The sequence below is a fragment of the Triturus cristatus genome, chromosome 8, assembly GCF_964204655.1.
Source record: "Triturus cristatus chromosome 8, aTriCri1.1, whole genome shotgun sequence".
Classification (NCBI taxonomy): domain Eukaryota; kingdom Metazoa; phylum Chordata; class Amphibia; order Caudata; family Salamandridae; genus Triturus; species Triturus cristatus.
Genome location: NC_140591.1, coordinates 1,671,264,620 through 1,671,325,567, shown reverse-complemented (window position 1 = coordinate 1,671,325,567; position 60,948 = coordinate 1,671,264,620). Strand labels below are relative to the sequence as shown.

General features: G+C 42.6%; 2 protein-coding genes across 2 annotated transcripts; one reads left to right on the top strand and one right to left on the bottom strand.

Moving 5' to 3' along the window:
• Positions 1-295: 295 nt before the first annotated feature.
• LOC146808554 (vomeronasal type-2 receptor 26-like) lies at positions 296-37,788 on the bottom strand. Its single transcript, XM_085624002.1, has 4 exons — positions 37,722-37,788; positions 29,614-29,905; positions 772-853; positions 296-393 (listed from the first exon to the last, which is right to left on the bottom strand). Exons 2-4 carry the CDS (start codon positions 29,869-29,871, stop codon positions 296-298), a joined length of 438 nt encoding a protein of 145 aa, XP_085480128.1. The 5' UTR covers positions 29,872-29,905; positions 37,722-37,788.
• Positions 37,789-37,979: 191 nt separating this feature from the next.
• LOC146808553 (uncharacterized) lies at positions 37,980-55,025 on the top strand. Its single transcript, XM_085624001.1, has 5 exons — positions 37,980-38,597; positions 40,833-40,939; positions 43,274-43,343; positions 45,447-45,500; positions 54,738-55,025. The coding sequence occupies exons 1-5, from the start codon at positions 37,980-37,982 to the stop codon at positions 55,023-55,025; spliced, it is 1,137 nt and encodes a 378-aa protein (XP_085480127.1).
• Positions 55,026-60,948: the final 5,923 nt, after the last annotated feature.

Here is a 60,948-nt window from a genome sequence, read left to right as displayed (position 1 = left end):
CTACACCTGCTCTGACCTGGTGTTGAGTCGGACGGCAGCCAGCACCACAAAAGGGAGACCAGACCAGGGCCACATCGGAAGTGCAAGAGATGCCATGGAGCCACACATCATGCGGCCCGGACACCCAAGAGGGCCACAACACCCACTGACACCACCCTCCGGACCACTGCTCCCTGGTACACCCCCCCAACAAAGACATCAGCTACACAAAAACATGTACAAATTATTCTGCATGATGTCGCACAATCACAACAGTTGAAATACATGTGTCGACACAGAAATGAGCATCACACATTCACTTTCGAAGCAACAAAAAAGACTTTATTAAAATGAACACCGAAATCAAATGAAGACACATGGCGGCTCCCCGCGGGAAAGTTCGTAGGTCACAGCCTGCAAGACAAAAAACATGATGAGAAGGTGTGTCCGTCGCGCATCAAAGGGCAGAGAGAGAGAACGAAAGAGAGAGAGAGGAAGGGAGAGAGAGAGAGAGAGAGAGAAGAAGAGAGGTGCGAGAGAAATAGAGAAGAAGAGAGGGGGAGAGAGAGAGAGAGAAGAAGAGATGGAGAGGGAGAGAGAGAGAAGAAGAGAGGGAGGGAGAGAGAGAGAGAAGAAAATAGGGGGAAGAGAGACAGAGAGAGAAGAAGAGAGGGGGAGAGAGAGAGAAGGAGAGAGGAAGAGCGAGAGAGAGGGAGAAGAAGCGAGGGAGAGAGGGAGAGAGAGAGAAGAAGAGAGAGAGTCACCCCTGTGCACCCAGACCACACAGCTCACCTGCTGCCACCGGTGTGTTTCCAACCATCTGCTGGCATGTAGTGCAGTCCATTAGGTCACACATCTGAGTCAGAGCCGTCATCTGAAACAGAGTCCAGATACATGACTGGCAGAGTACACACACTCGCACAAGACAACAGTGCCTGCCCGCCCATGCACACCCAGGCAGAGGCATCCCAAAGGCACCCGCCGCCCATAGAGCATGCCCGCATATGCACACCCAGGCCTCACTGCTCGCCCTCCGCCACCGGCAAGTAGACTGGATGTCCCACCACGTGCCGCTACAAGCCACAAACCAGGGGCCCGCGGACATGGCACCCTCCACACCATGCAGCCACGCTCCGCAGGCCACCAGGTCTCGTGTGTGTTGCTGGGTCTTGACTACTCCATGGCTGAGGACATACCAGTGTACCCGGCAGCATCACAGGCTGCGCACCCACTCAGTTTTGATTTGTTCAGCATTATGTACATCAATTGTGCATCTTTTGCACACCCGATCAGCTCAATGGCTGCCACTAAGTCTGTGACCCGGAAGCGAGGCCACATGGTGGTAGGCCCGCCCTGTCCGCTGGCTCTGGCTTACACTGCGACACATGAAACCTGAGTTGCTCGGACTGCCGGGAGGGGGCTTCATCGCAGGGTGCCCACCTGCTCAGCAGCTTAAGGTGCCACTGACTCAGTGCACCCAAAGTCACCGTCCCGTGGTGGGGTGCCTGTGCCTGCCACAATTCGCCAGGTGCAAATAAACCTATGCAACCCCAGTCAGAGCCACGTGGTGGTTGGCCCTTGACTTACGCAGGCCTGGGTTGCGACTAACCCTGTGCAACCCCAGTCAGTGCCACGTGGTAGTTGGCCCATGCCGTACGCAGGCCTGGGATCCCACTAACCCTGTGCGCAAAAAACTCTTGGGCCCTTTACGATTGGGAACCATGGCGTCCGTCATACAGTCATCATGGGCAGAGGAGAATGTGACATCGTCGGCCCCTTATGTTGGCGGAGTCACATGGCCTGTTACGCCTGTGCCGGAAAGGTGTGGTGTGCGTGCAAACCTGCCCTCAGGAATTGGCTGTGACATGCTGTCAACTAGACCAGTGACCTGCTCCCCACCAGCGAGTACGCCTGCGATGGGTAGCAATGAGGGCCACCCTGGGAGCGTAAGCGGAGAGGTCTGGCCTGCCGTATGCTGGACCAGTGCAGGGCTTGCCACAATGACACATGGGCTCTGGGCGTGGTTCAGTTCATGTCCGGACAAGGAAGTGAGTGATGCGTGTGTCCCAGTTGTAGTGTTCACGGGACCCGGTACACAAAATGCAATGTAGCACCTTCTGACTGGCATCCCAAAGGATGCGCATCATTGTGGCAAGGGAAATCACTGTCCCTACATTCATCCACACATGCATACATGGCTGATGATAGACATTACACAGCAGTGCGTCAATGAATGTTTATTGCACATCCAGTGTAGTTATGCAGCTGGAGCGGTTCAGGGCAATGGGCAGCACACTACACAATATGGGCACGTGGAGGGCCAGCCAGAGTCCATCCGGGGATGACAAGTCCTGCTTAAGGGAAGGGTACAGTCCGTAGCCTGGTTGCCGTGTCATTGGGCATCAATCTGGAAGTGGCAGTCAATGTCACTGTCAAAGGTGAGTGCACCGGAGTGTATCGTGGGTCAGTGGAAGGTCATGAGGCCATGTGCGGAACCAAGCAGACACAGGCCAGGTGGCGGTGATGAATGCTAGTGCCAGGTCCTTCTGACCACTGTCCCATCCACGTCCTGTGGGTGTTGCAGGACCGGCTGCCGCATTGTGTGCCACTGACACAACAGGGGCCTGAGTGGATCCGGCTGCCACACTGGGAGGCACTGACACACCAGGGGGTGGGGATGTGGATGGTGTGGGCGCAGCAGCATTCATCAGTGCATTGCCTTGTGGCGACAATGCCATGGTGGAGGTCTGTAGGGCATGATAGATCCCAGCTACATTTCAATGATGTGCAGCGGTGGCTGCCATCCTTTCCGCCTCCATTTGCTTCATATCCTCTGAGCGGACAGGTGTTCTTCTCTCCACGTATCGCTTTGTTCGCCCTAAGTTGGCAGGGTATGCCCAGACGTGGGTCCCTTGCTCACTTTGCCACTGGATTCAAGATAGCTGGGCTGAGGAGGGTTATGAACCCGAAACCGGTCCCAGGGCGCTTGTTTCCGGTCCAGGGAAGACATGGCTTGGCAGTTTGGGCTGGACTGTTCCCATGAGGCACAGGGTCAGACTGATTTGCATATGGCCATGTCTGAACTGGGGTGGTGGAGTGAGCTAAAGAATGAGGATGGATTAAACCCAGATCAGTTGACTGGGTGTGAGTGTTTGAGTTGCTCAAACGCTCCGTCCAACATCCCCTTTGGTATCGCTTAGATGGAAAACGTCCATGGTTCTAGTCAGAGCAGTGGCTTATCAGTTTATGCTCACGGTACGAAGAACGTAAAAAACGAGGGACATTTGTCAACTCATGTCACAAAAGAGGATCACTTAGTACATGATGCTGGAAAGAGAACGGTTTTACTCACACGTTCTGGGTATCAGTCAGTATAAAGACTCACACTTGTGTGATAAAGTCTTGCCAATTACATAAAACAATAAAGATTGAAAAAATCCCCCTTAGCCCAATGTCACAGACTTATGAGTGTCTCAGGGTGATGAGGGCAGGACACAATCTATTAATCTATGGTAGAAAGGCATAAATAAGGAAACTTAACAGAAAATGCTCAAACTATATAGAAGAGGGCCTTTGTATGTCTAAAGGGCTTACCAGTGAATGTGGCATCAATCTAATTAACATTCTACCTCAGGAATGCGCTGGTTTCATGGAAATATTGGGATCTACGTCAATGTCAGCATCACAAACATCTCACCAATCAGGAAGCAGGAATGCTCCCTGTCAGGGCTGGTGTCCACAAAAGTCTAGAAAGAATGTAAACTAGAAGGTGGAAAAGCATTCATTTTGTTTCTCAATAAGTCGACATCAGTTTATTTGTACAAGTAGATAGAATATAAGGCATACAAATGTGCACATAATAAAAGACATATAACAGTTATTATTGCTAGTATGAAAAAATGTCCCTTTTTTGCGTGGTCACCCCCAGTTTCTTGCTGAATTTTGTTATTTTGTTGCTGGTTTTTAGACTCTCCACTTTGCAACACTGCCAGAGATTGTTAGGAACAGGCTTCTCACTGATTGGCTTAATTAGCTTTCTTTAAAGGCCATAATATGTGTGAAAATCTACCTATGTCTTTGAAAGTTATTTGGCCCCTGTGACCTGCAGCACTTTATCTGCCGTCCACTACAGTGACAAGGAAAACATGGCTTCAAGACTGCCATTATAGTCTGACTGCTGCAGGTTAAAGTCAAATCAATAAGGAGCTCAAGGGGAAAATAAGATTGGGTCGTCCCCCACTCAAGTCAATACTACAACAAAGTGACCCAATCTACTAAGACAGAAACTCTTTAAACACTGTTTGAAAAGGACTGAGAAGTGTAAACTGTAAAGCATCACATTTTCCATCCAGTCAGTCCCTTCCAGAGGAGCATTCGCCTCTGGAAGCGGTATATTGACGATGTTTTGTGTATCTGGGCAGGCACTGAGGATGAGTTGTTGCTGTTTCTCAATCGGTTAAACACGCTAGATGAAAGTCTTAGATTTACTTGGGCATATAGCCGACATTCTGCTGTCTATTTGGATCTTGATATCCATGCTGAACAGGGCCAATTGATAACGACCGTTCACCAAAAGGCCACTGATAGAAATTCTTTGTTGCATTTCAACTCATTCCATCCTCGGGCCCTCAGAGATAATTAGCCAGTTGGCCAGTTTCCTCGGTCCTGGAGAAACTGTTCTTCCACGGTTGACTTTATGCAACAATCTGAGGTCCTGTGTGATAAGTTGGTAGAGAGACAGTATCCAAGAACAGTGGTAAAAAATGCAAGAAAAAGAGCTTTGAACACCCCACGGAGTGTCCTATTGGAAAAGAACTGTAGATTAAAAAGTGATTGTGGGGGGGGGCATGGGTTGCGCGCCGCAGGAAATGGCGGACCCGATGTGAGCTCCGATGCGTCGTGGGACTCCGACATCATTTTTGATCCTCGTATGCTTCCTTTTTCGACGGCGAGTGATGATTTCTTGCCGGTGAAGATGCGGTGAGCTTGGATACCGCTTTTAAGTTTTTCTTCACGCAGTATTTCATCCTCTTCGAGCCGGCGGTTATTCTCGCCTCACAGAGACGCGAGCGGCCGCCATTTTGGGCCGCTGAGCTCGCGCCTGTTTTTTATATGCTGGGATGTTACTGCTGCTCACCTCTTCAACGATGTAAGTTTTTCCGCTCACTTCTATCACTCCTCATGTTTTGAGAGTTCACCATAAGACACAACAGCAAGGGCTTTATCTATGCCGCCTCGTTTTATACTCTTCAACTACCTTCATGATGACAGTTGTTATAACAGCCCTCATTCTTCACTGAATGGATGAGTGAGTAATGTCTTTTTGGTGGTCATGACTTGTGCGTAAGCAGACCTGAAAGCAACGATATGCTCTACATTGTATCTTAGGGCTCTGTCCTCCTTTTTGAGGCCTATACTCACAGATTTCAAGTGCCAAGAGTCTGCCTCAACATCTTTCAGCAGGCGGTCATTCTTTCTTCACAGAAGCATATGTGGCCGCCATTTAAGTTCAAGGCGCCCACGTTTTTTCCGCACTGATCTGTATTCATATTGTATTTTTGCTTATTGGTGCCATTTTCATATACTGTTCACTTATTGGAAGACCTGCTTCTACGATTTGGATATCTTTGAACTCTCTCTGGACTTGGTGGCTCCACCTCACCCTTGCTACAATTTTTTGGTGATTACTTCTGCTAAGCACAATGTCTACTGACTCCCACTTTATCAAATCTTCCACTTCTGGTACAAAACTTAAGCGGCATAAAAACGACCCGCCTTCTCCTATCCACTCTTCTCAAAATCCTGTTTTGGACTCTATCTTGGACGAAGTCCGTGGTCTTCAACCCTTCATGTCAGCTACTAATGAAAAACTGAAACAGATTGAGGAAAGATGGATCATCATGGAAAGTAAGGTTTTTGATCTGGAGCAACGTGTTAGTGATTTACAGGATGCCTCTACAAAAATTCCACTCCTTGAACAGGAAATTCAAAAACTTAAGCTTCATACTGAGGACCTTGAAAATCGTAATCGCAGAAATAACTTGCGCCTTTATGGTCATCCGGAAAATATTGAAGGGTCTGACATGTTATCCTTTCTTCAGAAATTTCTTCCAGAGCTCCTTGATCTAACCAAAAACCAAAGGAAATGATGGACGGAGTGTTGAACATTGCAAGCACTCACCCCCAGTCAACTGATCTGGGTTTAATCCACCACCAATCTTTAGCCCACTCTGCCACCCCAGTTCAGACATGGCCATATGCAAATCAGTCTGACCCTGTGCCTCATGGGAACAGTCTAGCCCGAACTGCCAAACCAAGTCTTCCCTGGACAGGAAACAAGCTTCCTAGGACCGGTTTCTGGCATTTCAGCCGTCTTCAGCCAGGCTTGCTTGAATCCAGTAGCAAAGTGAGCAAGGGACTCACGTCTGAGCATACCCTGCCAACTTATGGCGAACAAAGCAAAAACCAAAGGAAATGATGGACGGAATGTTGAACATTGCAAGCACTCACCCCCAGTCAACTGATCTGGGTTTAATCCACCACCATTCTTTAGCCCACTCTGCCACCCCAGTTCAGACATGGCCATATGCAAATCAGTCTGACCCTGTGCCTCATGGGAACAGTCCAGCCCGAACTGCCAAACCAAGTCTTCCCTGGACCGGAAACAAGCTTCCTAGGACCAGTTTCTGGCATTTAAGCCGTCTTCAGCCAGGCTTGCTTGAATCCAGTGGCAAAGTGAGCAAGGGACTCACGTCTGAGCATACCCTGCCAACATATGGCCATGTCTGAACTGGGGTGGCAGAGTGGGCTAAAGAACGGTGATGGATCAAACCCGGATCTGTTGACTGGGTGTGAGTGTTTGATTGGTTCTGATGCTCCGTCCATTACCACCCCCTTTTGTACTGCTTTGTTCGCCATAAGTTGGCAGGGTATGCTCAGACGTGAGTCCCTTGCTCACTTTGCCACTGGATTCAAGCAAGCCTGGCTGAAGACGGCTGAAATGCTAGAAACCGGTCCTAGGAAGCTTGTTTCCGGTCCAGGGAAGGCATGGCTTGGCAGTTCGGGCTGGACTGTTCCCATGAGGCACAGGGTCAGACTGATTTGCATATGGCCATGTCTGAACTGGGGTGGCAGAGTGGGGGTCTGAATAAAGTTTTTAAAAGATCAAGTTTTAAACCAGTGTCCCCCGCCCTTTAAATTTATTGTAGACAGGCAAGAGTGGCTGCAATTTATGGAGCCGAACTCTGGGGACATAAGCAGTCTGTATCTTTTACAAGGGCTGAGCTATCTTTTTTAAGATCTCTTCTTGGGCTTCCCTCCAGCACACCGTCGATCCCTCTTAGGCTCGGTCTCGGGTTAGTCCCAATAGAGGAGACTATTAGTGCAAGGCCTATCTTGTATTGGAAAAGGCTGTGGTTAGTGCCTGAACTGTCTTCGTATAAATTAGAATTTGTAGAGATCTGGCCTGCACTTAAATTTAAAAAAATCCCTTGGCTCCTGCATATTAATGCAGTCTGTTTTCAACTAGGACTCTCGGAAATGTGGGCAAACCCGGAGGCAAGTTGTTTTGGGATTCCAAGGAAGGATATTCTCTCTTTGGTGTCCTCAAAAAATTCTTCTCTACATTCGAGCTCTTTAGCGATCGGTAGATTGACCCTAGAATTCCTCTTGGTTAAACAGGATTCTAAACTAGAGGAATTCATGGATCAAATAGAACCCCCACTTGCCCGTAAACTGTACATTCAATTAAGGTATGGCACCCTACCGATCAGGTCCTTTCTATCCAAGTGGCAGGCACGAAATTTGGAAAGTTGTCCTGCCTGTAATTACAAAATTGAGTCTGTCGAACATGTGTTGTTTTTTTGTCCTGCCTATCATTTAATCAGGAAAAGTTGGCTGATTCCCATTTGTAGGAATCTGGGTTTTCGCCATTTTAAACAGGCTAGCAGGACTTTAATCTATGATACTGATCCACACATTGTTTTCGCTGTATCTCGCTATCTTTACGGCATGTGGCGCTGGAGACAAACATTTTTAACTTAATCACCCTCATCTTGATGACCTAAAAGTTTAATCTTGTTTTTTACAGATTTTAACTTTAAATTGCTATTTATTGTTTTATTGTACTATTTGTATTAATGTAATTGATGATATGTCTATTTGTACTTTTTATGGTCTTTTGACCGAAATAAAGTTATCAAGTGAAGTGAGTGGGCTAAAGAACGGTGATGGATCAAACCCGGATCTGTTGACTGGGTGTGAGTGTTTGATTGGTTCTGATGCTCCGTCCATTACCACCCCCTTTTGTACCGCTTTGTTCGCCATAAGTTGGCAGGGTATGCTCAGACGTGAGTCCCTTGCTCACTTTGCCACTGGATTCAAGTAAGCCTGGCTGAAGATGGCTGAAATGCTACAAACCGTTCCTAGGAAGCTTGTTTGCGGTCCAGGGAATGCATGGCTTGGCAGTTTGGGCTGGACTGTTCCCATGAGGCACAGGGTCAGGCTGATATGCATATGGCCATGTCTGAACTGGGGTGGCAGAGTGGGCTTAAGAACGGTGATGGATCAAACCCAGATCTGTTGACTGGGTGTGAGTGTTTGATTGGCTCTGATGCTCCGTCCATCACCACTCCCTTTTGTACCACTTTGTTCGCCATAAGTTGGCAGGGTATGCTCAGACGTGAGTCCCTTGCTCACTTTGCCACTGGATTCAAGCAAGCCTGGCTGAAGACTGCTGAAATGCCAGAAACCGGTCCTAGGATGCTTGTTTCCGGTCCAGGGAATGCATGGCTTGGCAGTTTGGGCTGGACTGTTCCCATGAGGCACAGGGTCAGACTGATATGCATATGGCCATGTCTGAACTGGGGTGGCAGAATGGGCTTAAGAACGGTGATGGATCAAACCCAGATCTGTTGACTGGGTGTGAGTGTTTGATTGGTTCTGATGCTCCGTCCATCACCACCCCCTTTTGTACCGCTTTGTTCGCCATAAGTTGGCAGGGTATGCTCAGACGTGAGTCCCTTGCTCACTTTGCCACTGGATTCAAGCAAGCCTGGCTGAAGACGGCTGAAATACTACAAACCGGTCCTAGGAAGCTTGTTTCCGGTCCAGGGAAGGCATGGCTTGGCAGTTCGGGCTGGACTGTTCCCATGAGGCACAGGGTCAGACTGATTTGCATATGGCCATGTCTGAACTGGGGTGGCAGAGTGGGCTAAAGAACGGTGATGGATCAAACCCGGATCTGTTGACTGGGTGTGAGTGTTTGATTGGTTGTGATGCTCCGTCCATTACCACCCCCTTTTGTACCTCCTTGATCTAACACCTTCATCAGGTCCTCTTAATATTAAAAGAGCACACCGCTTAGGTCGATTAAATCCTGCCGCTAATAAACCACGTGGAATTATTATGCTCTTTCTTGAATTTACTGAACTGATGCATATTTTGAAAGCTGTCAGACTTAAAAGGCGTCTTATTTGGTCAGATCATACTCTCTTCATATCGCAAGATATTTCCAATGCAACCAATGCTCGTCGCATAGAATTTCTTGCTTTACTCCCACAAATGAGGCGTCTCAACATCCAGTATGGAATCCTTCATCCATGTCTTTGCAAAATTACGCATGAGGGTCGATCACGTTCATTTGATGATCCGGAAAAACTTAAACTCTATCTTCATAGTCTCCCGTCACATGGAATGGATACTAATCCTTGACTTCTTCTTCTTTTTTTTCTGGATTGTTACATTGTATTCAGTTAATTGGTTTACTTAACGTCTTGCTGATGGTTTATCAGATTAATTTTCATGAGGCTCTTTCTATCTTTACTCCTCTATATCTATTAGTGTGGTCCGTGTCCTATGGCGTCACTATGCTCCTCTTTTTTAGATTTTTCTTCGCTCTTTACAGATCTGGATGTTATTCCTTGATCTGTTTACATGTCTCTAATTTTTCTCTTTTGCTTCTTTTTCCTTTTCCTTTTGTTTCTCTCTTCTTCTCTTCTACTCATTCTTCCTCATTTTTAATCCTGTTTTTCTGTACCTGTTTTATTTTTAATATTAGGTCTTTCTTTTTACATATTGAACAACGTCTTTCCTTCTTTTTTCTTGTCGATTCCGCAGTCCTGTGTTCCTATTCCCTCATGTTCACCTGCATCCAGAGTTATGGTTAATGTGATTTCGTGAAATGTTCGTGGTCTTGGTTATCCTGTCAAGCGTCAAAAGGTATTGTCTCATCTAGCTAAACTTAATACCCAGGTTGCTTTTTTACAGGAAACCCACTGTAATGACAAAGAATCACTTAAACTTAAACGCCATTGGGTTAATCAAATTGTTTTTTCTCCTGCTACTGATCGTCATGGTGGTGTCGCTATATTGTTTCATAAATCTATTAATGCACAGATTGTATCATCAGATAGTGCCCCTGATGGTCGATGGGTATTGGCAGAGGTTATCATAAATAAAAGACAAATCATTTTTTTAAATATTTATGAACCTGTTAAACCAGATTCTGAATTCTGGCAATTTATAAAGCTGCAACTATTGTCAATCTCCAATTCTAATATTGTGGTTGGTGGTGATTTTAATAATTGGTTAGATCCGTTTACTGATAGGCAATCCAAATGCAAGTTCAAACCTGACAAATCCCACAATTCATTTCAGTCAGCCATCTCCTCTCGTCCACTATTTGATACATGGAAAACGTGTAACCCAGATACCTCAGAATTTACCTTCTTTTGACCTGTACACCATACCAGATCTCGTATTGATTATATTTTAGTTTCCAAATCACTGCTACCGTGTCTCCAGTCTTCTGACATTGGGTCTATCGTTATATCTGACCATGCTCCTGTCTCCACCCTTATTGACCTATCTATCACCACATGTAAACAAGGCAGATGGCGTTTTAATAATTACCTTTTATCAGATCGTACCTTTATTCTAGAAGCAACCTCTTTTATTAAGGAATTCTTTACTTTTAATAATTCTTCAGACACCTCCTTACACAACAATTGGGACGCTTTTAAAGCATCTTTTAGAGCCTTCACTATTGCCTATTCCTCAAAGAAGAAAAAGTTACTGCATACTAAATATAAAGTAACCCTAACCCTTCTGAAAACATTAGAACATAATTATTACTCTTCTAAATCTCCCTCATCACTACAAGAATTAATCAAAGCTAAATCCACCCTGAATAAAATAGTCACTGAGGATGCCTGTAACATCCTCCTTAAGATTAAATCGAAATATCATGGAGGCCAAAACAAAGCTGGAAAAATGCTAGCAAATTATCTAAAAATTAAATCAGAACGTAAAGTTATTGGCCCTATTCATTCAGAATCAAACAATACACTCCTTTCATCTGATTATGATATTATTTCCACATTTCAATCATACCACAATCTCTTATATACAGAAACAACTAAGCCCTCTGAAGAAGACTGTATTTCTTTTTTCCGAGATATCACCAAGCCCAAAACTTCCCAGGATAATTTCAAACCCCTTGAAGAAGACATATCTCTACAAGAATTAACTGATGCTCTTAAATCTTTGAAAAAAGCGAAGGCTCCTGGCCCTGATGGATTTTCAGTTGAGTTATTTTCTGCTTTTTCCTCAATTTTTGCTCCCAAATTGTTAGAACTTTTTAATTCTTTTATATCCAATTCCCAAGCCTGTGGTTCTTTTTTGGAAGCCCTTATTATTGTAATCCCCAAACCAGATAAAGACCCCTCCTATTGCAAAAATGTTCGTCCTATATCATTAATTAATTGTGATTGTAAAATTTTTGCAAAAACTTTAGCTTCACGTTTAGAGAAAATTATCCCTGTTCTCATTAACCCAGACCAAGTTGGCTTGTTAAAGGTCGTTTGGCTGCTGATAATGCCAGAATATTTTCCAATATTCTTGCTCTTAATAAAAAATATCCATCCCCACTAGCTGCTTTATCCTTTGATGCAGAAAACGCCTTCAACCGTGTTAACTGGGAGTTCTTGATTCACACATTTTCAATGGTTCGGTTTTGGTCCGAAGTTTATTTCATATGTTAAATTGTTATATACCAATCCAAAAGCATGTATTTTTGTTAATGGTCTTTTTTCCCCTTATTTCTCTCTTGAAAGAGGTACACGTCAGGGCTGCCCCCTTTCACCATTGCTTTTCTTGTTATGCTTAGAGCCATTTCTGGAACGTATTAGAAGTAACCCTCTCATTACTGGTTTTAGTCTCAAGACCCAACAAATTAAGGGGCATATCAACAAGGGCTTTATCTCTGCTTTTTTGGCTTTAACAGCCAAAGACGGAGAGATAAAACTAGCGCCCTATAAACAACAGGGTGCTAACATGCAAATTTGCATGTTAGCACCCTTTTACTCTACGCTTCCCCTTGCATCTCTAATGAGATGCAAAGGGGGCGTTCCAGAGTAAAATAATAGGAGAAATGTCGCTAAGCGACATTTCTCCTATTATCAAGAATGTCGCTAACCCTGTTAGAGACAAAAAAAGCAGCGCTAACCGCGGTTAACGCTGATTTTTTACATCTGGTATTTTTCTGACTTAGCCATGATATCCTATGGAAGGAGGATATCATGGCTAAGTTTGCCTGTCCCTATCAACAAGGTAACGTGAGATTATCGCTGGGTTTCCAGCGATAATCCCACGTTATCCTGTTAGCGTGAGGATTTTTATCGCTATTGAGATAAGCGTTGCTAATAGCACGCTATCTCAGCGATAAAAATTCACGCTAGCCAGCGATAATTATCCTAGCGCTAAGTGCGCTTAGAGATAATTATCGCCGGTTGTTGTTGATATGCCCCCAAATTGTCTGCATATGCTGATGATGTTCTTATTTATATGTCCAATCCTGTATCTTCCTTACCCCCCTTTTTGCAGATAATCTCATCATTCGCTAAGGTTTCAGGCTATAAATTAAACTTCTCTAAAACTGAGATTTTACCCTTAAATCCTTCATGTTATAGGTATATGTTTGAATTGACTAACTTCACATGGTGTCCCAAAAAAATTTAATATCTTGGCATATGGTTCTCCCCCAACATTCGTGACACATTATCCCATAATTTTTCTGCCTTAAAACTTAAAATTACTAATTTGTTAAACCTCTGGTCTCCTTTGTTCCTCTCGTGGTGGGGCAGACTTGATACAATTAAAATGATGATTGTCCCCCAGATTCTGTTCATATTGTCTATTTTACCATTTAAAATTCCTAAATATTATTTTTCTCAGATTAATTCGTTATGCACTAAATTTCTCTGGAATAACAAACATGCACGTATTGCTTTGTCTAAATTGATTCGTCCTAAAAATGAGGGGGGGGGGGGTAAGATTCCCTGATTTTAATTTATACCATAATGCCTTTCTGATTCATCAATTTTATGCTCTGTCTAAAGATTATCAGGATTTACCTAAACCTTCATGGGTTAATGTTGAATGCTCACTTTTAAATGACTTTTCAATACGAGATGTTGTTCACATGACTAATTGTACTTTCATTTCCAAATACCCTATTTTGAAACATTCTCAATTTTTGTTACATACACTTTTCTTTAAGAATTTGGATAATTATCAATCTTTTCTAGCGTCATCACTTTGGTTTAATAAATACATTAAGTTTCGTCACAAATCATTTTACTACAAACAATGGAAAGAAAAGGGTCTTTTTTATGTACACCAACTGATTGTCAATAATGTGATTCTTTCTTTCCATCAGTTGCAAGAGTCTTTTCAATTACTGGATTACTGTATTCAGCAGTATGATACTTTAGCTCCAATACTACAGGAGTGTGTACAGAAATTCCTCTCTCTACCAACTCCTACTTCCTTTCTTCCTGATACTTCACTATATCAAGTTTCTACTGATACTACTCCTAGTGCCTCTTTTATCTATAAATCTTTATTCTACCCCTGTTGGCACACAGAATAAATCTAAGGTTGAACTCGAGTGGGAACAGGACTTCTCTTTGACACTGTCCCTATCGCAATGGGATACGTTTTGGCAGAAACTTTTCAAGACTTCCAAAGCTGCTAATCTCACACAGTCCCTATACTTTATTTATAATAGAGTTGTCATTACTCCCCTTATGTTACATAAGTTCAACCACTCTGTCACATCATCTTGTTGGTCTTGTCTTAATGCTGAAGGTTCTTTATTACATTTATTGTTCTTTTGTCCTAAGGTTTATGCTTTTTGGGATGCTATATGGTCAAAATGTACACTGATTTTTTCTTACAAAATACAATTTAATATTCATAATGTATTTTTAGGCACTATGTCGCCTGATTTTGCTCAAGTTACTTCCACATCACCTTTATTTGATTTATTTCTTGCTGTGGCTTTTAAAGTTATACTAACCTGCTGGAAAGACAATTCTAAATTATCCTTTTAACATTGGTGGAACTATATATGTGATGAAAATAGAATTGCCTCTATTCCTCAATCTTCCATCCACCTACAAATTAAATCTGAATTACTATGGCTACCCTTTACGACTTTTCTGTCAACATCATTATAATCTCTTTCTACCCTTATTATTTAGTTCTCCTTCTCTTCCTTTCTTTCTTTTCTCTTCCTTACTCTTTTCCTTTCTTCTTCTTCTCGCTTCCTCGCTTCCTCTCTTTTTCTTTTCTCTTTCCTCTAAAACAAGTTAACTTCCTCTTTAAGTATTATATTCATTCTAACATTTACACAGGCTCTTTGTATACCACTGTAGTATAATAGTTTTATCTTTTTTATCCTTAGGTACGCTTTCTTTTTTTTTTTAATTGTCCCCAATTTAGGCACATTAATATAAATGTTTACATATTCTGTAACCTTTTTTATATAATTCACCTATTGTGCAGTTACTATTTATATACACTTGTATGCTTATATTTTGATCGTTATCGACTAAGTTTATATTTGTAATCCTGTGTTTTTCTTATCTCAAATAAAAAATATTTAACAAAAAAAAAAAAAAAAGTGATTGTGTACCAGTAGTCATGACATATGATCCATTGGCCAGCAAACTACGACAGATGATGTGCAAACATTGGGCCCTACTGTCGACAGCAGACTTTAAGATGCCCCATCCGAGATTTGCGTTTAAAAGAGCATGTAATCTAAAGGACGAATTAGTCCATTCACTCTCGAAAATAGACAAACCAACATCAAATCTACCTACTGGCCACTATCCTTGCGGATCCTGTTCTGTATGCGACCTGACTTCGAAAACCAACAGAGTGACATTGATGGATAAGTTTGGCATCTTACTCAATTTACCAATTGTAATACAACTAATGTCATCTATCGCATCACGTGTAAGTGTGGTTTGCATTATATTGGTTTAACATCTAGGAAAGTCAAGGTGCGCATACAGGAACATTTGAGTACCATCAGAAAAGGAAAACTGACTACTAGATTGGTACAGCATTTTATCACTGAGAGGCATGATGCCAGATCCTTGACATGGACAGTATTGGAGAAAATAAGAGGCGAGGTCTCCAATATGGACAGACTGCTAGCAAGTAAGGAAGCACGTTGGATTTTCTCTGAAAGAGCAGACAAAGTTGGGCTTAACGATTTCATTGAGTGGAACAGAATCTCTGCATGAGATGGACGGCTGTCCCTTTGTGTTTAGCAAGTGTTTGGGTGCTCCCAGATATAAGTATTACATAGTATCATAGAAACAATTCTTCTTAATAACATGGGTGGTGGTGCATCATGAGGGGTGACAAAATTGACAACATACACAGGAGTACCAATTGGATTCAAAGTAATTAGAGCTGGATAAATGTCCTGTATGGTGTTAGAGACGACCTGTGTTTTGAATTGAGTTATAAGTGTCTTAAGGACATTGCCCTCGAGTTATCATGAATAGTTGAAAGTACATTGTAAAATGCATTATAAGTGCTAGCTTTTACCAACTTATAGTAACAGATGGGAGTGGCTTTCTTTCCCTTTTTTCTTCCCCCCCCCCTTCGTTTCTATAAAACTGGGTCAATTTGTGACAGGAATAAACATCAGCTTTTTTTTTTATATGCGTGTTAGAGAAATGAAATTTGTTTCCCGTTTTTAAAAAAAAAACAGGTTGAACAGGGATGATACAAGTAGAAAGGCAATGAGTTGTTGCCCGTTTAAAGATGGCGTTGATTTTCGGTCGGGAGTCAAGTGACACAGAAGGAAACGTGACCCGCGAAAAAACCAGCCTTTAAGTAATCGCAGCGCGTAGAAGGTGCTGCGCGGTTGAGATAATGCTCTGGACGCGACCGTTATGCGGTAAGATCTGGGCAGTTAAGGTTGGCGGGCTTTGAGTAAACATTTTAGCACTTAGTATGAAGGAGTGTTTGAGCAGGCGGGAGTGTGAGCCGGGAAGCTACGAAGTTCTAGCCGAAGACTGAGGTGACTGGGTGCTCGCTATGGCTAGCGAGGTGCAGATTTACATTGTAGATACATACGAGTGAAATCTGAGATGAAAAGGGGTTTAAAGAGTGACTCGCAGTAAAGGACAATAATAGATCTAAATAACCAATAGTAGATTTAAACAACTAACAGAAATAAAGGGGTGTTTAATGGTGGAAATGATCATTTTGCAATCAACATATGAAGTCGTCTCGGTGATAGTGCAATTTGGGCAAACTTTGATTTGAATTGTTTCCCCTACAGAACGATGACATTGCAAATGTTCTGAGAGACAGGATCACTGAAAGTTTAGAGTGCCTGTGTGACGCGGTGTCGAGCTGGTATGCGAGACCTTGGCTGACATCGGGTAATAATGATATTTTTATGTATTTTCAAGTTAACAGAGAATGAATGTAGTGTTTGCTGGTGTGTTCCGTTTTGGCTTTCAGTGTATAATGGCAGGAACCTATCCTTTTGTTTTATGCAAACACTGATAGTTCACAACAAGTGTGCTGATAAGGCAATGAAACATGTCGGCCCAATGGTGTTGCGCATGTGAGGTTCTACCTTGCTTTGCACACATGTTTTCACTTTTTTTCACTGCTATTCATGGGTGGTTTGTTTACATCTGTGATTTCACAGGGTTTTTGTACTAATTTGTTTTTTTTAACACAGTGACTGCTTCATTTGGATAAGAATCTTGTAGATTTTATACAGGTACGGGGTCTTGTGAATTAGGGACCTCTCTTACATACCTATATGGTGGGGAGTTGGTGAGAAGAAGTAAAGTTTACACTTCTCAGTCCTTTTCACACATGTGTTTAAAGAGTTTCCGTTTTAGTAGATTAGGTCACTTTGTTGTAGTGCTGCAGGTTAAAACCTGAAGTGTGATCTGTTAAACAGCAGTTTTACCAGGTAAAGAACACCCTTGTAAATATTAGTAAGCAGTCCCTATGTAAGTCTTGTGCCTACAAGGTAGGGTTCGGGGTATTTATATGTGGGATATGTAGAAAAATGATGTCATCTTGCTGCTACAGTGACAAGGCCCTTTAAGCTGTTTTCACTGTGGCAGGCCTAGCTTTCCTAAGTAGAAAACCACAACACAGATTAAACTACTAATCCTCTACTTCAGGAATGAGACCGGGTAGAACAATATTTAAACCAATATTTGTGATAGTTATTAAAAATACAGACAATGGGGAAGTCTGATTTGTAATACATTTCAAGGAAACAGAAATATCAGAATGTTACCCTTTACCTATGCGACCTTTCGGAGGCTAATTGGCATAAGACTCTGCCAGGTTTAATTATTTGCTCTGCCTAAGAAGCAATGAGAAAGAGGTGCGGAATTCCTCCGAGGACTATACGATAGGGTGACCTGAATGGGCAGAGAGGACTCGTCTGAGCTCAATAAAAAATGCAGGATGGTTGCTTTACCCATTCAGTTGACCCTACAGTGTTAAAACCTGCAGCACATGTAAAAATATTGTGACCTTCAAAGGGAGCAAACAGGATACCATGCAAATTCTTGTGTATCGCCTGTCTAGTTGCAGAAGAACTATGCTTTTGTCTCGCCAGACATCTGTATCCGGCTTTGTTGTGGGAACAGTACTTGCTTCAAACTGGATTTGTTTACTAACAGGACATGTAAAACTTGAAAGTACATACCTAACTTTTTAATTACACAGCGCACCAGGCTATGGGCTACCTAGGTTCTACCTTTGGTGAGAAATATTTGCAATAAAAGGGGAGTTTAAGGCTTGACTAGGGGATTTAAGTGCCATGTTGACATGGCAGTTGAACAGTGAATTCAGGCTGCAATGGCAGGCCTGGGTCATGTTTTCGGGTGCTACATTAGTGGGTGGCACATTATGTGAGGCATGCCCGCTGTTAGCATTCAGTTACAGCCCTGAGTATATGCTATACCGTTCTATAAGACACTTACAAGTAAGTCAAATATGCCAAACAGGGGTAAATCAAATATACTGTTTTAGGGACAGACTAAAACCACTTTAGCACTAGTCCTGAAGCCAAAAAGAACAAATTCAGCCCAAATGGGAGGAGGAAGGAAAAAAGTTTGAGGGGACCCTACAGAAAGGGCCATTTAAAACAACCTATCACCTCCATATTGTCACTGCAGCCAGCTGGGGTCAGGACAGGGAAGTCTCAAAATCCCATGCACTTCAAAGACTCTGTCTAGAACCTTTTCCCAACTACTATTGTAACAGTTCCAAGGTATAACAATTGGACCTCTGATTCCAACTCCTAAATAAACTTCTGGACTTGTGGATACTCTGCCAGGACAAAGGACTGCTGTCCTACTGAAGGGATTGTCATTCTACTGGTCTGCTGACCTGATGGACTACTACCTTACTGAATAGCTGCTTTTTTGCCCTGCTGCACTTCTGTCTCCTGAAGAAGGACTTAACTTGCAACTTGAATCCAGAACCACCAAAGGGACCCCAAAGGACTAGATTGCTGGACTCTCCTTATCTGAGCATCAGGAACACAAAAAGCTTACTTTACCTTTGACACACACCTCAACCCATCCTGAGTGAGTCCTGACCCTCCAACTGGTGCTCTACAAATACTGGACACTTGCAAGTGGTGATGAAAGTGACCAGCTAGCCAAAACCCAAAACCTGGACTTAAAAAATGTTTGGATAAAAACTGCTCTGAGAACTGAGAGGAGACCAGGACCTGCCAGCTTGCCTAGTAACCCAGGGTGCATCACAAGTTAGATCGACTTAGCGGCAGCTCCCATTTTCTTCTCAGCAGCAGCAAATCCTGTTCTGTGGCCCCTCGACAAAGAGATATCTGGCCTTGTGGAACTCTCATCGGCTTCAGTCTCCTGCCTTGTCTTCCTGGAGATTTACTACTTCCATCCCAGGGCCTATGTCCAAATGTAGAAATCTTAAACGCGGCTTCACCCAGCAGCTCACCGATGATGAGACTCCCATCTCGTACAAAGCCTGCAGCCGTGCCTCACTGGATTTCTCCTTTCTCAGAAGATTTTTCTTAAAAATTCTTCTAGGTCAGAATATAAATTGAGACCAGGCCCCATCCACTACATGTATCAAACTCAATTGTGGTCAGCCTTAACATTTGACTTTGCCATGGTCTGGCACGACCAGATACCTGCAGTTGATGCTTTGGTTTGTGGCAATATTTTTCACTAAAGATTCATTTTCCCAGTTGTTGGAAAAGGCCTTCTTGCAGGGTTATTACCAAGTTCTTTTGCTTCTTCCTCCTGTTTTTCCTGACCTCTATTTGTTGGCTGTAGTACTCTAGTCACTAAACAGTGTTAAAGTGCATATGCTCCCTGTATAAATTGTTGTCATGATTGGTTTTCCATGATTGGCAAATCTGATTTACTAGTAAGTCCCTAGTAATGTGTACCGAGTGTGCCAGGGCCTGTAAATCAAATGCTACTAGTGGGCCTGCAGCACTAATTTTGCCACCCACATGGGTAGCCCTGTAAATGTATCTCAGACCTGCCGCTGCAGTGCCTGCACGCGTAGTTTTAAACTGCCATGTTGACATAGCAAGTGCACCCACTTGCTAGTGCCTAATCTTCTTATATGTAAAGCACCCCTCAGGCAGACCCAAGGTTCCCCCATGGGTGGGGTGCAGTGTATGTGAATGGTAGAACATGTACAGGTGTGTGTGACATGTCCTGATAGTGAAATATTGTGCATTTTGTTTTTCCCTATTGAAAGGTTATCTGTCCCATAGGCTAACATAGAAGTTACTTTTTAACATCTTACAAACATAACTTTCCATTGGAACAAGATGGAGAAATGAAGTTTAGGCTCTTTGAACTCAGTATTTAATAACACCTTTTTAGGTAGATGGTTTTTAAATTGTGTGTTTGAAAGTGCCACTTTTAGAAAGTAGGATTTCCTTGTTTAACCATTCTGTGTGCCTGTGCTGGTTTGTGTATTGACTGTCTGGTTTCAAAGTGACAGGAGCTGGAGATGTGCATTCACTGTAGACAGCCACCAGGGCGGAGGGGGTTGAGGTGTGCCCTGCCTTTCCTTCGTGACTCATAGCTGTGCTGAATAGACATTAGCTGCATTTAGAGTGGTGGGAGGAGTTTCTCTTGCACCTGAATAGGCAGTGTCTCCTTTGCACAGTGCTGTGTCCACCTCCTGTGATCATGCTGCACCAGAAAGGACAGGCCTGGTTTGGACTGGGCTCAGAGACCCTTGTCACAAAGAGAACAAAGAGAAAATGGGGTCTTTAAGACCCAGAGAATTAGATCACTTCTGGACTCAAGAGGAACCTCTGCCATGGAGAAGAGCTGGAGAGCTGCAAGGAGTACTGGCCCTGTGCTGTGTCTGCTTTGCTGGGTTGGCCTGCAGTGGCTGTTTCTGCCAAGGAGAGGAAAAAGACTGGAACTTTGCTGTGAACCTGCCTGAAGATGTTTCCTCTAAGGGGTTGTGTGTGTTGGCCTCCTGTACTGAAGTCTCAGGGACATAAAGACTTTACCTGCAACCCATTGACCAGCACTTGGCCTCAGGTGTGGACTCCTGCATTAAAAAAGGGCGCCAATTCTAGTTTCTGGGCCCGAAGAATTGTGTGGTTGGTACTGCAACGCAACAAAACCATCCCTGACTGTATTAGCAATGCCTCTGTGATGCTGTTACCTGCACCAAGGATGGGGCTACTGCTCGTGAAGTACCCCTTGCATCACAGCTCTGATGCCCTAAGAGACCGACCAAAGCCTGAAGTTATCACCCTTCCTGAAGCCAGCGCTTGCACCAATGCCATTACCACCAGCACCGGCATCCCGTTATAATGGACCACCGAGGGTGACTTTACTAATTCTTCAACATCGCTTTGCCTCACCGGTAAACGACGCCTCACCACTGCCTAACTTCCACTGACCTGAACTTGACGCATCGCCTCCTGACAGACACGATGCCTTGGCTTCCCCATGGCAACCAGGGTCCCAGCTTCGACCTAGCGCTGATGCCTCACCTACACGATTCCTTGGTTTCCAAGGTACTGTTGTTTGGGGGTCTTTATGACTCCATGCCTGGCCTGCGCTCCTTACAGTTGGTGCCGTACTTTGGATTAATTCCTGTCACGATGTCATAATAGCCCCAGGTGGAGCTATTCATTTTCAAGAAGTTCTATTTTTGAAATTTTGTGGTGTCCATTTGTGGTGTTTACACTGTGTTACTTTGAGTTTGGGTACACATACTATACACATTGCCTTTGAGATAAGCCAGTCAGTCAGTCAAGTAATCTTTATTTCGGTCAAAGACCATCAAAGATACAAAATTACAGACAAATAAATGCCCAATACACAAGGATAAAAAACAGAATTTTAAAAATTTCAGCTATACAAATTATTTACAGTTAAAAAGAAGAAAGAAAAAATTTAAAACAAGAGGAGAAATATGAATTTCCCTGAATTGTCAGTAAAAGAAGGGGATCTCATGAATGTATAGGAAGGATTTTCTCCTACGCCACATGGCATTAATAAAACGTGAAACCGAGAAAACTATGGGCGTGGAGGTGTTGATTTTAAAGATGTTGAGTGCCTGTTTATAGTTGCTAACCCCAAGATTTCTGCAAATGGGGACAAGCCAGCGATATCGCAATAGCTTGTACCCAGTACAGAAAAAAAATACATGGGCGACAGACTCTTCCTTACCCTGGCATGCCGGACAAACCAAAGATTTGTCGTTTGACCATTTGCATGAAAAGACCCTTAATGGGAGTGTGCTTTATCTGAATTGGAGATACAGTTTCCTCGCAGAGAGCAGCACTACCTCATCGAGAAATGGCTCTGCTCTGTAGGCAGTTTTTTGATTGAGATAGTCTAGTGTAAGTGAGCCAAGCCCGGGATTACTGAGGGTAGTCGAGATGTAATGGGTGCGGTGTAGATCTACCAGGTCGGCACGAGAAATCTCAGCACAAAATGAGGCTGGGTTCGACCATAAACCTGGGATGCCCAGTTTCACACTTGCGTTCTTTATGAACGCAAATTAGGGCAATTTGTGGGTTCCCGCAAGTGACAGCAGCTCTTGAGATTCAAGTCTGAAGTACAACAATTCCGGGGTAACCCAGAGACTATGCCAGTATAATAAAGGGCGTAAGATAGCTACTTCTTCAATAGATCTAATGCCCAGGTCCATTCTGATGGGAATGAGAGGGGTACTAGAAGGTAGAGCCAACAATGATCTAAAGAATACTTTTTCCGCCCTGGAGATGTCGAGAATCGAAGAATGGCCCCAGAGTTCAGCGCCATACAAAATGGCGCCACGTGCTTGACTTCCATATATTTCCACGACAGGAGTGACTGGCTTGATGGAAGACTCTCTATGGAGCCTTAATATACCCCCTGTGGTTTGTGGCAGTCTTAATTTGGCTTTAGCCAGTTGGGGACCCCGCTCCATTCTGTCAGTCAGAGTGATGCCCAGCTATTCAAACATGGTGACCCTGTCGAGTACTATGCCATTCAAAGAAGGATTGGGACATCTGGTCTTTGGTGGATTGCAGACCATAAATTTGTTTTTTTGCGTATTGATCTCCAAACCCCTTATGTGGCAGAAGTTGGCAAAACTGTCCAGGGCACGCTGAATGCCCATAGGTGATTTAGAAGGCAGGAGGGTGTCGTCTGCAAACATTAGTGCAACCACCTGATCATTAAGTAGTTTTGGGGCATCGATGTCTTTAACCTCTTTAAGGTGGGTATGAGTGCGTTCACAAAGAGACAGAATAGAGTGGGGGCCAAGACACAGCCCTGTCGTACTCCTCTCGCTACTGGAAATCTAGGTGTTAGAGCACCCTGTTTGCCACTTCTATCTTGAGCGAAGTTGTCCAGGTGAAGTCTCCTTATGATGTTAAGAAAATTAACAGGAACCCCCATATCCTCCAGCACTGCCCATAGAATGTGGCGTGGAACCAGGTCAAAGGCAGATGTAAGATCTACAAAAATTAGGTAGAGACTACCCACCTCTACTTTGACAGTTTTCCAGTGTAAGAGTAAAAGCCTGCGGGAGGCGCTCATCGATTTTATGGGCCTCAGCGCCCACTAGTGACGCTCTGTGTGTCCCTCGCACAGCCCCCTGGGAGGTGTAGTTCAGGTTCAGGCCGTTCCCCTCACGGCGATGTCGCGGATTGCAGGGAGACACCAACAAGGCTGCAGTGGGAAAAAAGACTGTGGTAGCAGGGGAGAATGCCAGCCGTTCCCCTCACGGCGAATGCAAGTTCAGGTAAGGCGAGTCCCGCCTAAAGCCTATCTGCTGGGCGAAGCTACCAAGAGGGTAAGCAGTGGTTATCTCAAGTGTGTACCTCCCCTTACCCTGATTAGAAGCAAGGTCCCTACTTGGACGAAGGTGCATAACTCTACCAACTAGAGACCCCTATTTCTAACACCGGTTCTACTTAGATTTTTTTAATTGTTATGTCAAATAATGTTTTACATTATTTTATCTTTCTAAATTGGTAGTGTTTTTTTTGTTGTGTTTTAATTGTAGTACTCTTTGTGTACTGTACAAATAGTTCACACATAGCCTCTAAGTTAAGCCTGCCTGCTTTCCAGATAAGGATTGTTGTTCCTGCTTGAACAGGTTTTCACTCCCTTCCAACAGTATCCCAGTTTCTTACAACTGGTGGCAGCTGGACCTGGACTGGAGTTTGCTGTTGCCTCTGATGATACCAGAGAATCTTTAAGTGTTCCCCCTGAGGTCCCTGGGGGAGTTGGAGGTATACTCCTATGGTTGTTGCATTCATCAAAAGAAGTTTGGGAACATTTTTGAATCTTTTGCTCTAGAGGTTCAAGGTGACCAACCTCAAACCACGTATCAGATTAAATTTCAGGTTTGTCCCATGTGAAGAACAGTTTTTTCTAATTAAAACAATAAAGTCCCTTTACAGATTGGGACTTAAAAACGTTTTTATACTTCTTTACTAGAAACTTTTTTATACGTCTTTACTTCGTAGTGAGGCTATTCTATTTAGTGCATCCGACCCGTGCTGCATCTTGGTCAGCCTTGAATCATGCCCAGGTCCCAGTCTACTGCGACAATAGTCTAGAATTGCCGCTTTGGGCATTTTCCATTTAAATCTTTATGAATTTAAAGCTTTGGGCTCCTCTTTCGATTCCTGTTGTTCTGTTTTTGCTTAATACATTTTTCTCTTTTCTTAAAAAGTAGATTTTTGTATTGTCTTTTGCCTTCAACTTTTTAACTGTTTTGGTATTTCTAAATGCTTTCCACGTTTTCAATAGCTTGTCTGCTGTCTGTAACAGCTACCAGGGGTTGAGGTCAGCCTTTGACTTGACCTAACAAGATAGGGACTGTATTACTTGAGTCAGACATCAATCCACACCAACTAATAAACCATGTTTGCACAACCGCTGATAATATACACAAGCCATTTCAGTATGCATCACATACAAGAGTCTTGTGTTCTTTTAATGATTGTGCAAGCAACAATGATCAAGTTCTCTTTTTGTTTTTACTCATAATATAGGGTTATAGCCCAAATATTGAAATGCCCAAAAAATGTTGAAAAAATAGCTACACGGCTGAAATTCCAGAGTTCATTAAAGCCAATCTTGGTTGGCATAGGTGGTCATTCCAGCAACATTCTCTGTGTCTGTAGTTTTAGAGGATTGCAACCACTGGAGTACATATGGATCACATATATCACCTGCCATTGTATGCCATCTATTGTGTGCTTGTGTGCCATTAAAAGTTCACCAAGGTGGGCATTCATTATAAAGCACCAAATCTTGCACTTCTGCTTGAACATTCTTTGTTTGATCACTTATGTTGTTTATCTAACATAAGCTAGAGAGGAGAGACATCTAGGGCCCTCTTACGATCTCCGCTCATAGGAGGCTTACTGACCGACATTACAGGTTTATAGTCCAAACACCGAATTATGATATATGCTGTAAGGTTGTAAATTCGCCACTCAGGCCGACTAACTTCTGACGGGCTCAAGGAGTCCGTCAGCCAGTTGGTAACCTCAGCATAATCCCTAAGGATGGCGTTTCTGCCGTTGGGATCATGATGTTGGTTTCAGACAGGCTTTCCATGTCGGGCTTTATGACATGGAAAGCCTGTTGGGAAGCAACTTTGGGCATCAACAGCCTCCGGTTGGGGCCCGCGGGCGCTATTGTGCCCCCCTGTAAATTCTTGCAGTGTGTGACAGGCACCATGAGATGCCTGCCACACAGTCCTGCGATTTACACCAACTCCCATTTCTCTATGGGAGCTTGAGCAGCTGTTGATTTCCTACCACAGCACAGGCTTCCATAGAGAAATAGCAGTTTGCGACTGCACCATGTTTGGTTGCATTATAATATGGGGTGCCGAGCTATAGTCGGTCAGTTACCACTCTGCAATGTATCGGGCAGACATTCTGTGAATCCGCCCCTTCGTTTCTATCTTAATCCACGGGGCGACAGGGCTATCTACATATCCATAACATCACTAATCTCTACATAAATCGTGAAACTGCTTTCTATTATAAATAAAGAACATCCCAAAGATTAGTAGAGGAGGCACTTCTGCTGACACTGAAGGCCCATGCATATTGAGACTTCACCACGCAGTGGCCTCACATTCCGTGAGGGGTGTCCAGTTCGTGACGAAGACGGGGTCCTTCATTCACTCCCACATGGTAATGGGGTTTGATCGTCCCCTGGATTCTTGGTTTTACACCTACACACACACCAGGTGCACTCAGAGGGCCCTATTACAAAATGATTTGGAACGCCTTTGACCTCAGATCCAAGGCTTGCCAACTCACATTTTCCGTTTCACTTCCAAAAGTCTAATTGCAATCTAGGTGGTCGAAAGTGAAACTGGCTGGTCTTTTAGGCTGGATTCCGATGGGAGTCGGAACCGGCACATAACCGATCTAGGACGGCGTTTCTGCTGTCGGGTTACAATGTCGGTTTCCAACAGGCTTTCCATGCTGGGCTTTACGACATGGAAAGTGTGTCGGAAAGCAACTTTGGGGGCCCCTGGCAGGGCCACCTTTTGTCTGCGCCTTCCGGTTGGGTAGCAAAACTCCCATACAGAAATTGAAGTATGCGGTTGCATCTTAATGAGGTATCGGGAACCACCGACGCATGGTCGGGCAGTTCCCATACTGATACAGTACATCATAATAAGACCCAGAATGCGGTTTGCATAGTAGGAGTACACTCCATTATTGCCTTGTTTATAAGCTTGCATATATTCACTGTTTTAGCACCATGGTTGAACTTCATCTACTATTCACTCTTTTGGTTCTTGTAATCACTTTCATTTGCTACTGTCTATTGATTGTCGGAGCACATGTATTCTATACAAGGAAAGCTTTGGCTCAATAAATATATAGAAACGTCCCACTGTGTATTCTCTGTATACTTCTCTGAGAATAATTAAGCATGAGTGACTGAGGAAAAAAAAAGGTTCTGTACTGTTACCACAATCCCTGAGGGGTCAGGGTTGTCAAGTTCAGTGGTTGCCAGAAACCATTCGCTCCGTGGTAAGGTTAGGGGGGCTTACATTGGCACTGTGAGCTAGCTGGTCTCTAGGCCAACATATACTGTGGGGGTGTCCGGAATCAGTCTAGGCACCAAGCCCTTAGTTTATGTTGTCCAACAAATGTGCAGATCCTACGGATTGATAGTTCCTGATGTTCTTATTACATTTGAAAAGCACAAATGGCTGATTAGAAGTTACATCATCCAGCTAGATTTCTTTCTGTAGTTGACTGCTAATTGGAGAAAATGTGTTTACAAGGCAATCACTGGACACAGTTTTGTATTTTGGATGGAGGAAATTATCTCAAGACAATGCTAGGCCTATTTCCTGGCACGTTTGACCAGTAATCGAGGGTATTCCCTATTGACAAGATTTTGTATTAGTTCTTTCAAATCAATGAAGAAATCCTTCCTATTACTACAATAGTGTTTTATTCTTAAAAAGTGCCCATTGTGTAATTTGTCTAAGTGAGTGTGAGTGATTATGACAATACAACACCAGAGAATTCCTTTCTGTAGATTTTCTGTATATATTTGGAAGTCAGCTACCTTGACTTACCAATACAACATAAAGTATATATGTTCTCCATGCTCTATTGTGACGATGATATGATTAGATGTCCGTACTGATTAACCTGTCCTCACATGCGACCTTCTGTATCTCATTGGTCTTCTAAACAATTTATGCATTTCATGCTATCCTTGGAGCATGAGGAAATCTGTAGTACCAATAGTTTGATGTTGAAAATAAAATTTAAATCTGTAGGGGGCATAGCTAGGTGCCCAAGGAAGATCGCGGCACCCATTGACTCTCCGCAGGTGGAGACTACGGTTCTATGTTCGGCAGCTATTTTTACAGGGGCAAGTGCTTGCCTTCTCTGGTGGCATGTTTCTCCTGGTTGCTGCATATTAGGAGGTGACCCGCTCCATGTTTCCCGATGATAATATGCCTCTCTCACATCAGAGGTGCAAGACATCTTCAAATGTTGGCATAGCGTGGGAGAGCGATAAAGCCACGACCAACACCTTAGATATCAGTAAGTTCCATCTGCAACAGGTTCCAGGTTTGATTTTTACAAGGTATTTGCTCATTTCACTATTTGACTGCCTGAATATTTATTTAAACAGTTATCTGAAGTCTCGCACAAGCCCTCATTAATGAACGAGGTTCTCTATAGCATATTGCTATTTGTTAACACCTACATTTTTTTATATCCTGGCATTTGCTTTTTCCCCTTAATGACCATTAGATCCATTTAACAATTCACCATTGATAACCATATTGCCAATATGTCAACCCTCAGTTTGTGAGTCTGGGCTGACCATAATACTAGAGCTTGATGGAAATTATTAAGAATTACATTTTTCTTTTCATTCCTCATTGAATGTATATCATCCCTACCCCATTCCTTACTTATGGGTAGATTGGTAACCGTCAAGGTTTTATTTGCAGTTTCACAGAGTGTGAACTCGACCCAAAGGTATCAGGGCACTTTGAATGAGCACCTGTTGCCTTACAGATGGACACATTCATTCTTAGGCATTGGGAGATAACTTGAGTTTTCCAGACTCTCAGGTTGCTTGAGCCTCCCACCACTCTCGAGTCTGGGTCCTTAGAGTCAAAGTCTGCTGCTCTAGCCATTAAGCTCATAGCTAGTATTCAATATTATATTTATCTACCCATTAAAGGTGTTTCTGCTTGTTTTGTAAATCCACTCATGAGTATTCAAAATTGGTGTGTTCATAAAATAAATTTAAAGCTTAAAATCAAAATAATTGTATCTTTATTTTATTTTGGATGGGATTTTGTTATAAATTAGTTTGACATTTGAATCAACAATTTTTTTTATATAAGTGATTCGTTCAGTGTCCTTTCAGTGTCATGAGCTATTTACTGGTACGGTCTTCGTGCAACTGTTCTGTTTGCTCCATTCTTTAAGACTTTATCATTCCCTTTGTTCTTATTTCCTGTCTTTTCTGGTTTCAAGTCCTGGTTACCATCATTTAAATAAGCATTTCACATAGTCACACTATTTCAAACCTACAGTCTTAGATTTTCATATTTCATTGAAAGATGACGCCCCTTCAGACATACCCAATACATATTAATGCTATTTGTGTATGTATGCCTCTTTCTGTGAGCCAGGAGTGCCAATACCAGATTCTTAATATTTTTTTTCACTGAACAGTGGCAAACAAAAGTAATTTACATGAACCTAAGGGAGGATAGCAGTTTTGAGTGGCAGAATGCAAGTTTTGTTTCTTTAATTTAGGTTGGAAAGAGTTGGTAAATGCAGATGGTGGTGATGGTGAGTGGCAGAAAACCAAATAGTTAAAAAAACATATATATATTGTTTGGGAGAAGTAGTAATGTGTGGTGTGAAAGGGTGAAAGTACATCATGGGGAGAGAGTGATGACCAGAGTAGTGTTCCGGTGGATGGCAGGACCCCTTGAGTAACATAGGGAAGGGAGTCAAGGCAGCAGAAGCCATATTGTGTATGACTCCCCCATGTCTATTCTACTTTCACATAGCTGCTGAATGTAGAGGTAAAAGAGTTAGGTTGCATAACCTAATATTGAAGATAAGTAAAAATAAATAGCAGAGATGTTTTTCATGTTGGGGTTCTCTCTTGCGCTCTCTGTTTTGTCAGCTTAGTTCTCTATGTATTTTACCACACATAAATTCATCTATACCTCCATGTATAGACTTGTTCCATTAGTTTATACAGTTCCATGTGGTCCTCTTACCTGGGGAAAATGGAACAGCCCTGCAATTCTGGCCAGTGGAACAGACGTGGATGATAATGTTTCTCCAACGAGTCCTACTGTCACTGCTTGGAAGTTGCAGTAGTACCCCGGCACTGGCGTCCACCTCCCTGAAAGCACTTCCAGGAGCCCCTGGATGGCCCTGGTCTGAGATGTGCAGGAATCAAAGATCCAGAAGCCGACAGTGGTGTTTGGCACCAGGAAGGGGTTGAGATTAATTTCCTGGACTGCAAAAACCATGGCCAGCAAATCCCTGTAAAACCGAATGTGGAACCTGCTGGGAAAAATGAACTTTGGCTGAATATTATCTATGACACCAGGCAATGTGCAATATCTGAACTCAGACAGATTGGAAAAGAAAATAGTTACCCTTTAACTACCTAAGGGAACCATAAGGTACTGAGAAAGATGTGGCTACTACACATTTTAGGGGTTGATCGATCTACCTGAGAATGTAAGGGAGGTGTTACTCTTTGAGGTATAATAGGCATTAGCTAGTGTTCCTCTGATACTGTTCATTCATGGAGTAAATTTAAACCACTTAGTGCCTTATTTATAAAGGCCTTGGACGTCCGGTACGCCACTTTTTACCATTTTACACACCAGCTGTGCAAATCCTTCATAAATAAGGCCCTCAGTGATTTTCTTTCAATGAATCTTTGGATTTATATGGTACAACCAATCAACCCAGGGGGGTATGCAGGCACTGTTTGATAATATTCTGGCAAGCTCATACTTTTTGAACTTTTTATTTTTTGCTTTTTTTATCTTGATTTTTAAGATAAATCCTAAACATTGTGAATTATGAGGAGAACATAGAAAACTGTACAGCTCTGCAAACCATCGACCGCAATAGAGTAAGGTGGGTGTTCATTCATTGATCACCATTCAGGGGGTCTTCCTTTAGAAGGCTGGGCGAAGAGTTTGGATGTCTCGTTGTTAAATGTGTTTGTAGAAATGAAGGCATTCATTTATACACTGGCACAACACAAGATTGCACTCTGAGCGAAGCAGTGCCTTTACTGAGGCAATATTGGACAGTGGACAAGGTCTTACAATCTCATCTTTAAGGATTGAAATAAGCATTCTATGAGGCTGGGATTCAGATTGTTGGTGTTTAGACAGAATATCGGAACCACAAATATTGTGGGACAAAATATTCTGTCAAGAATATCAAGGACAAACATTTTGTGAAGGCAAGTTTCTATTAGTAAGTAAAGTTTTACTATATATAACTCTGCATATTTGTACCTTGATGTATATATATAAAGCCAAGATATGTAGATGTGAAGTTAAAAGTAGTACAGCTATACTTACCTATTTGCATTCACCTTCTTGATGTTTTGATCCTCAATATTTTTTACATGATATTCTGCTCACACAATATTTTTAGTTTAAATATTCTGCTAGATTGGCAGGAGTACTCTGCATGCAGGCGCTGCAAACAGGCTTCCATGGTGGCGACCTTGCTTTCAAGAGAACAGCCAAACGTGGGGTACTGTCTAGCTCCTACTCTGAGACAACCTAGGGGGTACGGGGATTGTAGTGATACTACATGCAGGGTAACTTGGACACCGGTGTAGACAGGGGATGCTGGCTGGAGGCATTCGATACGAACTCAGGAGCTTAGGTCAGGGCGGATTAACAAAGAGAGAGAGAAAGAGAGGGAGAGTGATAGTGTATAAGATGGATATAGTGGGGTATTTTGAGCGAGAGAAAAAGAAAGTGAGAGGGTGGAAGAGAAATAGACATAATTAGAGATAGAACTTGTGGAAAGGGAGGAACAAAGAGATGAAATGCAGCAGAAAGAGATGGAAGGGAGAAGGAAAGGAAAAGAGATAGACAGCAGAGGGACAAACTAACTTAACTGGAGACAGAGAAATATGAGGCGCATTGCCATATGCAGGGAGAGTAAAAAGAAGTGAGAGATTATTCACACAACATGGTTTAGCTCTGGCTTTTGGATTGATTCCACACTTTCAGTGTCAGGGACTAAGGCATAATTGCCTTAATGCAATTATCATAACTGTAATGACATTACCATCTCCTCTCTCTGTGCAGACTCGCTGCAAAACATGCAATGTGAGCGGTGTCAGTGACATAAACATTTACACAGTCCAGCTGGAGGGGGTTAACCCTGCATGTTTGGTTCAATTTTGCATATGTGGTCGAACTCATTGGAGTGTGAGCAAACACACTAATGAGGGATTTGAAGTAAGAGTAGCAAGTGAGCTTCTGATCCAAGACCCATGGAACATGTGATCAGAATAATTCCATTAGGTAAATACATAACCAAAGGCAGAACATATACCAAAACTACTTTAAAGATTAACTTAAACCGCTAAAACAGATTGTTAGTAAGAAAAGGCGAAAGCGTGGTTTTGAAAGAGACTACATTTGCCTGGATGATATTAAAATATAGATGAAAATAAATGTGCTGGAGGCAGGATATGGAATGGACAATGATCTGTGTGACATGATTACCCCAGGTAACCTTTATCGTGGTTTGAGGTGTCCATGTGACGATCGCACCTCAGGTATACATGGAGTCCAAACGCTATTGTACGAACTCTGAGCCTCTTTCAGTGTGTTCTGAAAATTTGAGACATTCTGAGACCCTGGAGAGGATCCTTGATAAGACCTTTAAATAATAAAGATCCTGGTAATGTCACAACAATCCTCTGCACACACTTAGAGTATATGAAACAAGTTAATAACAGTATGAGAACATTCTTGATCTGTTGCTTGATCATGTAACTCAATTTATTGTTCCTCTCGTGGGCAAACGTAATCAAAACCTTAGCCAACACGCGTTTTGTCGCATTCTACTGCTGTGAGAAGCGACTTCTTTGGGGCTAAGAAACATATAAGTATCCATTGTCTGAATAATAGGTATCCAAAAGTTACACCTAATAACACACTCCAACTGTGAAATTGCATCAGAAAGAGTTTGGTTCATGTTGCCTACTTGAACCTGTGAAACCCATGCTGTTGCTAAAAATCACCATAGTGGTCTATGACAAACAAGTATGGTAGAAGTTCCTAAATAATATATACAATTCTTATATTAAGGCAATAGTTGTTAGATGACAAATCAGATGTGTGACTTCTTACTAAAGGTAAAACATACGCGCTCATTTGCGCTAAGAAATCATAGTGTGACATTTGTGGTCCAGTAAACTGTGACTCGGCGACATGCTAAACAAGTAAGCACCCCCTTAATATTGCCTACTATCAATAAGCTTAACAAATCAAGATAAAATACCTAAAATATCTTAGTGCAGATCCTAGAGATGAAAATAAACAAGGACAAATTAGTACTGCAATTGAGTACCCAGCGGGGACTTGCATCATGTGCTAGTGGAAACTAAAAAGAAACCAACCGTAGTTGTACTTCCATCCTGAAAGGGATTCAAAAATCAAAGTTTCTAAAACTAAGGGGCCATTCGTGAAATTCCTAGTGCCTGATATGTGTCACTCCTTGTTCAGGTCTATGTACACACTTCAGGTAGCAGTCATAAATAGGTTCCTGGAGACAAATTAAAGTGCACAGATTTACATGTGAAACCAGACCCATATCTAGAATGGGCATATTCCAGCCTACCAAACAGTGGGGTAAGACCAAAACCCACATACCTCATTTGTGGGCTAGCAGTGTTTGTAATAATTCCACATATTATGGCAGGTTGAATCAGTGCAGTAACCCATCCTAGTGGAGTTCAGAAATCAAGTGGACCAGCAGCCATATCACTGCTGATGTTCACCCAATCCTGGAAAAATCGGGACCACAAGGCAAGTTAGAATCAAGTACAATTTTGAGTGCCAGACTGATTATGTGGTCCACGCAATTGAGTGCAAAAGCAAAAACAGATATATTGGTAGCACTATCAGAGCTCTGAAAGATCGCATTGCGGAACACATGAGGGCGGTCAAACAGGCTGACACCAGGTATCTTCCTATAGCTATGCACATAGCAGAATGTCCTACTCAGGATGAACAGAGAACCTTCACCTTTTATGGATTTGACACCATACCCAGGGTGATAAGGGGTGGGAACAGAGAACTAACACTGGATCATGCGACTCAAAAGTATAGAAACGGGCCTCAAAACTGACCACAAATTACATAGCTTTCGTGTTCCCAACATGAGGGTTTTTGAGATGAGTGCCATACACTGAAAGTATTTCAGATCTGCCACATGCTTGTGGCCTTCTGTACCTACATGCTTTAGCATGCAACATACACCCCTGGATGTGAACATAACTATAACCATGCTGTTCAATCTTGGCTGTTTATTTGGAGCATCTAACCCTGCACGTGTAATAGATGTGCCATATTACCTGGGACGTTATGTCCTGATTTCTGATACCATGTTGAGTTACATAGGAAGGTAGAATGCTGCTCCCTGCCCTCCTATCCACCATGATCTGGAAATAACATCTTATACCATTTGCTTCACTATGGAATGGGTAGTTGCACTTTCTATACTCTATATTGTAATGAGCGGTTTACAGGACTGTTGCTGTAGGTCCTGTGAATACATGATATGTGGTGTTTGACAAATGTTGTCCATCGTCAGATTCAGTGTCTTCACGTACCTATTGTAAACTCTCTGAGTAGTGAAGTCTTTTCCCTCGACTTTCCCTCAATGTTGCCATTTAAACTAAGCTAGGTTAGAGGATTACATTTGCTGTACGGGGTTCCATTGTTTGACAAGTTGGCCCCCTTCAACTTTAAGCACTACTGAGCTTAGAAGATGTTGGCCACCGTTTGGTTTATATTTACACCATTCTAAGATGGTCCCCGTTCCTTCTCTTAGTCTTACAGTCTTTGTAAATAGGGTAAGACTGACACTTGTTTTTACTTAAACTAACAAGAGGGTGGATTTGCGTAACTCATGATATTAACTGTTCATAATGGGTAACATTGCCTATGATTGAAAGCATCTCCATTAGTTATTATTTACCGGCCCAGTCCGTTATGCACTCACGGATTATTCTTAGTTGTAATTTTTCACAGGCACACTGTTGGACATGATATGAAGGATGACAACGCCAAAGTGTGCACAATTTGACTTTGGGGCCGACCCCACATCTCAATTGTTCTTTTTTACATTACGGATGATAATATTGGATGCTCCAAGATAGCAAATGTCTTCTCATCCACGATACTGGGTTGTCCACATCTAGTTGAGCTGGCTAGTCCTTCGACCATGTCCGCTCTGGTACTATTTAACGCGGGATCCCCAGCGGGTCTATGGAGATACCCAGTGTACACGCCGGAGAGAGAACCACATTACTAATAGGTAAGCGCTCGTAAGGATACGCTTAAAGTTATAATCACACACCTGATGTGTTTGGGGAGCGGGCTTCCCCTTATGGGAGCGCCGCTGGAGCGCATTTACTGATGAGTCAATATTTTACTTGATTCTGACTTGTCTTTTGGTCCCGATATTTTTCCAGGATTGGCCGACTGTCGGCAGTGATATGTCTGCTGGTCCACTTGATTTCTGAACTCCACTAGGAAGGGTTGCTGCACTGATTCAACCTGCCATAATATTTGGAATTATTACAAGCGCTGCTAGCCCACAAATGAGATACGTGTGTTGATCCTACCCCGCTTTTTGGTAGGCTGGAACATGACCATTCTAGATATGGGTCTGGTGTCTCCAGGAACCTATTTATGACTACTACCTGAAGGGTGCACATACACCTGAAGAAGGAGAGACACATATTAGGCACTAGGAACTTTGCGAATGGTCCCTGTGTCTTATAAACTTTGACTTTGAATCTCTTTCGGGATGGAAGCACAACCAAAACTAAAGGTTGGTTTCTTTTTAGTTTCCACTAGCACATGTTGCAATTCCCCGCTGGGTACTCAATTGAAGTACTAATTTGCCTGAGTCCTTTTATATTTTTATCTTTAGGATCTGCACTAAGGAGCATATCAGCAACAACCGGCGATAATTATCGGTCAGCGCACTTAGCGCTAGGATAATTATCGCCGGCTAACGTGGATTTTTATCGCTGAGATAGCGTGCTATTAGCAATGCTTATCTCAAAAGCGATAAAAATGCTAACGCTAACTGCCTATTGTGAGATTATCACTGGAAACCCAGCGATAATCTCACAAAGTAAGGCGTAAGGAAAGTAGCGATAACAGGGGTATCGCTACTTTTCCTGCCCCCTGCTTCATAGCGTGGGGCTTGATGATAGGAGAAATGTCACGAAATGTAGCGTTAGCTTGTTGATCGGGACTCACAAACTTAGCCATGATATTCACCTTCCATATGATATCATGGCTAAGTCAGTCCTGAAGCAGGCATAAGGAAAGTAGCGATAACAGGGGTTATCGCTACTTTACATGCCGCTATGCTTCATAGCGTGGGGCTTGATGATAGGAGAAATGTCATGTCAGGTCAGGAACGCCCACTTTGCATCTCATTAGAGATGCAAAGCTGGGCGTTGAGAATCCTGCCGCTAAAGCAAGGTTTCACGCGTTAGCATGACCATGCTAATTAGGCGATAAAATTATCGCCGCTTTTCGACCGATAAGTTTTTTATCACCGCTTTGTAAATATGCCCCCAAGAGATTACTTTGGGGCATATTTACAAGGTGGCGATAAAAAATTAGGCCGAAAAATGGCGATAATTTTATCGCCTAATTAGCAAGGTCACGCTAACACGTAAAACCTTGCTTTAGCGCCGGGACTCTTAACGCCCAGCTTTGCATCTCTAATGAGATGCAAAGTGGGCGTTCCTGACCTGACATGACAGGAGAAATGTTGCTAAGCGACATTTCTCCTATCATCAAGCCCCACGCTATGAAGCATAGCGGCAGGTTAAGTAGCGATAACCCCTGTTATCGCTACTTTCCTTACGCCTGCTTCAGGACTGACTTAGCCATGATATCATATGGAAGGTGAATATCATGGCTAAGTTTGTGAGTCCCTATCAACAAGCTAACTGTGTGGAGTTTCTATTCAATGCTGTAGAACTCAGTGATGTCATTAGAATGACATCACTGAGAGACTCTGTGAATGCTGCCAGTTGATGAAGCTGGAGGTTACTCTATGGATGTGTACTGATCATCTTGAGAAATAAAGGACTTAAACTACAACCACTGTCCCTGTGGTTACTACATTTTTATGGCGACGAGAAGGAGACTGCGCAGGGGGCAGATAATTGAGTGACCTCCACCCCTGGAAAAGCAGATTGAAATTAGAAATACTGCTGAGGAACTGAACTGTAAGTAGAAGATATATGGATATTTTTTATCTTCACCTTGACTTTACCAAAGCTTGTTTATACTTGAAGCAACACGCAAAAAGAAGCTGCGTATTTAAGTGATTTTACCAATATTATGGACAATAGGAATCTTCAACGTACTCAATTAAAGAATAAATAGTGGTGAAGTTTCAATATTCTTATATGCAGCCAAGTGTGAAGATAATTAGTGTGCTTACAAGTGTAGTTGAACGTAAAAAGAATCGATTGAAAAGCTGATTCAGAAGCTCGAGTTTCTATTTGAACTGAAGAGTAAACGTTCAACTCTTTATCTTTAAATGAACTGTTCAATCTAAATGCTGATAAGATTACATGTACAACGCGAGCCAAGTCTAATGAAAAGCACTTAACTCTAATGATAAACTGCGCGTGCAACCAAGCGTGTAAAAACCCATTTGGATAATTGAAAAACAAACATTGCATCTAGCGCGTGAGCTAGAAAGGAGAGCTGCCTTATAGATTGAAAGTAAACATCGTAGAGCGCGAGCTCGAAGGAAGCCAAGCAATTAAGTTAATGGAATGCAAAGCGCGAGCTCGAAGGAAGGGAAGCTGTCATGTTAATGAAAAGTAAACATCGTGCCTAACGCTCGAGCACGAAGTCAAGTTTAAAAGCATTATAATTGGCATTTAACAAGCGGAGCCAAGTTTAAAAAGCAATTTAATGGGAAATAAGTGTCAAATGAAGCCGTGTGTGAGAAAACATCGCGCTACAGATTAAACATTGCCAAAAGACTTTTGAAGTGAATACTGCTGATCACCACAACTAACCCTTCATATATTCAACACATTTAAACAAATTCTTACCGGAATTATTCATTTTGGAAGCTCTGAAAAATAATCCATGTGGCTTAATGTGACTTCCTGAAATAGGTGAAAGAGAAAAAGGACTCACCCAAAGATTCATTTAGTTGTAGAAAGGAATGAAAGACTTATATCTACAACTTCTATGTAGGAATATAATTATTTTAGATTATTATTTTAGGTAATTATTTTAGTCTATTTTTAGAGTTTATTTTTTTAATTAGTTTTGTTAGCTTGTTATTTGTATTTTGAATTGCAGGAATGTCTGATCAAGGTATGTCTGCTCCACCTTCGTTCTTACCGATACCTGGTGAACCTACAATTCCATGGAAAAGGTGGAAAAACATTTTTTTAACATATATTTTGGCCATTGGTGGTGATAAATATGGACCATTAAGAAGACAAGCTATTTTATTACATCATCTAGGGACAGAGGGAAGGAGAATATATGACGATCTTCCCGGAATTTCTTTAGGTGTAGGTAATGGGCAACCTATAAATGTTTATGAGATGTCAATACAGATGCTGGAGAAACATTTTACCCCAAAACTCAGTGTGGTGTTTGAGAGACATAAATTCTTTTGTCGTGTGCAAGCACATGATGAGGATATAATGACTTATGTGGCGTCATTACGTGGACTAGCTGTAACATGCGAATTTCAAATGCTGACGGAATCTTTGATTCGCGACCAGATTGTGAGATGCACCAACAATAGAAAAATAAAAGAAAGACTTCTATCTCTAGATCCTACCTTAGATGAAGCAGTACAGATTGCTAGAAGCTTAGAACACACTGATGTGTGGATGAAAGAAATTGACATTGGGAAATTAAATATGAAACCTTCAGAAAAGGAAGTAGTTAATCTTGATGTGGAAGAAGTAGGTCTGAAAAAAGTGACTAAACCAGAGGTTTCACATTCTCATTCATCTAATTTTAAAAATGAAAAAAGTACTAATATGCTCAATACCTCTAATGCATCGAGTGGAACTGTTAGAAAAAGAATTACATGTTACAGGTGTGGGTGTCCTGGACACATTGCGTCTAGCCTAGCATGTGGTGCTAGGAGCGTAACGTGTAGGTTGTGTGGAAGAAAAGGTCATTTAGCGAAAATGTGTAGAACTAGAGGTCAAAATTCCAGTGTAAAAATGGTGGAAAATTTGGGGGAAGTAAGAGAGGAATTAATGCTTTCCATTGATGAATGTAATGTATCAGAACGTAAAGAAAGTATTAGTGTGGTTAGTAATAATAATATAAAAATGGAAAGTACTGAGAAATTAGAAAAACCCCATTGTGACATTATTTTAGAAAAAACGGAAGTCAAAGTGTTAGCAGACTCAGGTAGTTTGTTTACACTAATTTCAAGGGAAGTTTACTTAAATGAGTTAAAGAAAAATTTGGCTGAATTACAAAATTCGGATATAAGTGCTGTGGGGTATGGTGGAAAGAGAATAAACATCATAGGGATGTTGTGGATGGATATCTTTTTCAAAGGCAACAGCGTTCATGGTAGAATATACATAACTGAAGATGGATCGAATCTTTTAGGGTGGCAACACCAAAAAGATCTCAATATAATTCTGGATCCCAATGCCAAGGAACCAGTCATGATAGTTGAACCTGCTCATGAATGTAGTTTGCCTATTTCTGATGATAATTCTGAGTGGGGACGAAAATTAATGTTGTCATTTCCGCAGGTTTTTTCTGATGATTTGGGCATGCTCAAAAATTTTAGTCACCGGATTATTTTAAAGAAGAATGCTCGTCCAGTGGTACATAAGGTCAGATCCATACCTTTACTAATGAGGGAACCTTTACAGAAGGAACTTGACAAACTTTTGGAATATAAAATTATTGAACCCATTGAGTCATCGGAGTGGCTTTCTCCGATCGTTGTCGCACCGAAGGATGGAAACAAAATTCGTCTCTGTATTGATTTAAGAGTTTTAAATCAAAATATATGGGTGGATCGACAACCATTGCCAAATATAACAGAAATGCTAAGTGTTATGGGTGGTGGAAAAGTATTTAGTGTCTTAGACATGTCAGCTGCTTACCACCAGATAAATCTGCATCCTGAGTCACGAGCTCTAACCTCTTTTGTTACACCGCTGGGGGCTTTCCGCTATCGACGCATGCCTTTCGGTCTAGCTTCGGCATCTGCCGTGTTCCAAAGGATCATGCAAGATATTTTCAAAGGGATGGATGGTGTGTTGTGCTTTCAGGATGACATCATGGTGGTGGGAAGATCTTTTATGGATCATGATGAATTGTTAAATAATGTTTTGAAAAAGATTGCTAGTCATGGGTTGACTATCAAGAAAGAAAAGTGTCAGATAAGAAAGGAAAAAGTGGATTATTTAGGGCATGAGATATCTGCTGAGGGGATTAAACCTAAGAGAAGCATAATAAAGGCAATTGTAGATGCTCCACAACCAACTGATAAAGATTTATTGAAATCATTCCTTGGGTTAGCGGAGTATTGCTTAAAATTTATATCAGGGTTTTCAGAGATTGTGGAACCTATGAGGATGTTGTTAAAAAAAGGTGTATTATTTAATTGGAATGTTTCATGTGAAGAGGCGTTTGAAAAGATTAAATCGTCATTGGTTAGTGCTCCTACTCTAGCCCATTTTGATGTGACTAAGAAAACAATTCTGACAACTGATGCAAGTAATATAGGATTGGGTGCTGTATTAACTCAAAAATCAATGGAGGGTGAAAGTGTGATTGGGTTTGCATCGAGACGTTTGCAGGGAGCAGAGAAGTCCTACTCCGCCATTGAGAAGGAAGCGTTGGGTTGCTGTTGGGCAATAAACCATTTTAAATTTTATTTGTGGGGTTTACCATTTGTTCTAAAAACAGATCACAAACCATTGGTACACATTTTTAAAGGTGGAAAAGGGCTTGAAGGTGGTGTGACTCCAAGGATATCCCGGTGGCTTTTATCAATATTAGATTATAATTTCTCGATTGAGTTTGTAAGAGGTAAAAAAAATATCATTGCTGATTGTTTGTCGCGTATGCCAGTTGAGGGACAGGAGGAAGATTCATTCTTGGTATATGAAGTAGAATCTATGTGCGACATTAATGATTTGACTTTGGCATTGAAACAGGAAGAATGGAATGAAGCTTTAGACAAGGATGAAGAGTACATGGTGCTGAAAAAAGTCATACGTGATGGTTGGAATAGTGAAGTTGATATAAATGAAGAGTTGAAAAAGTATTTAAAAGTTAAGGACCAGTTAAGCATTCAAAAGAACAGAGTTTTGAGATACAACCGAGTGGTTCCTCCTAAGATGTTGAGAGGGAAGTTACTTAAATTGGTACACGAAGGGCACTTAGGTAGAAGCATGTGTAAAAGAAGGTTGAGGCAGAGTTTTTGGTGGCCTGAAATGGACAGAGATGTGGAAGCAATTGTAAAAGAATGTCAGCCATGTTGCAATAGTGATAAATGCAGAGTAATTCGTCAGCCTCCTCTGGGCTCCCTTGACGTTCCGGATCGGCCATGGGAGAAAGTGGCAATGGATTTTTTGGGTCCTATTAACAGGCTGGGTATGAGAAGTAGATTCTTAATAGTTCTAGTTGATTACCATAGCAAGTGGTTTATGATAAAGCCTGTAGAACATATTACATCTGAGGTGGTCATTGATTTTTTAAAGAGTGCATTTTTGGAAGAGGGAATACCTAAATGCTTAGTTACAGACAATGGAGTGCAACTTGTTTCCACGATAATGGCAAGGTTTCTTTCTAATCTTGGTATCAAACATGAAAGGGTGGCAGTATTCAGGCCTCAAGCTAACGGGTTGGTTGAGCGAGTGAATCGTATTATAATGGACAATATCCAATTGTCATTAAGTAATGGATTGGGATGGAGAGAAGAGTTAAATAAAATGGTGTGGGCACACAGAGTAACTCCACATTCTGTCACAGGTGTATCCCCTTTTGTGGCTTTAAAAGGGAGAGAACCAGCAACGAAAGAGTCACCTGTATGGTTACAAAAGAAAAATCAGGTATGGGTAGATCAAGAAAGAATTGCAGAAAGAGTTAGAGAGTCTCAAGAAAGAAATAAAGATGATTATAATAAGAGAAAAGGAGTGAAGGAAATAAAAATTGCAGTTGGTGACTGGGTGATCACTAAAAGAATGGGCTTGGTTAAAAAAGGGGAAAGTAAGTTTTCCAAACCTCAAAAAGTGGTAAAGGTAATGAATTATGTGGTAACTCTTGCTGATGGGAAAATATGGAGCATGGGGAACTTGTGCAAGATTGATGTCCCAAATTCTTTTGAATAATTATATTTCTGCATCTCTTAGGATTAATGAATGTTTTGTTATTGCTATGAATGCTAACCTGTACAGTTGTTGTTGTTTTTGGATTGTTTTATTGTAAACTTGTTTTTGGATTGTTTTATTGTAAACTCTTTGTAAGGGGGGAGATGTGTGGAGTTTCTATTCAATGCTGTAGAACTCAGTGATGTCATTAGAATGACATCACTGAGAGACTCTGTGAATGCTGCCAGTTGATGAAGCTGGAGGTTACTCTATGGATGTGTACTGATCATCTTGAGAAATAAAGGACTTAAACTACAACGACTGTCCCTGTGGTTACTACACTAACGCTACACTTCGTGAGATTATCGCTGGGTTTCCAGCGATAATCTCACGATAGGCAGTTAGCGTTAGGATACTTATCGCTTTTGAGATAAGAGTTGCTAATAGCACGCTATCTCAGCGATAAAAATCCACGTTAGCCGGCGATAATTATCCTAGCGCTAAGTGCGCTTAGCGATAATTATCGCCGGTCGTTGCTGATATGCCCCTTTATTTGTTAACCTTATTGATAGTAGGTAACATTAAGGGGGTGTCTCTCACTTGTGTAAAATATAGCAGAGTCACTGTTTACTAGACCACATATGTCACACTGTGATTTCTTAGCGCGTATGTTTTCCCTTTTGTCAGTCATACATCTGATTTGTCATCTGATAACTATTGGCTCAATATAGAACTGTATATATTATTTAGGAACTTCTACCATGCGTGTTTGTCATAGACCACTATCGTGGTCATTTTATAACGCAAACACAAGGAGATGATGGACGGAGTGCTGAAACGTTTCAAACACTCAACCCCAGTCACAGATCTGGGTTAAATCCATCATCATTCTTTAGCTCACTTAGTCACCCCAGTTCAGACACAGCTATATGCAAATCCGTCTTGACCCTGTGCCTCATAGGAACAGTCCAGCCTGAACTGCCAAGCCATGTCTTCCCTGGACCGGAAACAAGCATCCTGGGACTGGTTTTGTGGAAACAAGCATCCTGGGTCTGGTTTCCTGGAAACAAGCATCCTGGGACCGGTATCGTGGAAACAAGCATCCTGGGACCGGTTTCGTGGAAACAAGCATCCTGGGTCATTTTGCAACAGCATGGATTTCCACAGGTTCAAGTAGGCAACATGAACCAAACTTTTTCTGATGCAATGTGACAGTGGGAGTGTGTTATTAGGTGTAACTTTTGGATACCGGTTATTCCTATAATGTTTACTTATATGTTTCTTAGCCCTGAAAAAGTCGCTGCTCACAGCAGTAGATTGCGACGAAACACAGCTTTGATTACGTTTGCCCACAAGGTGAACAATAAATTAAGTTACATGATCAAGCAACAGATCAAGAATGTTCTTATACTGTTATTAACTTGTTTCATATACTCTAAGAATGTGCAGGAGATTGGTGTGTTGTTCTGTCAGTGGTTTCCACGGTTTAGGGAGAGGGGTGTTTCTCCCTACCCCTTTGCACCTCCTACATATTACGTTACAGCTGAACACTTTCAGCGTACTGCCTTGGAGCGCCCTACCAAACCACCAAACATGGAGTTTTAAAATCTCGTAATGTTATCTTATTTTATGCATTCATTTATCAGCTAAACATGCCTCAGAGGTTTTTGCCGTCCTTCCGCTGAAGTAGAAGAGGTTTCAAGCACTGTATATCACTCTGACAGGAAGTTTCTGGCAAAGGTCCTCAGACATTCGAAGGGTGTGGCTCTGTTCTCATTTCATGGCTGTCTTAGCTATGTTTGCACAAGCTGGAAAGCCAGAAAAGAAAAATTGCATAAAATGGATAAGGCTGTGCTGTTCTTTGCAAACTATACGATCCCTTCATGCATCAAATAGCGTACACACTGTGTTGAGGTCCAGTTCACAGTGCACTTGAGATGGTACTGCTGCTAAAGGTGCAATGCATTTATCCGTCAGGTGTACCATGCACTCTATGCACTACACGTGTACAGCCCTTGAAGAGGCAATAAGAGTGGTAATGCTTGAAGTGCACTGGTGACTTAGTGATGCTTGACCAAGCACTGCAAGTTACAAGGGTCCTTATATGCATCCCACTGCGTACCTCAGATGAGAGCAGAATAAAGGTAAGGAGGTAGAGTAAGTACTATTTTGGTGGGAATGAATGGGACAGAGTTGCCAGTCACAAGGATAGGGGTCATGTTTAAAAGTATGTTCGGGTGAACAGACCATAAAGCTGTCCTCAAATGTAAGGCAGTGGTGACGATCACACACCCATGATTAGTGGTCCTACCTGGATGTCAAGTGTACACTACAGTGAACTTCAGGAAGAAAGATGAAACCTTTGAATTCAGTCCTTTGAGGTGGGATTAAGATTTTACAAGCACATCTGGATTAGATGAATTCTGGCCGAGATGTTGGAATATAACCTAGGATGGTGTGAAGATTAAATTGAGCAGCTGATGGTCATTAGACATTTCATCACTTTTGTACCAAAGCAGAAGGGCTCCCCAGAGATCAGTGAACAGAGAGCTACGATGATCTTGTCTTCTGAGGTTCAAGCACAGGGTGCAGGACAGAGTGGATGTCCTTGTTGTGTCTGTTTATGGAGGGTCCAGGTAATAAGAGTCGGATGGGCAGAGATAGCTGATTCTGGATAGAAAGTGACTTTCAATCAGCTAAGGAGGGGCCAATGGTGTGTAGGACGAATGGAACTGACATATGTCATTCCCCCTCATAGGTTATCTCTTGTGACAGCTTATGCATTCTGTCATAAACTGTACTTACCCTTTGCATATCAGCTGTGACACATTTATACATACTGTAATCATCTGTTCTTACCCTCACAGAATAACAGCTGTGACACTGCTACAGAAACTGTTAAAACAGATATTTACCTTCACAGGATATCAGCTAAAATGATTTAATCTATAATGCAATTTAGGATATCAGCTAACATGATTTAATCTATAATGCAATGCAATAAACTGTTCTCACTCCTCAAAGGATATGAGCTGTTGCACTTCTATAGCTACTGTAATAAACTAGTTCTACACTCACAGGATATATACTGTGACACTTCAAAGCAAACTGTAGTAAAACGTTCTCACCTCTTACAGACTATATCTTGTGATACTTTTACACATACTGTAAAAAATGCTTCTTGCCTTTCACATGATATCAGGTATGACGCCCTTACAGATACTGTAATAAAATGGTTTTAACTCTCACAGGATATCAGCTGAGACACTTCTATACATACTGTCATAAACTGGTCTTACGCCTCACTCAATATCAGCTGTGACACTCCTATACATACTGTAATAAACTGGACTTACTGTATGAAATATCAGGTGTGGCACTGGTATTCATACTGTAAAAACGGTTCCTACCACTCACACTTGTATGTATACTGTAATATACTATTTCCTCCTCTCACAGGATATGCACTGTGACAATTTTAGGCATACTGTAACAAACTCTTCTTACCCTCAGGTATGACACCCTTATAGATACTTTTATAAAATATACTTACCCTTTGCATGATATCAACTATGAAACTTCTATAGATACTGTAATCATTTGCTCTTATAAGTCACAGGATTTCAGCTGTGGCACCTTTATAGTGATGTAATAAGTTACCTAAACCATTAGAAACTATCATTTGTGACAGTGCTTTGCATGGCATAATTTAGTGTTGTTCGCTTTATAGACTGTCAGATGAGACCCTTCTAGACATGTTGTAACAAACTCTTCTTAGCCTCATAAACTTTCAGCTGTGACTCTCCTGTACATCCTCTTTTGCTTAATGCTCACATTATCCCCTGTAACATTAACAAACACACCATAATAAACAGTTCTCACCCTTGGCAGGATATCGGCTGTGGTGCTTCCTGAAAAGTAATCTCTGGGGACGTGTAATCAGAGTGAACCATGAACGCGCCCCCTAAATTCAAGGTTCCATACTGGTAATATGTGTTCCGCTTCCACGCCTCGAGCCTGCACGCTACATTTGGAGACTTGGTTCTCACAACAGCCAATAGCAGTATAAATGTATGGATCAGGAGACCCATTGGCATTACTGATGGACACCGTGTCTTCGAAAGAGCACATCTGCAATGTGAGCCGAGCCCACACTATACTTTCCTCTTCAGTGGATATTTTGAAGCTCAGTGATTCCTTGTAAATTTGGAAATACAAATTCATTCAGGACGGACTTTAAGGTATTAGAAGACTATAGTAGTGAGGTGGTATCAGCACCGATGTGAACCAGAGTGATACACGTCAAAGTGCATGTGTGCCATCAGGCTAGTCTGGTTGCTGTGTCTAAATGCTACATTTTATAAGGTTTGCGCAAGGTCAGCTGACTTCCATCTCTACAGGGGAAATACCAATCACTGTCATTTACACTCTTTTTTATCAAACTGTCCTTCATGAGGGAAAGGTACTGTTTATAATAATAAGCAGGTGTATGTAGTTGCTATGCTGAAATAAACCATCTGTATATACCTGTGGGAAAAGATTATGCAATTCATTTACATTTATAGTTGAGTATTTGAATCCCTCATTGACCACATTTCTATTCAAAGAAGCAGATGTCACCTTGCACAGTCTTATAATGGGCAATACAAAACATTTATGTGGTAAAAATGTGTTAGAAAATCCAAACTAGATCTTACCTGCACTGGTGAATATATGGTAGGCAAAAAAGATGGGATTGGGTTTCATTTGAATAATTGCCATTTTTCAGATAAACTCACATTACAGTGATTCTTGGGTCTCATTGCAGACTTTGCACCTGACGATAATTTCTCAGATTGGGAAAAGCCTACATTGATGGAATTATTATCCAGTGACCATGCCCATGCATCATATTGTCACTATAACTCGAAGTACTCTGAGCCAACAAACAGCAATATGGCACAGCACCAACAGGATGATTGTGTTTGGTGGGTCCATGTGCTGGTAGCAGGTGTACTTCATAGCTCGGTTAGTTGCCCCTGTTGTTGTTCATCGGGCAGCAGTAGTGGAAGACAGCATTGGTGCAATGCACAAGAGTGCACCAGGCAGTGGGATTGGGCAGGTGCACTCAGTCAGCTTTGTTAGCCTGGTGCACTGCACCCTGTATTGCAGCTATGAAGGTTTGCAAATTGTTTCTGTTTAAAGCAGTTTTCATAAGAAATCATTGATGTTTTACAAAAACAATGTTTCATTGATTACAAATTACAAACAAATCTATTCACAAGCTTAAAACACAAGAAGTTATTGACGAGGGCATAATTCAATGTCACTGATCTCTCTCGGCAATGCATTTGGTGGAAGGGACATCTCGGTGCTGGTGCTTCCTGGTTAAATTCCCATAGGTTTGGTACTAGGCTTCACGATGTCAGAATACTATGGGGCCTATGTAAGAGGGGACTGCACCACAGGAATGTCACTTTTACTGACGCTACGGTGGCGCAATGCCCTGCTCCATACTTTCAATGTGGTGTTAAGCCACTTGTTGCGGGTTCACGCCGCTTTGTAAATATGGTACCTTTTCACTCACCATGCAATAGCAGACGCTAAAATGGCGCAAGGAGGAGAGATACTTTTATTTCTCCTCAGTTTTGCTTTTTCAATGTGTGCTGCATTTTACAGCACACATAGAAAGAGCAAACACCATTAATGATTGCTTATGTGCAGGAAGGTCTACCTTCCTGCACCTAAGCAATCATTAAATAATGACAATTTGCTGAAGCACACATTGAAGTTATAAATCGCCATTATTGATAGTTTATTTGCAGGAAGGGCTTGCTCCTGCATATAAACAATAATTTCCTGCAACCCAGGCACCCTTGCACTATGGCACAAGGGTGACTGTGTTGGCGTTATGCAGCCATTTTTAGCACCAGTGCTAGGGAAAACACAAGGGTGTGGCGTATTGTTGTAAATATGATTCATCCCTGTGTTTTGGAAATCGCGTAGCTTGGCGCTGAAAATTTTGCAGCGGGTCCACGCTCCACCATTTCCTTGTAAATATGCCTCTATATGTCCAGACATGGGTCTTTCTGTCTCAGAAACGAGACGCTTCACATGTCCCACCCGCCCCCGGACTAATCCCGGCACCATGGTCCACAACTAATCTGGTCGCGACTAACCGCCGGATTCAACACTCCGTCCCCCTCAGCCATTTGAATAACTTCTCAGAGCGCTGCCTAGCCATCCGCATGCTCTTTCCCTTGACGTTGGCCCTTCCTCTACTGACCGCATCCCAGCCATTGAAAGCTGCCTCAAGTGACGCTTTACTGCGACTCAAGAAGAGTAAGAATTACCCTCTGGATTCTTCATTCCCTCTCCCCTCCAAGCGCCACCAGAGCACTTTTTGAATCGTGTAACCATCGTCCTGATGATGACCTCGAGATAGAGAGGTTGAAACGCCGTTGACTTTACAACGCCATTCGTGGCAACCAAAGGGCCATTCACAAATAATGAAATTATGTTTGTGATTGTAAATACTTTTGTTTGACCCCCAGTGTTTTTTCGCCGCCTCACGTTGTTTTTTAATCACATGTGCCACTGCGCCGTTTACTCACTACGACACTCCCAGTGCACATCTGGTTGTTATAGTTACTGCAAATTAGGTGTATTTTGTGCTTCTATATGCAAATATCAACCCTTCCACTCTTACTTGGTCTCCCTTGTCCCTTTCCTGTGCTATGTGATTGATACACGTTTTTTAACAGTTCTCCTGCTTGATATACCATTTGAGACACTGTCTTATTGTTCTAAGGCATGATGCAACATATTTACAGAGCAGAACATGATTTTTCATATTCTAAAATTTAAAACTCAAAAAAGGTGTTTTTTCCAGTAGAAGGACTTAGTAGCCCCATTGGCTAGTAAAGATTTAACACGCGGACCCTTCAACTGTGTTTACGGCTTAATGGTGCAGCCAGAGTTGATTCTCCAAGCTATCAAACAATTCATTTCATTAAGCCTGACTGGATACTCAAGTCAAGTTTATTGTAACTTGTTGTAGTGAGTAACTGTTGCAAAGGTGCCCCTTTGGTGAACAAAGTGATTTGTGCTTCTGCACATGGTCTGTCCACAAGACAGGTGTCTCTTCTCCTGGAAAGAAGAGCAAACGGCTGCCAGGAAAGGACACAATAGAAGCCTGCATGAAAGAGAGGTGTTTTTTCTACCTGGCAGGAAGACACACAGGTCATAGCTCAAAAGGCAAGCTTCAAAGCAGAAACCCCCTTTGAAGGTCATATGCCCAACTCTTGGTTGAGGATCTACTCTTTTGTCTAGATAGACAGGCTGGCACTAGGGAGAGCGAAAGGGGAACCAGTTGCCTAACCGGTTTTCCAGGATCGTGTAACCGCATTGGTAGCCACACCGCTGGGTTGGGCTATGGAGCTCTGCAAACCAAAAGAGAGGTTCTATGAAGTCGGTAGTGGCCAGAATGGTGCATTCTGGGATAGTCAGCTGCCACACTTCACAGGAAATGGTCAAAAGGAGGTACAAAATACTTAGTCGCCCAATGGTTCCTGACTGCTTCTTACCCGAAGGGTACTTTTTGGACACAAAAATGGCACCCCTGGCACCCAAGGTCAGATCTAAACTGACTGGTGAAGCAGACCGAAGAAGGACTGCCCTGGTGCACCAAGGATCAGAGAAAAGAAGCTCTACCAAGCATGCTGCACCTGCTGCACCTGGTGGCTCGCAAATTAAAAGCGACCATGCCTGCTGTCTCCGGTTCAGAAGGAAGTCGATTCCTGAGGCCAGCCGAAGCATGAGACTCTCTTGGTCAGTTGGCTGACTTCCTGTTCACAGCACAGGGCCTCAACAGCTTGAAGAAGCCTGCTGGGAAAAGTTGGTATCCCAGGTCATCAAATTGCCTCTCCTCACCACGTTACAGCAACAAGGACCATGACTCAACATTCAAAAGTTGCCACTATGTCTGCTGCAACCGGGCGAGTCATCGTAGTGCAGCTTAATAGCCCAGATGGCAACTTAACACCCAAGGAAGGATTCTGCTGTGACCATCTTACCGGATGACTGGTAGCTGGGTGGTGACTAGACTTCAGCGAGGCTCAAGAGGACGTTTAGGGAAATGGACCCTTGTGGCCAGGACTGCCTCACCAAGCCTGTGGATCAAGTAGTTGCGACAGATAGACCTCTATTGACTGCATCTCATCTACAACATCTTTAGCATTCTGTATCTCTTGCCCCAAGACCACTTCCATAGAAAGGAGATAAAAGTCATGGAACTAACTGAAGGCTGCTTCTCCCAGGAAAGTAAATGTTTCTGAGGGCCTTTCGAATCCCTCTGACTTTTCCCTATCAGAGTTTGTCACCCAAAGTTACTCTAAGCAACCGCACTACAACTAGCCAAAGTATTTCATCAAAAACATTCTGGGGCAGATTTATGACGACTGGCGCATCCCTGCATATCAGCAGGGATGCGCCAGTTATTATGCGCCACAGCTGCGCCACCATGGATGCGCCGCATTTATAATGCGGCGCACCATGGGGCAAAAACGGCACAGATGCGTGACGCATCTGTGCCGAAAAGTGGCGCATTGCTGGAGTTGCGTCGCATGCGCGATGCAGCTCCAGCAATGATCTGGGGGGCCCTATCTGTACAATGCTGCGTCAATCCTTACGCCTGCTTCAAGCAGGCGCAGGGTTTTGACGCAGCATGGGCCTAAAAGTGACTGAGTGAAATCTTGTAGATTTCACTCAGCCACTTTTAGGAGGCGTTCCTGCGCCGAAACGCCCCCACCTGCCCTGGAACGCCTACATGTGGCGCAGGGCTTTACAACGTGACGCATCTGGGAGATGCGTCACGTTTGTAAATGCCCCGCACCATGGCGCAGGATTTGCGCCACTGCTGCGTCACAAAAGTGACGCAACGGCGGCGCAAAAGTGGCGCAAGTGCAACATAAATCTGCCCCTCTAAGTTTAAAATTTGGCAAATTTGCGAATGGTTGTTCATGGTTACATGAAAAAGTGCATATTTACTTTACTTTGTAAAATCTTTATCTCTGGAACCCTCCAGTAAATCTTTGGAGTTTAGGTGTCAAAAAGTACAAAAAACTATCCATTTTTATAAATTGCTGTAAGATTTGTTGACAGTCTCATGTATTTATTCCTTAATAGTTTTGGTGCTGTTTAAATGCTTGACACTTGTGCTTTTATGTCTGCCTGACTGCTCATAGAAACAGATACTCAGGGTTGAGCTACTGACTTAACTACCAAAACCCACTGGTGCTCAAAGGGTTGGTAAGTTTATCAAATGTTGAAGTCAAACAACCATGCCCATATAACACACCTGTTGGAAATGTCCCTTTTTGCAGGGTCATCCCTAAGCTTTTTGCCTTCCTCCTGGATTTTTCCTAACCTGTTTTTGTTGGCTTTATGACTCTGGGCACTTTACCACTGCTGATTAGTGCTAAAGTGCATATGCTCTCCCTTTGTAAATATGACATGTGAATTGGTATATCCATAATTGACTTATTTGGTTTACCTGTTAGTCCCTAGTAGCGTGGCCTGTGTGTGCCCAGGGCTGGTAAACCAAATGCTGCTGGTGGGCCTGCAGCGCTGGTTTGCGCCACCCACAGAAGCAGCTTGTAAAGTGTGTCTCAGACCTGCCACTGCAGGGTCTGTGTGCAGTCCAGAACTGCCATCTTGGCTGTGAAGTGTACCCACTTCCCAGCCGCTGAACCTTCCCTTGGCATCATGTAAGTCACCACTATGCTAGGGTGCATTGTATGTGTAAGGTAGGACTTGCCTTGGTGTGTGTAGCATGTCCTAGTAGTGAATTACACCCAATTTCATTTTTCACTACTGTAAGGCTACCTGTTCTCCATAGGCCAGAATGGGCAGTTTGACTATTACATTCTATAGTACTAACTGACCCAAATAACATGGTAGAAAAACGAAATTAGTATGCCAGAGCTCAGAATATTAAAATACATCTTTTAGTGAAGCTTATTTTTATATTCTGTGTTTGAAAATACCACTTTTAGAAAGTAGGTATATTCTTGCCTAAGCCTTCCAGTGTGCTCTGCTGTTATGTGTATTGGCTATCTGGTTTTGGAGTGACAGGGCTGGGGAATTCCAGGAGACAGGGTGAGGTGTCCCAGTGGTGAATGGAGAGATCTGCATCTAGATGGGTGGGAGGAGTTGCACCTGGGACCTGAATAGGGCTGTGCCTGGCAAGGTGAATACTGGCTCCACCTCCAACTGTGCGTCTGATGGCAGACCCCCTCTTTCTGAAAGGAAGGATGCAGCCTGTTAAACAAAGTGCTCCAGGGCTGGGTAGAACTGGTTCTGGCTGGGTTCAGTGACTTGTAGCTTCTGAGAACAAAGACTTTTGAGGTATAAATATCTGTGCTGAAACCCCTACAATTTGTATTGCTCCTGGACAACAAGAAGAACCTCTGTCCATGTAACTGAAGGAATCTGCAGGAGAAGGACTGTCCTTGTGCTTGTGTGCTGTTTCTTGGACTGGCCTGCAGTGGTTACTACTGGACTTGGAAGAAGAGGAAAAGGACTTTGAAGGAACTTTTATTGTTTCTACATCAATCACCCAAGGTCTAGAAGAGAGCTAGCCTTCTGCAGGAGTCTCAGGCACATCAGACTCCACCACCAGCCTCCTGTTTCCTCCCAGCGAGGATTTCTATCTGCAGGTAAGGCTCCTGTGAGTTCCAGGGCCTCTAGTTCTACTGGGAGACGAGAGTGCTGAAAATTTACGCTAACGCCCGTTAGCGAGCAGCTGCAGCTGAAGAGTGTAAGGAAAATCGTCGCTCTGCTGCCGCCGAGTGCTCGCTACCGGAGATCATCGCATCACCTGTCGGCAGGCTGCCAAACGCTCGCTCACCCGAAGATTATCACATTACATGTCTGCGGGCCTGAAAGCGCTCGCTAACCAAAGATCATCGCATCACCTGTCTGCAGGCTGCCAAACGCTCGCTAACCCGAAGATCATCGCATTGCATGTTTGCAGGACTCAAAACGCTCGCTAACCGAAGATCATTGAGTTCATCGCTTCACGACATCGCAGAGCGGACGCTGAGCGTCCAACATTTTCATCGCATTGCATCAGGATCGTCGCTCCCTTGCGGAGCGCCGTGTTCTTTCATCTCAAAAAGACCGCACACCCAACAGGCTCGGCGCATCATTCTCCCTTTACGGCAAGGATTTTATCGCATCGCCGGCTTAGCGTTCAGTAGTTTTTCACTTTGTCCTGCACACAAACCAGCGCATCATCCTCCCTTGCAGCAAGGATTCAACGCATCGCTGGTTAGCGTGAGGAAAATCATCGCTACCACTCCTCAGCGACATTTTTGTTGCTTTGCTACAGAATCCAGGTATCTTGTGAGTAAAAGGGTGGCAGAGACTACTGCCTTGAACTGAACTCCTCTTTGCACACCTTGAACTATTTTTGCAGCATTTTAAGAGAAACCCTAATTTTCTAGTATTGTGGATTTTTACTGTTATTGTTCTTATGTTAAGTCTATATATAAATATACTTATTTTTTATAACTACTTGTGTGGTGTCCCTTTGTAGTGTTCTTCACTGTGGTACTGTATATTTTCATAAATGCTTCACACACTGCCTCTGAGATAAGCCTAGCTGCTCGTGCTACGTTACCACAGGGTTGAGCAGGGGTTATCAAAGGGTGTAGTCTGCTTACTCTGACTTAGGAAGAAGGGTCCCTACTTGGACAGTGGCCAGCCATTGCCAACTAGAGACCCCCATTTCTAACAACACCATATGCAAAAACAACCTCTTGCTGTTTCTATGAAATCAGGACAATATGCCAATATTTGACATTTATCTCCTGACCCTCACATAAGACCACCACACCCAGCACTGTGGATCTAGATATCTAAAATCTCAGGTCTACAGGTCATGGTGGTACCTTAAGAAAATGAGTTTTCTTTTTCTATTTTCTTAAACTATTTATTTGATGTTTGTTTCAAATTCAAAGTACTACCATAAATGTAAACTACAGCTTGACACACAATTAATTTAATGTACTGGTCCATAAATAAAACAAACTACAGAGCAAGCCACCAAGAGAAAAATGTGACCAACATTAAGAAGACCAGCAAAGAACATCATACACCCATGAGCTCACTCACATGTCCTCTACCCACATAGACTAATAAGGAAAGTCATGATATTGCCGGGGCAGAAAGTTCATTTGGTCCTAATAACTCTAGACCTTAATTGAATATACCAAATACATTGGAAAAATGTAACCCACCTCCTCTTCTGTGTAATATTTTATAGACAGAAGGTAAAATGTCCCACTCCTGATTTCTTTTTACATTTTTCAAGTGCAAACTATTTTCATAGGAGACAGAACTACTGATAGATTAAAAAAACACTCATCATCTGATTCTTTAATCTCTTTGTCAAAGAAATTTTTCAAAAAAAGTACTGGTCCCCGCTTATCCCCTTTTGCATGGACAGCCTACGGTGTGCAATGTCTTCTCCATCACATATCTAATGTGGTTCATCCGCTTTCAGCCACAGACTATTCATGTGCCCAACCGTTTCTAATTTTGTAAAGTTTGGGAACTTTTGCAAGAATGTAAAAAAATAGCTCTGTGATCTAGGACAAAATAAACGTTAGACCATAAAGTGTTATTTGCAGATAGGTTTTGAATAGGTTTAAGATCTTTACCAGCTCTGAAATATAGAGTTCTGCATGCAATCAGTTTTGTAAATAGATTCTAACAGATGAGTTGATTTGGGCAAACATTCCAGGGAGCCACGTGCAGCATGGAAGATTGCAGCCCTCTCTGACTGGCTGCGAGAGGTGCCAGGGCTCCCCAACTCAGGAAGGCGTGGTCGGATTGGGTGAGGTGCCTGCTGCTCTTCTCCCTGCTCGACGTATGGGTGCAGCTGTTCCTGAGGCGGCAGTGGGCCGCAAGCTACTTGATTCCAGTGGGCTGCATGAAAGGTTGAGGATAGCAGCCTCCCAGACTGCTGCAGGAGGTGCTGCAGGTGCTCCATAGCTCCCTGCTTGGACTGCTGACTGCATTGGGAAGAAGCTTTGTGGCCTCCGCGAGTTGAAATGGCTGGTCCCTCATGCGTTGGGTGATCTCCTCGTGGCCTGCAGCTATTCTCAGGGATGATCCAGCAGCTGGATCATCCCTGAGAATAGCTGCAGGCCACGTAGGAGTCGTACTCCTACGAGCCACAGATCTACAAAATTGTTCAGAGTGTATGACGTCTATGACTTGATCAGGCGACAACATTGAAAGAGGTTGTTTATTTCATAAACTACAAGCGGTTTCTTGTCTGGTGAGAGCGTCTGCCTTCCCATTCTCCGCACCTGGCCTGTAAGTGACAATGTAATTGAATTTGGAGAAGAAAAGCATCCAACGCAGTTGTCTAGGAGACAGTATGCGTGCAGACCTCATAAACTGCAGATTTCAATAGTCTGTGACCACATGTTTTGCTCTCATTAAGTGATGTCTCCAAGTACTAAAATAATCCCTATTTGTTAATAGTTCTTTCTCAGCAATGATGTACCTTACCTCTGCCTCATTCAATTTGCGCAACATGTAGGCTATGGGATGGAGTTGACCTGTTGTCTCATTCCTCTGAGACAAGATTGCCCACACTGCCATATTGGAAGCATCTGCTTCTACTACAAAAGGTCTCTCGGGATTTGGATGGGCTAACACTGGAGCGGACGAAAAGGCTCCTTTCAGTTGAGAAAAGGAGGATTCAGTTTCTTAATTCCATTAGAACAGAATATTTTTCCGTAATAACCTAGTTATATAAGTTGCCACCTTCAAGAACTGCTTTATAAATCTCCAATAAAAGTTAGCGAAGCCCAGGAAACATTGAACATCCCTCATGTTGACTGGACGTGGCCAGTCCTTCACTGCTTGTATTTTACGGTCAGACATTTCTAGTCCTTTAGGTGAGATTATCACACCTAAGAATTCTACCCTAAGGACATGGAATTCACACTTACTCAGTTTGCAATACAATCCATTACTTCGCAAGGCTTGTAAGACCAAACAAACAAGTTGAAAATGCATGTGCACCAAATTGGAATATATCAAAATATCATCAATGTACACCACCGTAAACACATCCAGATACTCCTGCTACACCTCATTAAAAAAAACTGAAATGCTGCATGAGCATTGCACAGCCAAAATGGTATCACTGTATATTCAAACAATCCAAAACGAGTGCAAAAATGCACCTTCCACTCATCCCCCTCTCTCACCCGGACCAGGTGATATACCCCTTTTACGTCCAAACGTGTGTAGATTTGAGCATTCTTCACCTGGTCTAACAGAACGGGGATTAAGGGTAGCGGATATCTGTTCTTGATGGTAATGTGGTCAGAGCTCTGAAGTCAATGCAAGTGAGTTTCTCCCCATTTGCTTTCAGTATAAAAAATAAAGGGGAAGCTTCAGGAGATTTGGAAGGTCTTATAAAACCATTTGCAAGGTACAGATCCAAATACGATCTCAAATGCTTATTTTCCGATTCAGTAAGAGCATAGATTCTGCTACATGGCACTACCGCTCCTGGTACTGGATCTATCTGACAATCATATGATCTGTGAGGGGGCAAAACATTGGCTTGTTTCTCATTGAACACATCTCGATATTGCTTGTACCTTTTAGGTAATTTTGTGTCTTGTTCTGCTGTAGTGGCCATGTGAAGAAAGGAGGCTAAGGCTTGTACCGGAAGATCTCTGTGTCCCGGGCAGCAGTGTTCTTTACACCACTGGCTGTCAAAAGGAACGGTCTCAGTAACCCAGTCAATGGTAGAATTATGCTTTATCCACCAGGGTAATCCCAAAATAATCCCATATTGTGGTGCACGTAATATGTTGAAGACCAAGGATTCGACATGAAGATGAGTACTATAAATCTCTAGTGGTTCTCTGGAGAGACTGACTGGTCCTTTTGCCAATTCTTTACCATCTATGGCCAAAACCGTCTCAGGTGTATTTTTCTCAACAAAGGACAACTGCAAGGCAGCAGCTAACTCGTCATCCAGAAATAAACTAGTTGCCCCAGAATCTATCATGGCTTCCAGATCTTTCCATTCACCCTTTAACCGTATCTGAATGGGGATCCTAAAGTGCTCTGTCTTCAGCACACCAGTTTCCTGTGTTGAAGGGATTTCTAACCCGCTCAAAAAGCCCCCTTCATTCACCTTTGAGCATTCTAGTTTTCCGACTTTGGAAGCACAGGAGTAGCCCCATTACCAAACCCTGTTCTATTCATTCTTGGGTTTAGCCATGCAATCTCTGACATAATGGCCCTTTTTGCCACAATGCATACAAAGCCCATGTTTTTGCCTCTGCTCTTGTGCCTCTGATGTTAAGGAAGCCCTAACTGTTCCTATTTCCATCGGTTCGAGAACACCTACTGTACTAGGTTTAGATAACCGTGGTTTTTCATATCTAGGAAAAAACTCATAAGTTCTTCTCTGTTCTGTCCTACGCTCATTTATCCTACTGTCTAGTCTCAGAGCAAGATTAATAAGGTCAGTACATGTGGTAGGCTGTGGATCTACTTGTGCTATCACATCCTTGAGATTATCCCGTAACCCTTGATGAAGCAAGGCGGCTCTCTTCTCCTCAGGCCATCTAGTTTCTGAGATTATTCGTTGAAATGTATTTAGATATACTATTAAATCTTTGTTGCCTTGTTTCAACTCCAGCAACTCTTTATCTGCTGAGAGGGTATGGGCTCGCCTATCAAAAATGTTCTCGAACTCCTTTCTGAATTCATCCCAATCTTACAAAAGAGGATCATCATTACGTACCAACGGAACAGCCCACAAGGCTGCATCCCCAGCCAGATACGAAATCAAAAAGGCTCCTTTAGCTTGATTTGTAGGAAACGCCTTAGTTTTACAAGTAAAATGTAACAACACCTGCGTCATGAATACTTGCACCATGCTCTTATCCCTGAAAACCTTTCCGGGGCCACCAATGGTATAGGTGCTGGAATTTCCACTGACACAGTTGATGCTGCTCCAGCTAAAGAACCTGAAGCCAAGAAGCACCTCCAAACCCTTTTCCTGTGCTTACATCAAATAGGTTTCTCTGAAGTGTATCTACTCGCTATTGTAAGGCTGCTGCTTCAGCTCTAGAAGCTGTTAACTCCTGCTGCACTAAAGCCAAGGCGGCCATTATATCCTCTAAGGTGGCCATCATTAACTAATTACAGATCAGGAGAGAATAAATTATTGGGCTGCGTATTCTGTAAAGGTTTTATTCCAAACTCCTAGGATCGGTTTGTTGCTCAAATGGTCCACCTCTCAATCGCCAAACTCTCTGATGCTGTGATAGCGCACAGGGTTGGAATGATTAAGCGAAGGAAGGAAAGGATGGGGACTGCAGGGAGGGAGACCTATAACACAAGAAACACAGTTAGAGAAGTGTTCCGTCTATGATCTCACTACCCCATGATACACAACCATAAAACAAATGCTATAACTACCTGTAAAGGAAAATTACATACAGCCTTGTGAGCATCCTTGTTGGAGATACCTTATCACCTGAAGGCTCTCTAAAGATAAGAAAATACCAATCAACATATAGTGAACAAAACTATGGGTAAAAACCACACACAAACACTTGCTCCAATCATTACCCTCCACAGCACTTAAATCATCTGGCGTCACAGGGGAGGTTGAGTAAATGACACACACCACTATCCCTTGCTAAGAAGAAAAACAAAAGAACAAACATAAATCAATGTTGGTGACATCTCTTCCAATGTTAAATGTCTGATAAAGACATTAATAGCTCATGCCAATCGCAATCTGGACTGTTCACTCACAGCCCAAATATGCATTTGGTATTTCCACACAGAAAATATTACGGAATCAATTTTCCATATAGTTACTCAGAACAAGTATTTAAGATACACTTAGATTCTGCAGAGTGTATCCATCAGGCAGTTTGGGCACCCCCACCTCAGTGTTGCTGTTCAGGATTTCTCCCCAGGACTCCAGACTTGCTTGATACCTTATCAAGTAGTTACTCAGATCATTTACAGCCCTTGCAGCTTAACAGCAGACCAGTTTCTCCTCTCCGTTACTCACTTCTGCTCCTGGTCCTGCTCCAGCTCAAATCAGAATACGCAGCAGGGGACGAACCCAATAGCCCGGTATTTGACCTTCCGGGTATTGCGTGTCGTCACCTGTGCGCGCACACCGACATTAACAGAGGGAATGATGGGTGGTGCTACCGTCATCTTGCTCAGCGCCTTACTAATCCGGACAGATTTAGGGAAGTGTGACAGAGGTAGACCCCCTGCAGACACCTTTCGGTATCAAAGAAGTACACCATCACTAGGCTTACAGAGGAGAAACTTCCCTGCTGTCGCGTGGTCCTGCGTGCTGGCTCATTAACACGCAGCGATCGACATCCCTTGCCGGGTGTCTCACTCTAGAACAAGATGTGGTCCTTCCTTCTCTCCCACCAGTTAATGGGGTTAGATTTCTCCTAGTGGATTCTTGGCTTCCTACACCCACATACATGCTTCTTCATCTATACACATGTTAGGTACATCTACATAGGGTAAGCATTAGTAGGAGTATGCAAAAATGACTGTGTTTAAATGCTCGCATATATTCATTTTCTAAACGACATGGTAGAAATTTGTCTACTATTCATGTTCTTGGCAATAATGATCATATACCTTTGCCTCTGTCTGATGATTGCTGCAGCACATATGTTTTACACTAGAATGATGCTGGTTCAATAAATTCTTATTGAAAATGCTCTTTCATTCATCCTGTGTGTACACCTCTGAGTATAAGTGGGCACGAATGATTGGGCGAAAAGTACTGTACTGTTACCACGATCCCTGAGGGGTCAGGATTATCATGTTCAGTGGTTGCCTTTAACTATTCGCTCCTTGGTAAGGACTAGCCACTAAGAACTAGCAGGGCATAGGTTAACATATCTTTAAGGGGGGGTCCGGAATCAGTGTTGGCACCAATCCCTTGGTTTGTTATATAAACGCACAGATCCCATGTATCTAAAGGGACTACATGACAGGAGCAGATTTAAAGGACATTGACATTTAGATCTCATTAATATTTTGCAAATGCTAAATTATTAATCTGGTAGTGCAACGCTCTCAAGGCCCTAGATGTGGCATGGTCTCTGGCTCGTAGAGTAAGCGCTTTCTTTTAGAAATGTTTTTGATGTATGTTTTTATCTTTGTTAATAACCTTCTTATTTATTACTTCATGTATCTCTTTTATGGTAATGTACCAAAATAAAGAGTATGAAATCGGTATTGGTTGAACAAATTTCTATATTAGAATCACAGAGAAACATGTAAATCTCCAAATTTACTCGTAAGTCTTAAAGAGGTGGGTAAATGGAAAAGGGGTTGGTCTAGTCACTGAGAGGCATTGTCAAGAATAGGATATATTAGCTGCAATTCACATGTATATAATTTTTTTTAATAATCATCACTCCACTTCAGACAGAGTTAAAAAAAGGCCTCACCATGTTGACAACAACTTGTTAAAAAAAAAAACCTGGTTAGTTCACAAGTGCATCTAAGTAGGAAAGGAACTATTAACAAAAGAATGCCTACCAGTCTCAGAAATGATCGACTAGAGGGTCTCCTGGCAAATCAGATTGGAGTATTATTCAAAGGCAAAGAACAAATGTGTAGGTTTCTGAGTCAGGCTTTTGTTTGCAACATTTATTTATTATTTTGTGTTTTCAATTGTCAAAAATTCAATACAATAGAAAGAGCCATTGAGCAGATTCCAGCACAATGCCGAGGGGGCAATACCAGTCCAGGGGAGGGGCGGCAGACAGGAGTTCCAGGCAAGCGTGGACAAGCAAGAGGCAAGCACCAGGATGGTAATGAGACTAGGCCCTGAATAGCGATTCAGTTCACTCTGGTTCCATCCCTAGTTGTT

Excerpts from the sequence above, each read along its gene's own strand:
- LOC146808553 (XM_085624001.1), top strand. The coding sequence starts at position 37,980 with ATGTCTGATCAAGGTATGTCTGCTCCACCTTCGTTCTTACCGATACCT. Across the intron at positions 38,598-40,832 it reads TTAATCTTGATGTGGAAGAA|GAAGAATGGAATGAAGCTTT; the intron begins GTAGGTCTGAAA and ends GCATTGAAACAG. Across the intron at positions 43,344-45,446 it reads TGATTACGTTTGCCCACAAG|GATATGCACTGTGACAATTT; the intron begins GTGAACAATAAA and ends CTCCTCTCACAG.
- LOC146808554 (XM_085624002.1), bottom strand. The coding sequence starts at position 29,871 with ATGGTTTTTGCAGTCCAGGAAATTAATCTCAACCCCTTCCTGGTGCCA. Across the intron at positions 854-29,613 it reads GGCTGTTCCATTTTCCCCAG|ATGACGGCTCTGACTCAGAT; the intron begins GTAAGAGGACCA and ends ACTCTGTTTCAG. Across the intron at positions 394-771 it reads AAACACACCGGTGGCAGCAG|GCTGTGACCTACGAACTTTC; the intron begins GTGAGCTGTGTG and ends TTTGTCTTGCAG.